Here is a 59,255-nt window from a genome sequence, read left to right as displayed (position 1 = left end):
CTCCAGCAGAAGGTTGGTGTTCCCCCATGAAGTTGCAGGGCCCAACCCAGTTAACGGATTGTTAATGTGACTACATATGTCTATAAGGAGTGTATTGTTCAGAGAGCAGATGCACCAGTATCTCAGCCTAAACCTTTCATTTGGTTGTTGACAGTATCAGTGGAGGAGCCAAAGAGGACAATGAACATGATGACATCCTTCTGTTGCTTCCTGCTCAGGAGTGCTCAAGATGACTAAAAAGGCAAATTAGCAGGGCAGTCCATGCAGCTGCAAAGAAAACAAACATGACTTCATCCCCAAAAGTTTCTCCAATAGGCTAGTGCTATTGCGTATGGCAAGTTATGTATGGAAAATTAAGTATCTCCTTTGCAGGCAACAGCATTGTCTTCATGTAGCTTATTACTATAGGCTCAACCTGACCACATGAGAAGAACAAAAAGCTTTTCTGTCTCCAGTGAGTTGGCATCTGTTTTTGAGGATAGAATTTCACGCTTCATATTTCTATAATAAGCCAAACAAATTATACTAATTTAAGAGTAATTGTGGATGCCAGACAAACAAGAAATGCCAGCTTTAGACTGTCTTCTAAAATTGGCAGAAGTATTACCCAGTCATGACCATTTGGCACCCTTAGTTTTGTAGCACCCTAGTAAAGTACAAACAGGCTTACAATCATCCACAAAGGAAAAGGGGGATTTTAATGTCACCCAGCAATAATAGCCCTTTTAATGAATACTATAATGACTGTGAGCCCGACAGATTCACGTGCTCACTACACTTTACGGCAATTCAAGCATGCTTCATATGGTCAGGTTCTCCCAGCTGTAGCCTTCCTTTCTTCAGCAATTTCCTATGCTTGTTCAGGATTTCTAACTGTTGAGAAGCCTAGCTGAGAGAAATTCCTGACACACTCAACAGGAGGAGCACAAATGCTGACTCTATGCAGGGTACCATCAAATATCTCATTTACATAGTTTTAAGTACACATCACACTCACCTCCAGCATCCCTGCTGGGAATTTCCAGGGTAAAAAAGACAAAAATCCTTTGCTCCACTGAGGACATGACCTAAGATAGGCAGCTCTGAAATAAGACATACTGGTCCTCTCTTCCACATAGTCAGGCAGACTCACACTTCCCCACCCAAAGGTGCTTTTCCACCAGCTGGCTTCCCAGCATGAACATATTTCTGCTATGCAACCCAGTTACCTCCTCCTTTCACTTACTAAAAGAACAGGTGACGCAGTAAGTGCAGCAAGAATCCCTGCACACTTTTTCCAGTGGCTATTGCTGGCTCAAAGAGAAGGCTTGGTATTTAAGGTATCTTAATTTTGGCCTGGTATGCAGGCCTTAACTCTTCTTCTTTTGGTTTCCAGAGGCTAATCTTTGTTAAAGTTGATGTTCTGGAAATAAAATTGTTTGTCAATTTTATCTCTAAATAAGGTGTTTTCTCCAGTTTTGTCCTCTGAATAAAGAGCTCCATGTCCCATATTTTCAGTTCCTGAGTCACCTAGTATCTTCTCTACCTGTATAAATTGGACCTTCCTTCACAGTTATTTTGGTTACCTGAAGCTGTATATTCACTTGTTTAGAAAATAGTTTGTGGTCATTTTGAATTGGGTGTCACGCTCTGACTTGATGTAACTAGTGACAAGGTTTACAATGTGACGTGCTTTACTGAACAAAGTCAAATTTTCATAGGCAGCATGGTTTGTAGATAAGCCATGTTATCAACACCCATGCCCACTGGAGTTAGCTCAGGGGAAATAATTTGCCAATAAGCCCTACCTTCTGTTTTCCCCTTTTACCTGTGCTGACCCTTCGCTGGTTCATTCTGGCTTTCTCTTCCCACTGGGTTAACTCTGGGCCAGAGCTGTGAGTTAAACTGACCAAGCAAAGGTGCCATGGAGCTGGTGCAACAGAATCTTAGGGGAAGAAAGACATTTTCCTTTCGCCAGTGGTAAGCTGTTAGGTACATTTGGTCGTAATACATGCAACCCACCCTTTACGCAACATGGTGCTTTCATGTCAGCAAGCACAGCAGCCGCATTTGCCCATCCCTCAGCAAATCCTGCTGGATGTAGGCTGGTTCACAAAGTCTCTGCCTGGGAGCTCCCAAAATGAAAAGTGAAATTAAAAGAAATAACTCCCTCCGAGATCAGCTCACTTCTGCCCAAGTTTATCACTCCTCCCTTGCTGCCAGCTTTCCCAGTATCCCAGCTCAGTGTTGTGGGTGCGCAGCAGTCCTCGCCTCCCACAGCCAGCCCTGCAGAGCGTGGTGTAGCTCACAGCAGGGCCAATAACCCTTCTTGGGCCAGGAGCAGCGGGAAGCACACAGGGAGAACCAGCACAGGCCAGCACCAGCATCACTTGGCGCTGGGATACCCATGGCCCCTGCACTCCTCACCTGTGTGGATGCTGGGGAGGCAGCCATGTGGCTGCAAGGCTCCACAGCGAAATCATAGAATCGTTAGGTTGGAAAAGACCTCTAAGCTCACCAAGTCCAACCGTCAACGCAGCACCACCATGTCCACTAAACCACGTCACAAAGTGCCACATCTACAAGTTTTTTGAACATCTCCAGGGATGGTGACTCTACCACTTGCCTGGGCAGCCTGTTCCAATGCTTGACAACCCTTTCACTAAAGAAATTTTTCCTAATATCCAGTCTGAACCTCCCCTGCTGCAACTTGAGCCCATTTCCTCTCGTCCCATCACTTGTTACCTGGGAGAAGAGACCAGCCCCCACCTCACTACAACCTCCTTTCAGGTACCTGTAGAGAACAATAAGGTCTCCCCTCAGCCTCCTCTTCTCCAGACTAAACAGCCCCAGGCCCCTCAGCTGGTCCTCACAAGACCTGTTCTCCAGACCCTTCACCAGCTTCGTTGCCCGTCTCTGGACACGCTCCAGCACCTCAATGTCCTCCTTGCAGTGAGGGGCCCAAAACTGCACACAGCGTTCGAGGTGCGGCCTCACCAGTGCCGAGTACAGGGGCACGATCACCTCCCTGCTCCTGCTGGCCACGCTATTGCTGATACAGGCCAGGATGCTGTTGGCCTTCTTGGCCACCTGGGCACACTGCTGGCTCATGTTCAGCCGGCTGTCGACCAGCACCCCCAGGTCCTTTTCTGCCGGGCAGCTTTCCAGCCACTCCTCCCCCAGCCTGTAGCGCTGCTGGGGGTTGTTGTGACCCAAGTGCAGGACCCGGCCCTTGGCCTTGTTAAACCTCACAGCACTGGCCTCGGCCCATCGATCCAGCCTGTCCAGGTCCCTACCCAGAGCCTTCCTGCCCCCGAGCAGATGAACACTCCCACCCAGTTTAGTGTCATCTGCAAACTGACTGAGGAAGCACTCAATGCCCTCATCCAGGTCATTGATAAAGATACCAAACAAGACCGGCCCCAAAACTGAGCCCTGGGGGTAACCGCTTGTGACCGGCCGCCAGCTGGACTCAACCCCGTTCGCCGAACGCCGCTGCAGGCAGCTGTAGGACAACCCTCCTCCCCGGGAGCGCCCGCCCCTCACGGCGGCGGGGCGGCACCGGGACCCCGCTCCAGCCGCGGGCAGGGCCCGGCCCAGCGGCTCCCTCGGCCGCCGCCGCGCCCCGCTCCCGCCGCGGCCGCGAGCGCAGGCCGCCCCCTGCCGGCGCCGCGCCGCCCCCGCAGCGCCCCCGCCGGCCCGGGCGCGCCCCGCCGCGGGCAGCGCCGCGGCCGCGGCCAGGCAGGCCGAGGGCCGGGCTCCCCGGGGGCCGGGCTCCCCTCTGCTCCCCGCAGCTCGCCGAGGAAGGGCTTCCACGCTCACCGTGGGCGTAGCAGCGCTCCCAGCACGCCGAGGTGCTGCACGGGCGGAGTCCTTGAAGTGAAAGCTTGAGAGCTTGGGCGGCTGCCCTTGGGAACAACGCCTCTGCCGCTCTGCCTGCCCTGGAGGTGGCTTCAGGGCCGTGACTAGTAACTCTGCACTGCTTCTGCCTCCTATAGTTATTCATTTTCTTTTATTCCAACAAGGCTAATTGACCTACGAATGGAACGTAAATCCACAAAAGGGAAGACCATGACCTGGGAAGGGCTGGCTTCACAGGAGCGACAGACTTGATGGGGTAGCCTCCTTATAGAAATTTGTGCTTAAGGAACCTGAAAATGTTTTGCTCTGGTCATTAGCTAGAAGCTTGACAAATGCAGGCCTACTGTAATTAATGACACTGCTATGATCAAGTACAGAATAGATTCAGAAGGACTGCTTCCGCAGAATTAAAATGAAAATAATTTTGTCTTCTACATAAATTTTTTTTCACGTTACATTTTCACTCTCCTGCTTCTTTCTCAACCTTTCTGGAAAGTAACTTATTCCACAGAGTGTTTTATATCGTTCAGAGGATTTGCAATCACTTTCTATCATGAGACACTGCTGTACATCACTGGTATGGCAGTGCTGTCTAGAGCACAGCTAACCCTAGCAGATCTGCTCTGTCAAACCTATTTCCCTGATATACTTAAAACCTGATTTGTTTCAGTGCTGCTGAGCTCACTTCTGACAACAGGAGTGACGCAGGGTTAAGAGGGGTACTTTGTTCAGCCTCTTGAAGTCAGAGACTGAGCTTTGAGTAGAGGAAAAAAAAAAAAGCCAGTTGAAAACGGCTCGCTGTGTGTGGATGTGCCTATAGGAAGAAATCCCACTGCAGGGAACAGTTTGAGAACAACTTTGACAACCAGCTGTGCTAAATTCCAAAGATTATGTCACACAGTCTCTGGTTTTGCTTTGAAGAAATATTTTTAGTCAGTATTTATATTGTAGCAACATATACAGTCCCTCCAAAATGGACTAGGATTTGACTATAAAATCACAAAGTACAATTACAGTCTTTCCTCCAATGAGTTTGAGTTACAAATCCTTCTAATATAAGCCTACTACAAAAAGTATTGATCAGCTTTGCTTATGCCTAAGGAGGGTGAGTTTTTATACTCATATTTTAGCAAACTGTCAGAGAAAATCAAGTCACAATATCTATTGCGTTGTAAAAACCTAGCTAAGATTGTTTAAGAAACAAATAGCTACCCTTGGGCTTTCAGTGAGGCTACAGCAATTTATCATCTTATCTATTTTTAATTAATTAGCCTTATTCATTTCAATCTGAGATTATTCTTCTTTTAAAAGGTAATATTAGCTCTAGGGGTACTTCTTCCTTAGTGCTACCGGGATCTATCAGCACCTGGTGACTGTAATGGGAGCTGAGAGCTCAGCACTTTCCAGCGTCAGCTCTGGCGTCTGTAACCCAAGCAAATGCATATGCAGGAGGAGGGCTGAGAAGTCCTGCTGTTTGTAAGACAATAGGCACCAAAAGGAGCTGCAGGTTTCCTTCCTGGGCTCAGAGTGCGGCTGAGCAGTTAGGACAGGCGTTCACATATATTGCCTGTGCTGGCAGGTGTGAAATCCTATCATGCTGGCTCAGCTAATATGTACTGTTTCCCAGAAGATTCTGCTTCTTCTGTGTTGTCTATAATTTGCAAGATACAGCCTATTCAGATGTCCACACATCTCAATTGGTTTAATTGATACATTGATAGGTTTAATATGACTGCTTGGTAAAGGCTGGGGATTTTTGGAAGGCTAGTTTCATACCCTCGGCCATGAAATCAGGAACGGAGGAGAAAACCTTCATTTTTGATCATCAGCTTTACAACGCAGTAATAATTATTTGTATTTTCCATGCACAATTAAAGGGTTAATCGTTTCTGGAGCAAGGATTAGGCCCACTGATTCATGTATCCTTTCATACAGTAAGAAAAACAAATTACATGATCTTGTCCTTACAACAAACCCTGTTTAATGAGGCTGGGGTGATCGGTGACCATAATTTAGAAATTAGTTTGGAATGGTGGCAGTGCAAACCCTGCCTCCTGCAAGATAACAGATGAGGGAAAATCCTTCCTCACTGTGCTCAGTCACAGACACAGGCAGATGACAAATGGAGGAGAGTGCTATATATGTCACCAAATTAATTGGTGTAGCTTTGTTAGCTGCTTGATTTGTTTTTAAGAGGGGAATCTGAAGTAGGATGTGGTACGGCAAAGAAAACAATAACTGTGAGAAGTACCAGAGAAAGAAACAGAGAAAAGAGGTGCACACAGAGTGCATTGCTTGTTCCTAGTTACGGTCAGCAAGCAGAACCTTGTGCTCATAACGAACCTTTAAATGCGTTTTGTAGGCGTCCAAAACCAAATTTGGACCAGGGATTTCCCTCATGTTTAATAAGCAATCTGAGGAGAGAGGATAATGACATTTGTAGCAGAAGCTGGTGGGCCATAAAGGCCAGGCATAGCGCTAGCTACATTAGCGTAGCTCGAAATGAGGAGGCTAAATTATGAAGGGCTATAAAGGTAAAGTTAAAACCACATTTCCCGCAGAGCTGCGAAGAGCTAGGACAAGGAATCTGGGAAAGGATGGCACAGCTAATTAACATTTTTCTTAGTGAATTACTTTAATGGCATGGTAAATACTAATTTAGATTTATTCCTGAATTGGTTTTTTTTCAAGACCTCTTCTGTTTTAATTGATTAATAAGCCATTCTAGATGAAGATAAGGAAACCCCGATATCTGGATTTGGCAGAACTTATTCATTAGTCTTAGATAAGTCTTTAACAGCTGTTAACAAGAGGATCCTCTGTTATCGACTACTGATTTTCTTTTCCTCCCCTAAGTGACTCTATACCTGGCCTTCTTTACACAAGATCAAAAATATCTGAAAAGCTACTCCTGTCACATATTTAACTAGGTATGTAAGTATAACCAGTTTAGCGGTTGTTGTTGATTTACAATAGGAGGACTAATCTTTCTTCTCAAACATTAGATATGTGAGAATAAGAAGAAAATAGTCTATCAGAAGTTTCCAAATCAGTGAATTTGAAAGGCTGGGTGAAACAAATTGGGAAAAGGGTGTGTTGCCTAGAGGCAAGAGAGAAGGCTGTAGATGATGGCTGTGAAAAGCTCACTTGTTTCACAGGTTTCACACTTCAAATTTCTTCTTCCTTTTCACTTTAACGTAAGCTGAAGCGGGCAGGAATAGCACTAAAAGGAAAAAAACCCCAAGATTTATAAACCAAGCATTGATCTTTTTGTTCATTCTTTCTTACTTCATGAAAGATTATTTTGTGTGACCTTCCTTTTCTTGGAATATAACAGACTTTTGTATTTACTAAGTATTTCTTGTCTAAAAGAACAGTTACCTAGTTTTGGCTTGATGCAGCTGAGATAAGGGCCAAAACAATTAGTTCTGGAGTATGAAATGAGAAGCTGCTCTTCACATAAATATCATGCAATTGAATATTATACACAAATTTGGATTAGTACAGCAATGACAACTATGGTTTCTGGAAGCTGTGAACTACTAGCTTACCACAAGAAAACAAAAAAAAAACCACATGAGAGGAAACATAATATTGACTGAGTGGCTAATGATGTTGAGTGCATCCCAGGAGCTGCAAAATAAAATGGCAAATAAAAAAAAAAAAAAAAAAAAAAAAAAAAAGAAGAAAAAGGAGCCGTAACTCTTCTAGTGGTACCCACTGAAAGGACATGAGACAACAGGTACAAATTGCAATACAGGAAATTTTACTTAAACATAAGGAAAGAACTTTTTTATGCTAAGGGTGGTCAAACATGGGAACAGGTTGCCCAGAGAGGCTGTGGAGTTGCTGTCTTTGGAGTATTCAAAGCCTGACTTAACACGGCCCTGAGCAACCTGCTCTATTTGACCCCACTTTTGAGCAGGCATCTCTAGAGATCCCTTGCAGCCTCAGCTCTTCTGTGATCCTGTGAAACTGAAAAGATCAACTACCCTTGTTTAAAGTCCAATCTTAGTATCCTTCAGGGTAAACTGAAAAAATACAGGATTTTTCAAATGATCCATGTATGTCATGGTGGCAGTAACCTGTCTTCACAACACTCACACTGATGTAACTCTTTGCCCTAAAACAAGAACCCAGCACATCTGATCTTCTGGAACACTTGATGCCAATCAAGTAAAAGCAAAAGCTGAAAGCTGAAGGAGGTTCAGAGGAGTAAGAAACGTCTTACAGAGCATGCACCTTATCTTGTCTTTTCCTTTCCCTCCCTCCCTCCCTCCCTTCCTCCCTTCCTCCCTTCCTTCCTTCCTTCCTTCCTTCCTTCCTTCCTTCCTTCCTTCCTTCCTTCCTTCCTTCCTTCCTTCCTTCCTTCCTTCCTTCCTCCCTTCCTCCCTCCCTCCCTTCCTTCCTTCCTTTCTCTCTTGCTTTCTCTCTTGCTTGTCTTGTGTCTCTTCTGTCTTTCCTGTCTTTCTTCTTCATGTTACCGGTACCTCAGGTACCTGTGGATGGCAATATGTTTCTATGAGATTCTGTACCAAAATTAGAAGAGGTCAGCTCTCAGTAACCCAGAGCTTTCTAACTTCTCCAAACGACAACTGTACAGATCTACTATACTGGTTTGTGCTGGCTTTGCAGCTGTCACCTCTTTGAATCCTGCGGTTGTCCCCTGCCCACCCAGCTGCTGAAGAAAGGCAGGCACGTGAGCCAGTTAAATCCCAAAGAAAGAAAGGCTGTAAGGATGGTAGAAGCTGAGTTTGTCAAGATAAAACTCACGCGGTTTTGCTCAGGACTTGAAACTACTACCAGCAATTTTGCAGTGCCAAGACAGAAGAGTGGAGAAAAACCTGCGCTGGTGGGTGTGTGCATGTGAAAAGCTAAAAACTGGTTTCTGCAGACTGATGGTGGACTACAATCTACTACAGCAGATTTTAAGGAAGGAACCAGAGAAAAAACAAAGCAGCTAATTCTGAGGCATCTGGAGCTTCTAAAGAATATATAATCTTAAAAATTTATTTGTTATGGACACTTAAAAATAACATTTATTTCCAATGGAAAGGTTTTTGTTGTTTGTTTGTTTGTTTGTTTGTTAATTAAGCGGGTTTTCCCCTCACTTTGCTGAGGAACAAGCTGGAGTTCTGAGGACGGGGAGTAAAATGGGGTGCGTAGGGCAGCAAGGTAAGAGATTATCAAGGGAGTAACTTCTGTTGCTATTTAGACAGAGGACAAAGTTTCCTTTTAAACACCTTTTCACTGTGCAGCTTTCACATCTCTGTTTTCGCTTGTTGCTGTATTTTTTTCTCACCAAGTAGTTGGAAAAAAGATGTATGTCTAATCCTTGGCAGTTAATGAAAAATAATCATATGCTAGTTAAGCAAATCATTTCGTTCAGGATGAAGAGAACTGCATAATGGATAAAGCACAGAGCTGACGAAGAATATTTGTAGCATGTAACACTTCTCACTGAAAAATAATGAAATGAGAATGTTGCAGAAAAACATTAAAACATTAAAACTTTAAAGGCAAAGTATGGGAAAAAGTAGAAAACACTAGCAGTATTCAAAATAAGGTGGTTCTGATGCTTACAAACTTAAAAGTTCCTTTCCTGTCCCAAATCATATACTTGTCCGCAGCAAAAACACAAAAATGAAATGGGGTTGTATTATCATTGACCTGGGCCAAAAAATTCATACTGATAAACAGGAGAGACTTGTTACTTTGTTCCTATATTTGATAAAACTCATTTACACTAACTCCAAAAAGAACTTGACCCAAAATAATCAGTTCAGGGCTCAAACCCACTTGATCTGAAGTCAATGTCAGCTCTGGTGGGAATTCAAGAGCAGGACTGAGTGCATGTCTCACATGTAGGTGACATTAATATTTTGTCTATGCAAGCTTAGAATAAAAAGTATAAGTGAGTTGTGCATTTTTCCTAAAAAAATTAAAAAAATAATGAACTCGATAATGACTCACCATTTTTTATTACGTTTAACTTTTACTGGAGGACACAGGAGACTTCATCCTAATTTTGAAACATTCTTATTTTTAGAAGTTAAAGGCACTATTCTTCCCACACTGTTACATTTGCCCTTCCGACTATAGACAGAGGGGCAGAATTTATATGTAACAGTCTGGAAATCTCTCTCTAGGATCTAAAAATAGCCTTTCAGCTTATGAGAATTTTGCAGTGATAAACTACATCTTGTAGTGTGTTAAAATGGGAGTGCTGAGTGGGATTGGAGAGAAGAAATTCCCAGATCTCCACAAGTTAAGTAAATTTGTTGCTATTTCTGATACTTAGTAGGAAATTATTTCCTAATCTCATCATTAGCCTAGAGCTCAGTATAGCTGTCTTGGGACTTGGACTAGACTAACTTTGAGAACACTTCATGCTGAGGTAGAAGAAGAAAGTGTTTCTTAGCAGGAATCTTTTGTCAGTTTTTATATCATGGCAATTTGGGATATGAGCAGGCAAAGCAGTAGTGTAGTGAGAAGTGAAGATAAATGTGCAATGTGCACTTGCAGCAGCCTCAGAAATACTTAAGAGGCAAATCTGCACTTGTAGTTAATAGTAGCTTAACATACAGGGGAAGGAAAGGTGGTGTTAACAGGAGAAAAAAGAAGGAGTGAGGAGCAGGAGATGAACTTGTCACGCCTACAGAAGGCCTCTGATTCTTTAACTTGTTTTAAAACCCTCATGTTCAGTAACGTTTAATGTACTTTGTATAAACCAAAACCTTCTTTATTCCAGATGTAAATACTTGCAGAGCTACCAGTACATTAATCTTCGACTGCAGACAACATACAGTCCTTCTGAAGGATTTTTCGTCACTACTTTTCAAGAACATTTTACAATGAGATCTTAGGAGCCCCAGTCCATGGCTCTGTATCTCCGTCCCTCAAACACTCCCGCGCCTGCTTGCTCATACGAGGACAGGCAGCTGTTTCTTTGCAAATGCCGTTCCTGATTTACAGGCACACAGCCCTGACCTCTCACAAAGACAATAACCAAACGCGTGCAGAACACGAACGAGCGGCATTTTTCCCGCAGCACCGCTCCACATGGGGCAGTTCCCCGGCGGGGTCAGGGCGCGATGTCCTGCGGCAGTCGACAGAAGGGGAAACCAGAGGAGCATGGCTGGAGCGCCCAGCCGCGGCGTCGGCAAAGCAAGCACTGTTTGCTGCTGTTTGAGGGGTTTTGGTGAGCAGTGGAGTTCAGGGATGGCGAGATGTGTTTAATAATTAAGGCACATAACTACACTTGGTAACTATTTTAAACGAGGGGATCACTTCACGCACTGGGACGTCGTGCAGCGATTGAATTACAACGCATCGCTTATTTTAAACTCTGCTCCTGGGTAACTGAGTTCACGAACTTGGCTACTGATCTCCGCCACCGGCTGTGGCTTCAGACCGCGCGGAAACGCGAGCCAGCGCTCCCAGAGCCGAACGGCTGGCCGCGGCGGGGCGCTGCTCGGGGGACACGGACGGACGGACGGACGGACACACGCCTACAGCAGAGCGCTGCGCTGTGCGCAGCACCGACCCATAGAACAGGGAGGAAAGAGGCACATCCCCCAGCACCAAGAGCGGCTCAACGGCGAAATTCAAACAAACCGGTCCTGCCGCCGGCCCCCCAGGCCTTCTCCGCCGGCCGAGCCCGCCGCTCCGCTGGGGCCCGCCGCCCGCCCTGGCGGCCGCATGGCTGGGCCCCGGCCCGGCCGCTCAGACAGCAGCCGCGGGGCGAGCTCTCCCGCCCGGCTGGGAGGCGCCCAGGACGCGGCCGTTTTTGCCCTCCGCCGGGGATCCGCCGCGGGCGGGGGCCAGCCCCGCGCCCCTCGGCCCCCTCATCGGGGCCGGCCCGAGCCCCTCTCCTGCTGGCTGCGGGGCCCGGGCGGTGCTTCCGCGCGGGGCGGGGCGAGAAGGGAGGAACGGGACGGGCGGCGGCGAAGGGTGACGCCGTGAGGTGCCGATTGGCCGCTCAGCGCCGGGAGGCGCGCTCCGCATTCGCAGCGCTCTGCGATAGGCCGGCGGCAGTAAATGGAGGCGGGCCGCTGCGGCACGGCGCGTCCCCATACGCTACTTCGCTCGCCTGGGTGAGCCGTGGGCGCGGCGGGCAGCGCGATTGGCCGCCAGGCGGCGGGGGGGGAGGCGGGTCCCGGTGGCAACGGCCTCCCGGGGCTGGGGTCCGTCTCGGCGGCAGCAGCGGAAGTCTCGCGAGGGAGCGTAGCCGGGATTTGGCGGCTGGCTGCCTCCCTCTCGCTGGCTGTGAGGAGCTGGTGTTTGTGTGGAAGGGGGAGGAGGAGGAGGAGGAGAAGGAGGGGAAGCGAGAGGAGCCCGAGCCCCACCATCCGCCGAGGGGAGCGGACCGGAGCCCCCTCGCCGCCCGCGGAGCTCTCTCCCCCCCTCGCCCCGCCATGGCTTCGGGAGACACCCTGTATATCGCCACGGACGGCTCGGAAATGCCGGCCGAGATCGTGGAGCTACACGAGATCGAGGTGGAGACCATCCCGGTGGAGACCATCGAGACCACCGTGGTGGGCGGCGAGGAGGACGAAGAAGAGGAGGACGAGGACGAGTGCTGCGAGGAGTGCGGCCCGCACCACCCGCCCCATCACTACCACCACCACCAGCCCATGATCGCGCTGCAGCCGTTGGTCTCGGACGGGGACCCTAGCGGGGCGGGCGGCGGCGCGGCCGGCGGCGGCGGGGGACAGCTCCATCTGCACCACCACCACCAGGAGGTGATCCTGGTGCAGACCCGCGAGGAGGTGGTAGGGGGAGACGACTCGGACGGACTGCGGGCCGACGACGGCTTCGAGGACCAGATCCTCATCCCGGTGCCGGCCCCCGCCGGGGAGGACGAGTACATCGAGCAGACCCTGGTCACCGTGGCCGCCGCCGGCAGCAAGAGCGGAGGCGGCGGCTCCTCCTCGGCCGGCGGAGGGGGCCGCGTTAAGAAGGGCGGCAGCGGCAAGAAGAGCAGCAAGAAGAGTTACCTGAGCGGGGGAGGCGGCGGCGGGGCCGAGGGCGGCGGCGGCAGGAAATGGGAGCAGAAGCAGGTGCAGATCAAGACCCTGGAGGGGGAGTTCTCGGTCACCATGTGGGCCTCGGGTAAGTGCGCGCCGGACCCCTCCCTCCCCGGGCCCCAGGCCCTGCCGGCGGCTGGCCGGTTCGCCTCGGACAGTTTTGTTTTGAAGGGAGGCCATGTTTTGATGTGTGTGATGGGCGCCGCCATGTTCATCGCCAGGGCAAGTATGGCGGCTCCCCGAAAAGATGGCGGGGTCTGCGCTGCTGCCGCCGCTGCTCCTGCCCGGCTCCGGCGGGGGGAAGGAAAGATGGCGGCGGCCGCCAAGATGGCGGCGGCTGAGGGGGGTGCGAGAGGGAGGGAGGCAGCGCGCCGCTGGCTCCAGGACTAGGCCGCAATGGCGTAGTTTCTGCAGCAGGGGGAGGCGGGGTGTGCGGGCGGGCACAGGGTGCGGGGCGAACCCAGCCTCCTCGCTTCTCCCCCCGTCCCCGCCCCGCCGCTGCCGCCGCCGCTCCCCGCGGCGCCCCGCCGCTCGCTGCACGCCTGCCCCTCGCCCTTCCCTCCCCCGGCCGCCGCCCCCGGCGCCCTCTGTCCTCCTTCTCCCCCGTTGCCCGGCCCGCCGCCGGCCCTCCTCCCCTCCTCGGCCGCCGCTGCCTTGCCGGCTCCCCGCCCGCCGCTCCTCTCCCTCCCGCCCTGCGCTGCCGCCGCCGCGCACCCGCAGCCCCATTGGGCCGCATTTTAATACCGAACGCGGGCGGCGGCCCCGGATGAGGCGTGTGCTCCGGGCCGTGACCGTTATGTGTGTGGGGGGGAGAACCGCCCGCCCCAGCGCCGCCCGCCCCGCCGGCTCTCCCCGGCCTGGGGACGGCCATCTTCCCCGAAATACCGTTTATACAGCTCGCCCGGTGGGGTTGGGCCCGGGGGCCGCCCGGCACCGGCCAGCCGGGCCGCTGCGGTAGCCAGGCGGGGTGTGGGTGGGGCCTCCCCGCCCGGAGCCCGCGGTGCCGGCGAGGGGGAAGCACCTCTTCGGCCCCGCGGGGCTGCCTGCGCCTCTCGCCGCTTTCGGAGGGGGCGGCCACAAGCAGCCGGCCCTTCGGACATCCCCGTGTCAGGAGCCGGGGTCTGACAGCCGGGAGGGAGGGGTGGCTCCGCGCTCTGGGGGCAGACCGGCGAGCCGCGGGGAGGAAGGGAGCCGTTTCTGGTTGACGCGCGGAGACCACTCAGGTTTTCCTCGGCTAGGTCTAAAGCTTTAAATAGGCGCAGGGAGGCCGTGCTATGTGAGATTGTCTATGGGTTTTTTTTTTGAGGAGTTGGGGTTTTTTTTGTGGGAATGTCACTTAAAGGAAATAAAATCTTGTGAAGGTGTTTAGTATCTGCGGGGCTTGGAATAAACCTGACACGTGCCTGCCTTGCCTGCTTATTTTATCTGCCACGATTTTCTGATCCTTTCCTTTAAAATATGGGGGTGGGAAGAGTCTTTTTAGTCAGCAGAAAAGTGTTATTTGTGGCACATTGGGCTTTTTGCTTAATTTTTTTTCTTTTTCTTTTTCTTTTTTTTTTTAACGAAAAAAAATGTTATTGCTGGCAGCTAGGCTGTGTAGACAGTCCTGTGCAGAAGTCATGTAAGTGTGAAAAACAGCGGTCAATAGGATCAGTTCTTGTAATATTTAAATTGGTGGGTGGTCTTTGAATAGTAGGTTTGCATATAATAATTTTTGTACTCTCTTGAATTTTTAAAGAGTCTAGTAAGATAGACTCTTTCAGCTTCTGAGGTAGTCTGAAGTGTTTACTGTCTGTGATGTTTGTGAATGACCAGTAGTTGTTAGAAAGGGCAACATCAAAGGAAAAGTGTAGTGGATGGCTGGGTTCACTTGTCTGAAAAGATAGAGTGGTGATTCTGATCTTTACTCTCTTTTTAAATATAGGTGATTGCTTAGCAAGTGTGACAGTATATGACACTTCTGGTATATATAGTCGGCTGACAGTCCAATGAGTCTGATCAAAGTTCCCTGCTTGATGAATAGAAAAGAACTTTATTTAAGAGTTTCCCAAATGCTGTTTAGTAGAATGGGGTTCTCTGTGCTTCTCTGTATCATTGTATGAAACCTCATTAAATCCACTTGCTGGGTTTTTTTGTTTTTTTTTTTTTTTTTTTCTTTGAATTGACCATCCAAAAAAGAAAAAAGAAAACAGAAACTAATAGCGTCTTCTGGTTTATGGAAGCTACCTAAGATAGCTGACTGCAAGTGGATGTATGACTCATGAGCTGGCAGGATACAGGCCCTCGCTGAGATCAATTGACAATTTCTGGCATGCATTTGCTAGAATTTCAGAGTGCCTGATAGGATGCTTCCTTAGAGCTTCTGCATGCTGATTATTACTTGACTGAAGCGAAGCGTGTGTATAATCAATACACTTGATTTTCTTCCTGCGTACACAACTTTTACATCAGGGTAACCCTATTGATTTCAGTGGTTTTGTTCTTTATGAGCATGACCATGCAAGCGCGGTGGGAATGATACCCACTTGTAATTTACTGGAGATTGAATTGCGTTACTGCATTCAACTTGATTCTGTCTGTGATGCAGAATATCTGTTCTGGCTTGACTCCTAATGCCAAAAAAGCCTCTCCCTGCTGCAAAGCAAAATCACCAAATATATAGGCAAAAGAAAACTATTAAAGTTTGACCTCCCCTCCCTACATGCATGCCTGCACACACACTCCCCAGATTCAAACAGCCTTTGGTAATAACCCACTCAGGTAAGAGTGCTGTGAAGTTTTACTGAGCCTATTGGACAGGCTTTTATGCCTCTTACACAGTTTATTGAATGTTACAGAAGTGGTCAAATGCTGAGGCTTCATTGTCTGTTTTCTGAAATTTTAGAGCAGGAATGGCTGCCAGAAAAATTCCAAAGGAAGCAAAAATGGGGGGGGACACATGACACAACACCAAAACAGGACAAACTACTGGCTTGCAAAATGGTAGTTGTACTAAAGCTTTCCTGCAGAGTCAGGCACACTTTATTTTGAACAAAGTAGTTTTGCCTCTGTATTTTGACATAATTGAAGACTTGCTTGTGCACTGATGTAATTGACTGTTTGGTTTAAATGCTTAGCAAAAAGTTTATCAAAAGATGAATAGTAAATAAGGCCATGCATCAAGATAAAACAATGAGCCCTGTATTGCTGTTCATGGGTATTTGAATTGGGAACAAGGGCACTTTGCTCACCACAGCGTGGGAAGACAATGTGAATTAATTCCTTGTTACTGTTTCTTAGTGCTGCTATATTAGCTTGTACACGGGTGGTACCAAATTTAGCCAATTGTAAATCTTTGTTCATAAATGAGTGTAACATGTCTGGTGGCACCTCTTGAAACGTGTAGAAGTTATCTGTGAAATATGTAGCAATGTGATTAAAGGGGACTGCTCCATCCTTGTCTTGTTACATGGTTACTTAGAAGTTGCAGTACTGTTGTTGGGAACGGTTTAGACTTACCATAACTTCCCTTATCACCTTGGTATCTATGGTGGTAAGAGTCTTGTGACCCATGGTTACTCCAATTAAAGTGTTTCATTTGAAACAGGAATGCTTTGTTCTAGTTCAAGTTAGCTTTCCAAATCTTCAGAACAGAATTATTTGTCTTTCTTCACGTGAGAAAATAGGAACTGAACAAAGGTGTTCTGTTTTCTGAAAGGGTTGAAGAGGTGTATATGGTAGAGCCTTTGATGTTCCTCTACTGTCTAATATCTATCCTTGTTATTTTCATTGGGGTATCCTGTAATGGCTTTAGAAAATTGTATATAATTATTGAGTCTCTCCAAGTAAGACACCCTAATTTATACTAGGAAAATTTGTTTTTATGAAGCAGAATTTATTTGTGCCTTTGCTAGCTTCAACTTGAATCATCCTCTGTAGTGACTTTCTCCAGGTTGGGTACACAGTAGTGGTCAGGTAGGGGAAGGACCATTAGACCAGCACTTTGTCAGATTGTGTTTGCAAAACTGATTCTTAGGTACAGGTGGATTTGCGAAAGTGGTGCTCAAGTGCTCGCTCCACCAAATGCTGGCATTTCAAACAGCTGGGGCTCGATGTCAAGGGGGAAAAATGTATTGGTATAACTACATCTGCTTCTAGGTGATGACTCTTGACTCTGTCGAGCTTTCAAACCTGAAATAGGTGTTGGCTTAAACTATTATTTTTGGCATAGATAGTCTGCCAGCTTAGGGCTGAAATTACCACAACCAAACTAAACATTGCCCACAGGTGTTAAACTGCTCAAGTGTCCTATTCCTAGATGGGAAGGACAAAGATGCAGAAGTTACATGTATGGTTTTGAAATTATTCTTAATCCAGGAAGGCTGTGCTTTGGATCCATATTTGGAAACTCTGGTGGTTCGTGTTGAGTTTCTAGAAGGTTCTTCAAAACATCTTGAAAAAACTTTTAATGCCTTAAAAAAAAATAGAAGGGTTTTCATTTTACTTTATCAGATTGCAGGAGTGAGAAAACCAATAATCTACTGTCTGACCAGTTGCCTTGCATAGTACAAGTGATAGACGAGTCATTTAGTTAATGTGGGCCTGTAATCAAGGATGGCCAAAATTCTTTGCGATGACAGATAGGTAATGAGCTTCTTATATGAAAGTTTTTCATCATGGAGGCAGAAAGTGGTTGTCTGGTTCTTTTAAAATACTAAAATGATAATCTGTTTCTGACTCCGATTAAGACGACAGTATAGGCATTTGGTATCCGTAAGCATTGAGTGTGTCCTGACATTTTTGCCAGTGAACCTTAGAGGATAAGGTGGATATTTTCCTGCAGTTGGTTTAAATAGTCTTTGGTTATGAAAGTGAAATACATGAGTGTGGTTTGTCACTTAGAATGTCTCAGTTAAGTTGCCTCTTAGCCCACCTTCAAACTAGAATCCTCTAACTTGCTTTTGGATCCTTCCGTGAGAGGTCCATGTCACTTGTATGCTGATGATTCAGAAGGTCATAGCGTTTCGGCACAGTGTCTCACAAATGTTGAAGGCAGGTGATGACTATTGATATATGCAGTGTTTTTGTTGGTTCGTGTCTTGGTGTGAAATAAGAGATGGGTGATACAGGGAGAGAAGAAGCTATTCTCCATCTCTGTGCAAGGCACATCAGAGGGAAAGTAACCTAGCAGACAATTAGGTTAAAAAATGACATACTGTGCAAAATGGAATTTAACATTCAGAAGTGTCTGCTAAGTAACTGTATTATTTAACAAGCTAATTATGGTTCTTTGCTTCCAAACATGACCGATGAACTAATTTGCCCGAGGAGATTGCGACGTGGTAGCAATAACGAAGCTGTTACCACAGTGCCTCGGTACTGCACAGTTGCCGAATACATCCTTTATCACATAATTGCATTTCAGCTGTTCCTAAAACCAGATGTGTTTAACTGTGTGATCATAAAAAGAAAATTTAAGTTTAAATGTTCATCCTTTTAGTTGGTAAGCAGAATGTCTTTTAACTTGGTACCTTGGGGAGGAAGCTGTAGGATTAGGTCTCATTGCTTTGCTACCAAGTGTACCTTCCGAGTTCCCTTTTGATGTCATTGTTTTCCACAGGGGAAAACTGATTGAATAACAATGTGTTCTCCCTGCTCTGTAATAGGAGAGGAGGAGGATGGCTCAAGAGAATTAGGGATCTAGAAGTGGAGTATGATGCCTGAAATCAAGAACAACTGAGGCAGAAATACTGACAGGGCTTCTTGGGTTGAGAGTTGAGGGTTTTCTTACAAAGCTGGGGAGTTCCAGAAATGTCACCTGGAGCTAGCTACTGTTCAAGAAATGTGTGAGATAACGAGGTTCTGAGGTGGATGGATTTTCTGTGCAAGAGAAGGGCTGCAAGAGATGGAGAAAGCATGATAATAAGAGCAAAAGGTAATCAACAAAGTTTTGGGAAACATTCTACCATGTTTTGTCATTGATCTGTTACGTGGAACCTGCTGTTACTGGTTTTATCCCAGTAATCTGGCTTCTTCCTACTTCACTTGCTACTTAGACTTGATACTTTAAAAACTTGTGGTTATTTAGCTAGTAGAAATATGTTTGAAGTGGTAGTCAAAATATATAGCTGGCTAAAATGCTGAATTTTCACTGATGTTTAGTAAAAAGGTTTGACATACTTGCTTTGAAGTGCAGAAGTGAATCCAGTTCGAGATGTGTATTGCCCGTATATAGGACACGAGGAGTGCAGTTGGAAGGACACTGAACATGAAGATTTGTTTGGGTATGTCCTAAACCGGTAAATAGAACAATGCAATTTAGACTAAGTATCTAAATGTAATTAGATATGGAAGGATGTTGAGGGGTATGTGTGGTGTCTCTAACAAATCAGTATTTTACAGCTTTATAAGGTAGATTAGTATTGGACATAGCTATTGCAGTGACTGGGAGTGCATGCTTTTGTGAAGATAAAGTGATTAACTAATGGACATGCCTTCAGATCATGAATATTTTTCGGAAGATGGGACTAAAATCATGTTCTAAGTTCCTTACAGAAAGCTTGTAAAAATAATGCTAAATAGACACTTAAGCAGAATGCTTTATATTTGAGTCTGCTGCACTCTCAAGTGGTTTCAAGGGACAAAACAGAGCAGATCAGATAGTATATAGCAGTTAATTTCCTTTTCCTGCCTGGCTCTGTGGCTCTGTCCGTATTTAGCTTGTATGGGTGGCACCCAGATTAGCTTGGCACGGGGCATAAACTGCATGGAGTTACTATACCTTATTTGTACTGTACTTCTCCAGAGGTGTTGTGGAATTTCAGGGTTGTGTCTCTGTGTTTTGCTTTGCCTGGGATGCAGCATGTTTGATTCTCTGATGCTTCATAAGAGGAAGAGCGGGAAGTAATTTGGGTGTAGTGGTCATCAGGACTTGCTTGAAGGCAGAAAACATCAAGCAGTCAACATGTCCTGTTTGCAATGAGAATATCGGTTAACTTTGTCACCCTGAGTGAAAGTTTGCTTGGACTTTAGCCTCCAAACTTTGAGCTGCCTAGTCCAGGTTGGTAGAGGATCACAAATAAACTTGTGATAAATTCGTGCATAGAGGACATTGGTAAACCCCTTCCAAAGAAGCGTGGGGGCTTTTTTTGTGTGCTGGTTTTGTTTTGTTTTCCCAATGAGTTAATAATGTCATAGGATGGTCTGGATACAAAAGAGCTGCCAAAGTCTGCTGCTACTTTTGAAAAAGTATTTGGTGTGAACCAGGTCTTCTGTCTTGAAGGAGGTTAGCCTGACATAACACTTTAAGGTAAATGTTTTGTATGTTGTTGTTTAGTTTGTCTTAGTTTAAATTAGTTTTCAAAACTGCAGGCATGTGCTCCTGTAGAGATACAGTTTTTTGGTGTAGGAAAATCTGATTGTTTTTTATTTTCCCATAGCTATCAATACATTAAGGGGTACTTTCTCTTGTTTTCTATTTCATCAGAGCAGTATGTGCATATTTTTTCATGCTTTACTCCAATAGCCTGTGATATTGAATAGCTGTGGAATGGGTTTATGTTGGCAGGCTTTTGGGAGGTAAAGGCACTGAAGGCTGGCTTACTTGCAGTTTGGCCCTCAAATACCAAGAAAGTGTTGTGGAGTAGTGGACCTTTACACTAGGGAAGGAAAGAAGATCTTAAGGAATGTATATAGAATTTCCCTGTTGACTCATGCATCTGATCTGAGGCAGGAAATGAAAACTTTTTTCTGTTATGATGTCAGCAAACAGTCAAACTGGAAGTTCTGGGTAGCTGTTGAAATGGCTACGTTGAAGGCAGCTGATCTCCTTCTAGTCTGCAGCATGGAGAAGGTGTCAGTTTTAGTTTTCCAGAAGTTATGTGCTTTTCTGAGCTTCATAATGTCTTTCCTCTCTGAGAGGGATTGCCAAATATCTTTTCTCAAGCTTCTGTTTGGAAGAACGGACTATTGCGAAATTGGGGGTTTATTGACTTAAATTTGTAACTCCTGCAGGTGCTGTAAAACTTAGCATGTAATCCTTGCTTAAGGTAAATGCAGTTGCTTTTTTTTTAAAGCACTGGTAAAGACTGAAAGGTCCTAATAGTCAGTTTTATAGTTTATTTCCAGTTTAATGCTGCAAATAGCATTTTCTTACTAACAGTCCTGTCTTTGCAGTGTTGGAGTCTGTTTTCCTCTTTCAACATGGAACATAGACACGAACTGCTATTTGATCTGGTAGATCAGATTAAACCCCAAACTAGCCGTAACATTTCTAGAAATAGCTCGGTGGCGAACATTGAAAGCAGGCATTACAAATTGAATAGAAATGTGTCCTTAGGATATTTCTTACACTTGCATATGTCTTGTCCTCACTTTCCTAATCGAACTTAATGAGTGAGGAATGATGTTAATTCCTGTGTTTCTGTTTAGGAAAGAGAAATGTTGCCTCATTTGTTTTCTGCCTTGTTTTCCTCCTTTTTTTTTTTTTTTAAATTGTGGAAATACTATTTCTGTCCTGCCACATTGTGTTTCCATTCCTTAAACACTACCTGTAAAATAAAACTTCCTGTTGTTTTTGTAAATACTTCGACTTTGCAAGCCCTTTGTGTATAAAGTGATTTGCAGAATCTTCTCCCCATACACAGTGTAGGAGAAGTATTATAGAGGCGAGTTTATTAACATTTAGCTGAGTAGTTATGATCATACGTACATCTGTTGTCCTGGGTGTGTTTGAGGGTGGAAAACAGGATTTGTGATGGTGTGAGCACTACACTGAGGAACATAGGTGGGCGTTTCCATTCTTTGTCTTCTTTGTGTCTGTCTGGTTTCTGCTATAAGATAGCAAGAGGAGAGAGAAAGCATTGTGCCTTGGCATGTTCTAAGGTCTGAATGTGAGTAGACAGCAACAGCAGGTCTTCCACCTGATTTCACTGCTGTCCTTGAGCACAAATACATAGGAGGAGCTCTAGAGCAGATAAAGTAGCAGTATCTTAACTGGCGTGCAGATCAAAGCGCTGGATGATCGCTATCTGCTGTTTACATATTAGAGTGGGAAAGAGCTTAGGCTGGCCTCTGCCATGGAAGGAAGAAGCCCTCTTGGGAGGGCAACATGCTGTTTAGTTTTTTGCTTTCTTTCAGACCTGTCTGCAGATGTTGAAAAGCTTTGATTTTATGGGCAGGTGCTGAAGCCTATTAGCAGTTATTTTTAAAATTCTTGTCCCTTTATGACACTTCTGATGGAGGTCAAGGGAGTCTGAAGATTGAAGTAAAGATCAGTAGTCCTAATGTCTTAGGGTAAGTATCTGCCACTCCTCTGATAGGCTTGCTTTATTACCAACTGCTGTTGAGATCCAAAGTGGGTATGATGGAGGTTAGTCTTGAAGAGGTTAAGGGAATTAAACATTTAGGCAGTGTTTCAGGAAAAGTGCATTATCTTTCAAATGCAGTCAGCATTCATAGGATGTCCTACTTATTTGCTTATGTTTACGTAGGTACACGACTTCTGTTTTCTTTTTCTGATCCACTGTGTTCTTTCTGTGTTCTTCATGCTGTAACTGTATGGATGTCTCTTTGCTCTTTAAAATTAGTGTGGAAACCTGGAAATGCAGTGTATTCTTTTAAGTGTGCAGCAATAGTGAATTTGTATTGAGATGCAGCCTAACAACTTATGTGCTGTTTTGATCTTTAGTATGTATTGAATTCAGCATTTTTTGTATTTCAGATGATAAGAAAGATATTGACCATGAAACAGTGGTGGAAGAGCAGATCATTGGAGAGAATTCTCCTCCAGATTACTCAGAGTACATGACAGGGAAGAAACTTCCTCCTGGTGGAATACCTGGCATTGACCTCTCAGACCCCAAACAACTGGCTGAATTTGCTAGGTAAGTAGGACAAAAGGATCTTAAAACTAAAATGGTTGTCTTTTCACTGACTTAATTATGAAATTGTTAGGCAAAGTAAATGTTAGATTTAGCATGGCTTATTGTTCCATTTAATCATCTTCTGAAACAAGGGACTTAATTCAGAACAGAGTAGCTGATACTGTGTTAAAATAATTGGGTTTTATATTCAGCAGTGACTTCCGATCTTTAGTTCTCATTGGGTAAGGCAGGACCTAAATACATTGATAGATTACGTCTTTTATTGACAGAAAGCATCTTTCATGTGAGTAGTCGTAGGTTCTTTGCTGATAAGGATCTGATAAGCGAAATGCTGCAGGAAAGCTATACTACAGTATTTAGTGTGTAAAGCCACTTACTGTTCTTTTTCACCTGCCTCTTTAAGCTCTAGGTGTTAAAACTTCTTTTTAATGGAGTCGTGTGTGTTGCACTTTCAGGTGCCACTAATAACTGCAGGTTCACGTTTGGTGACCATACCGTGTGGGTTTTCCTCTAGTGAATCAGAATTGTCACTCCTTTACATATCCATACGTTGACCTGAGTTACAAGGTAACTTTTACTTTCAAATAGAGCTGTCGTGACAGAAGGCCTGATCTACGGGGGAGTACCGGAAGTGTCGTGCGTCTCTTTTTTCCCCCGTCCCCCGCCCCTGTCCCCCGTCTTCCGCAGAGCCGCTGGCTCTGGTGCGCAGTGCTTACGGCAGCCGGTGGCCACCAGAGGGCAACCGTGAGGCCACCAAAGATCTTAGGCTTCGGCACTTGGGAGCTGTGAGATTAGGGTTGCCTTTGCAGCGTTTATTTGGTCCCCTTCTTTGTGTGCCTGTGCTTGTAGTTACCAACGGCATGCTCCTCCACTCGCTGCCAGGGCATAGGCAGCCCTAGTGCTGGCGTCCCCAGGTACCTGAGCACAACTGTCAGCTTCCTGCAGCTGCTGTTACCGGGTTTTCCCATGTTGAAAGCAAAATATAGTGAAGCTACACTGACTGTTACCAGCTGGCTGTTCCTCAGAGCTCTGGTGTACAATTCTGACACTTAGAGCAGGTAGCTGCTCAGGTGTTCTTACTCTTACTTCCTGGGTCAGCTAGTAGAGGGAGAAGTAAGTTGTTGGGGTTTTGGTTTGGGTTTTTTTGTTGTTTTGGTGAGTTTTTGGTTTGGTTTGGGTTTTTTGGTTTGGTTTTTTTTTTTTTTTCTGCTAGGTTTTTCAGCTAGTTGCTAGTTGGCAGGGACCGTTGAGACAAGTTCTGGTCTGGCTTCTTGGTTAGGTGGATCTCGGTGTCCAGTGTGTGTGTCTACTCTTGTTTCACCCCTTCGATCTTCCTGCTTTTTACAAGCTTGTTCTGTTACTTTTCAGTGTGTTTGTGCCAGAGGATCACCAGCACAGCCTCATCCCACAGTTATTTTCAATAAAGCCATTGAACTGTGGGTTTTGAAGGCTTCTAGTAAGATAGTTTTGGAGGGCTTGCTCCCTGGTTCAGGCTATCTGATCTGGAAATGTATAAAAAGACATCATGAACAACTGAAAGGAGGATTTTGGCTAAAGTGGTGGTTGGTCCTAGCTATTGATACTGTTCTTACTCGCTTTACTATTGTTGATCAAAATGATTGTGTTTTCCTCTGAGACCTGCTGAGAGGTTAATACAATTTTTTTGTGAAAGCGTTTAAGTGATACTCTGAGTGTACATAGCAGTTTAGTTCTAAAAATGTTACTTACACATTTCTCTTCCTCGTGTGCTTAGAATGGTATTCTCAGTTATTTCAAAACATGCTGAAACCTTTGGTTCTATTAAACAAATGTTTAATAAGTACTGAATAGCTATCTTTTGTTAGGAAGTTTAGATAGTTTCTCATAGGGTATTCTCCATGCAAATACTGAGTATTTTTCTCCAGATTGGTTTGAGTACTTGAAATGGTTGCCAGGATTTAGGCTTCTTGAAATGAGCAGATTGCTTCTATCAGATCTGTCTGCATATTTCTTAATATTGTAAAATGTAGTGCATCCTTGGGCTTTAGTTCATTTTCTGTTGCGAAAACAGTGGCAGCTGGCAGCAATTTAAAATTACCACTTTTTTTATTCATGGTAGAATGTTCTAGGATGTTCTAGAGCTAGAATTCATAGCAGATGGTGGAAGGACTGAGTTCTATATGTGTAGTCTCTTTTCTGTTAATATATTTCTGTAAAGCAGATAAAATGTAGTCCACTTTAGTTGTAAGAAGAATATATGGTGATAGAGTCAGCAACCTGGGGGGGACATCACCTTTAGCAATATCCCCAAGTTGCTCAAAACCTATGAAGAATTGTTCTGATAGCAAAATTGTAGATATGTGAAACCTTCAAGCGTCTTCTGTTTCAGGAAAGGTTTTTTGATTTCTTAGTCAGAATTGATGACTGTCAAACTTTTACTCTTGCCTTAAAGGAAAATGTAAAAGAAAACTGTGTTGAATTATGATATTAAATGATTGTGTATAGCTGAGGCTGAAGAATATCAGTGTATTAGAATTTGTATATTGCTTGTTACGCTCTTGGTCCTCTTGCAGTGAAGCGTGTTGAAGGGACTCCTTTTAGCTAATAACATGAATTCAAGTACTGGTATCAGTATAAAAATAGGTTCGTAGATAAGTTGTCTTATTGGTCTACATTGCTGTGTGCAGTATCACTAGAAACCTTGCATCGCAAACTGGAAGAAAAAACTGGGTTTACATGTACTGGAATTGGGTTTGGATGTCCTAGGAATACAGTGGTTCATACTAAAAGAATGTGTTTAGCGTAAATTTCTCTGAAAATTTCAAGCATTGCTGGTTGCTTTACAGTTCAGAATTTTGAAATTCTCAGTAGCTGCATTCTGAAAACTGTGAGCAGCATGTGAAGGTGATACTGTTACTTTTAAACTTACTAAGTAGCCTCACATGCTTTGAATAAGGTTTTGAATAACAAATTTGTATTTTGATGACTTGGAAAAAAAAAAAAGTTGTGCATAGTCTACATATGAAGAAGCATGAACTGGCTAGTAAATTGGTATGCTAAGTGTATCTTGTGCAATTGAAAGCAAGTTTGTTTGGGGTTCCTTTCCTATTTTCATTAAGGTAGTTGGAAGAATCTTGCTATATTTGTAGAAATTAGTTATTCAAAACTGGGCCAGATTTACTGTTTATAACCATGCAGCTTAGTTTGATTTAAGGATAAATTGACTGAGACATTTGTGTCAATTCTTAGGGACAAAGTTGTGAGGTTAAGTTTAAACAGGCAAAGCTTGAATTCTAGTAACAGAAGGTAACAGATTTCAGGCAAGGTTCTGGAGTTCTGATTATGATCCGGTTAGTGAGAGGTAAGGCTGGGGTGGACTTGATACTCGAAGTCCTCTGTAGCTCTGCAGCCCTTTTTTTTTTTTTTTTTTTTAAAGTGGTAGTGATTCAGCAGCTGCTCCGGACAGCCGTGCTGCTCAGCAGCTAGGTGGCACTAGCAGAGTGAGCAGTTACACTCTCTCTTGTGATACGGTTGTCTTTCACCACTTTTAGTGCATTTGTCATTGAGTCATGTAGCAGGAATCCGGATCCTTTAAATGGAACTAGCTTTTCCTGGAAAGGCTTTTATACATTCTAAAACTATTGAAAACACTATTCTGTAGTTAGCTGTGAAGAAGTCATAGCTACTTGATAATAAAAGCTTGGGGAAGTAGCAGATGTATTTCTACTTGGTACCTATGGCAAATTCCCTCAAAGCAAGCCACGAAAAAGGATATCCCTGATTGCCCTCTCTCTCCCTCTTGCCCTCCAGACAGATACATGACTGAACTGTCTAAAGACAGCAGAATACAGACATCAGTGAAGCTAAGAAATGAGAGGAATATGCTGTAGCTGGAAAATGGGCACAGTAATGGGTCCTAGTGTTAAAAACTTTACTCTCCGTGGCTTTATCTTCTGCTCTGCTTAGTGCCTTTTCTGAAGGAGAGCTGTTGTGAGGACTGCCCTTCCTTTCTATCCACTTTCCAAAACGAATAGAGAACAAAGGAGAGGAAACTGCATTAGAGTTTGAAATCGGACACCTTTCTTACAAGTGATAAAGCATTATGGTCAGCTAGATTTATGACTCAGGCCTCTTTATGAGGTGTACGCTTTTGTATTGGTTCTGTTCTTGCTACAGGAGGCTTAAAGGGCAGTAAACTGACAATTGCTTTACCCAAAGTGTTCTTCTAGGGGAGGGGAAATACCTTGCTCTGCATCACACTGCAAAGGTCACTCTTTCTGTTTACACATATGATACTCTTCATAACTGGAACAAAACTAGTAATTATTTTTGCCAGAATCTTGGAGAGGAGAACTTTTTTCTTTTTATGACATTTTGTTACCTACATGTGACTGAAGCATGGTAGGACACTGGCTGTAGGCTCCTTCATTGTAGATAGATTCCTAGGACACCTTGTGCCACTCCCCTTTTGTCTATTTATCCAAAAGCCAGTCTAGCCAGTTTCAGGAGTTCTTCAGCACAAATGAATTCTTGTAGCAGCGTGGGACTGCGGCGCTCAGGTTATTTCTGCCTCAGCAGGGCAGTACAAGGGGAACCGCAGTGAGGGTACAGATCAGAAGTGGCAGGGATACTGCTGATAGAGAATGATTTCCTCCTGTAACTATTCTTAGGGATGCGATCATCAGCACAGGGAACATCACTGCTGGTCATCAGAGACCTCCAGGATGTGTCAAAGGAGTTTCCTGAGAGAGAGTAATGCTGTTTAGGTTAGATTTATGTATAAAGGGAGAAGAAAGGATGTGAGAAGTTTAACAGAGACAAAAAAAAAAAAAAAAAAAAAAAAAAGGAGATAATGGAATGAGGAGGAAATTTGTACTTTTGTTTTGGGTTGGTTTGTTTGTTTTTGATTTATGGATTTCCTTTATTCCTAGCCTTAACTGTTTCTGTGGCTAACTTTTTAAAATTATGTCTATCTACAAGACAATAGGTTGTGGAGATTGACAGAGGTTGGGCTGGGGATTGGTTCTGTCAAGGTACAGTTCTTTCAGTTCAGCTAGGTAGATGAAACGAGGAAGTTGTGTTACCTTGCGATGCTGCACAGAGTTGCTTGCTTTATTTTGAGGAACTGAGTGGTTTAATACGTGTGATTTCGCTCAATCTTCTTTATGCATGGATGATAGTGTGCTTATATGGAGCTCATTCTGTGAAGCTGATGGGTTGCACACCATCCTGCTCCCTCTGCTTTCCCCCATTCCCTCCCTCCAGCCCCCCAATACAAGTTAACAGACTTAGCCTTTAACTGCAGTGTCCCACTGTCTTGATCCAAAAGGTGCTTTTGCTCGTTTTTTTGCGGTTAGCTAGTCTGTCTTTGCTACTACTAGGCACGGCCCATATAAACTCACTTGCAGAAATGAAAATTCTGATCTTGCTATGTAAATTGGCTTTCTGCAAAGACAGCTGTTTCAAAAGTTCTGCCCAGGTGTTAATGTGTGTGTGTGTAGTTGTTTTAAATAGTAGTGTGTGTTAGAGTTCTGTTTTTGATTAATGTTTCAGGCTAAGAAAACTTGGATGGAGCTGGTAGAGATGCTCTACTGGGTGGGAGCCAAAAGTCTAACCACCAGCAAGAGCTACCTGCAACAGTGTAATTTAAGATCAACAGCCCAGGTTCTAGTCTGATCTCCTTTTGCAGAAAGTTAATTTTGAAGTAAGACCAAAATCTTTTTTCTAATACGTTTGAATATGTAAGTCTTTAAACTCTTCTTTTTGTGATTGTCCGTGTGGATTCCACAGCCTTGTGAGCAAGGTGATGTTTTGGGACAAAATGGTCTGTTGTAGCTGTGCCTGTGGTGACTGTGGCCCAACAGCTTCTCCCTGCCTGTGGCACAGAAGTATAACCTGGCCACCGTTTGCTGCCTCTTCCTGTTGGAAGTGTCTGCCTCCGTTTTATTGAATAACTTGGTTGCCTGTGGAACCCTCTGCTTATACGCAGCCTTGTTCCACATTTTAAGCTTATGTTGCCCGCTTCCCGTACTTCCAGAAGAAATAAAAAGATTTAAAATCTTCCCCTTTGTTAGCTAAACTTGGTTGGCATTTTGTAGTCAGTAAGGACTAAATGTTTTTACGTTCAAGTATACTGCTGGGCTGGTAACTCCTCACTTCAGAAACAAAGCTTGAAAATTAAAAAGTCAGCTTATTCCAGAATGGACACTTGTAATGTTACATGCATGTTCAGACGCTGAACTGAAAAATGTAAGGTGTATATTGAAGCTCCAGTCTGTTCCATGTCTGACTATGCAGTTCAGCTGTGACTGATTCCTCAAGCTTCCTGACTACACTAGCCAGGGTATTTTCCCTCTCATTCTACTTCAGTGGCCTGTTAACAGATGACACTGTTGCAGCATTTCTTTCTCAAAGACTGACAATACCAGAGACAAGACATAAGAGCTATGAATAGGACTTAATGTGATGATCCTATGCCAAGTGTAAAAAGTGCAGGTGCTGCCCACTAAAGCTGTTTACCATTATCTCTTGTTAGAGATTCTGATCTCTCCCTTTACAGGTGGTCAATTAAGACTTCAGAACAACAGTAGTTTTACTCATTCTGAAGACATCATGGACAGAGATCTTGGGCCTAGGAATTTTTTTGCTTTGTTTTTTGGGTCTGGGGGAATGACTTGGCCAACATTTAACAAGTTAATAGAAGTAAAGGAGGTGCTTTTGGCACCAGCTTTGTCCCCTAAGGGTATTTGTTCTCTGATGGCATGAAACCCTGGAACTATGTTCTCTCGTGTTCTGTCTTGTCAAAGCATTCTTCTGTGTGTCCATTTTGGCATAACAGACACTCATTTCTGTACCTTTTCCTTTTGTAAAAATCATAGAAACATAGTAAGGAGAATCCCATGCAAAGGGTAGTTGAAAGCTTTCTGCAGGGGTACTGTGAGAAAGCTTGTGTGTGTATTTTCCTATAGCCTCGGTACACGTAGTACTATCAGTCTAGAACCTCACTGAAGAGTGTAGTCAGTCAGTTAATCCCAATCACTTGTTTGGATTTAGGTATTTAATACTTTACTCAAAGAGACTGTGTAAACTAAACACAGCACAATCATTCTGTATTCCAGTTGGATTATATAAATTAAATCTAATTAATAAGGTCATCTAAATTGGTCTGTGGTCTCAGAAAAAGAAAAGTTATCGGGAAAGTTAAGATAATAAAGAGGCAGATCTACAGGAAGAGATCTAGTTTACTGTATTCAGGATGTTTCTGCCCTTAAATTGATGAAATGTTTAGGTATGCTGCTGGTGATGGTGCAAGAGGAGCTTTGTCAGCAGTAAACCCCGTCTTCTAGGAGCTGTTAATATCTGTAAATGAGGGGATTATTGGATCAGATACTCTCCAGCTTCCATATTTTTGTCACATCAGTATTTTTAATCCTGCAGGAGACTGCAGTGTTCTTCAGTTAGCACTGTGCGTATTCATTGTAGTCTGGAGATGCTGAGCCAGCAGGAGTTTCCTAAGCGTCCACTTAAAGAAAAGAGCAAATGCAGCCTCTAAATCGTTGGGTTTTCACGTTGTGTCTCTGAAGTGGCTGTCAAGTGCTTTAGTTCATATGTCATCACTTGAACTGTGCTACATCTGCAATACTGAGAGGAGTCAGATTGTTTGAGGGACAAATGATAGCCCACAGAGCCACACGGGACTTCTCAGTCTTCACTGGTAGTTATAAGATTTTCCTGGATCTAGTCTTCAGGACTTCTCAGGGATGTTATTCAGTGCTCTTGCCTTAATTCAGCCTCACAGGGCCTTCTATTGCTGTCCTCTCTGACCTGTCCACATGAAGGAGGCAGGTGAAACAGCAGGTTTCAGCCATATGGATAGGATTGTGACAGTATCAAAGATGGCTAGACCCTGCCTGCAAATAAAGAAATGCTTATGTGGTCAAATTGGAGGGGGTTTAGCTTATTTTCCCTACAGTGCTTGGGAATTATTTTGAACTTTTAGAAGTTGCTCTTTAGCCAGTCTCAGATCAATTATTAAAAATGCATGTAAAAAAAAAAATACATGTATGCGCTCCTCGGAGATCTCTTCCCCCAACCCTGTTCTTTCATATCTGTTTCCAGGAACTGAATTCAAGGGGTTCAAAACTGTCTTGGATAGCAACAGACTCCTCTCTTTCTTAGTGTTAAGAATAGTGATTCTGGTAGTTCTAATTCTTCGGTTAAATTCAAGCCACTCATTTCTGTTTAACTGAGATGAGAGAGTACATCAGAAAACATTTCATTTAACTTAGAGATAAGTAGCTACCTTGCCATACAGAACTATCTTGTACTGTGTTACCAGGAAAAGTCGTTCAGGAACTCACTTAGACTAGCTCCCTTTCTACAGCAAGGTTTTGAAATGTGCAAAGTCTCGTTACTTACCTACGTGAATTCGCAGCTGTATGAGGTGCATTTATTTTCACTTACCTACCTCCACCATAAGGTGGAGATAAGCCATTTCTTTTTGATGTTTTGGAAACACCACTACAGGTTTGAGAAATAAAGACAGGTAAAAGGTGCAGTGCACTTCTCTGGAATAGTGTCCACACAGCTGACTTCCCTGACATTCAGGCAGGTGGTTGTTAAGGCAGGACTGTTCTAACGTTGTTTTCTACAATGAGTCTTACTGTATTTGAAACACCTAACACATGGAAGCAGTAGTTTGCTGGGCTCCCTATGGTGCCGATGGAGACCAATGGTGCCCATAAAGCAACAATGAAGATTCCGGTCATGACCAAGAGTAAACAGGTGATTGCTTGTCAGTTGTCAAGAGTGGAATACATGTGTACAGTAGCTTAAAGTAAAAATAACTGCAGTTTCCATGGTTACAACAGATGTCTGCATTGTCTATGTAGATTCCAAAACTTGCCTGCCTTTCCTGCTTGTGTAGAGTTTTCTTCTGAAGTCTTGTGTGGTGAAAATACTGAAGAACGATTGAAGCTACTCTGTATTTCATGTCCTTGTGCAGGGGTGGAGAAGAAGTGAAGATAAATAGGCCACATGGGTACTGGCGGAACAGAGTTTTCAAACAAAACCTCTTAATTACAATTAGTATAAGTTAGAAAAAAACCCTCTATTTCCACATATTCAAAGGACTAGGAAGGTAGTATTAAATGTCTTACTGTGTATTTGAGAGGTCCTTCTGGAAAAGCTGAAGTTTCCAAATGCCGAATTATACTGTTAATATTATTATGACTGTTTTGAAAATACTAAACCGAGTGCGACTGATGCACATGATACTATTAAATAAATGTGCACATTGTGTGGGCAGTGATGGGAGAAGAGCTGTCTGCTAATGTTTTTCTACTTTTTTGTTTTTACCTTTAAGAATGAAACCGAGAAAAATTAAAGAAGATGATGCTCCACGAACGATAGCTTGTCCTCACAAAGTAAGTGAAGTACTCAGCTTCTGAGTAGACAGTAATTTGTAGACCAGATATTTATATTGGTGTTTTCTCTTGAGAATGAGTAACAAAAATATCTTACTGTTAATAGACTTCACTCAGTTGATTGTTTTTTTTAGTTATTATTCTTTAGAGGCTTCCTTAGAAACCTTTCACTGAATAATATGTTATTCCCATTCCTTGTCTTAAGGTTAGTGCATCCCTAATCTTCTGGTAACCATGATGCACAGTCCCTAACATGCTGGTTTTACTGTTGTGATTTCCTGCCACCCAAGAATACATACTTGAAAGAATGTTCTGAAAGCTGTTCAAAGTACGTTCCTAAGATCTATATATCCTCTACTTGGAAACTATGACAGATGTGGAGTCTAGATCAGGAATCAGCAATTTATGGTGTGGATGCCAAAGTCAGCATTATTGGAAGACTTTGAATTACATTCAACAGAGCTGGAAGGTGCATCATCCTGAAAGAGAGGGAGAGGCATCTTGGAGATATGATTCTGACCCACTGGTAGTGGGGAAGCCTCTGTCTTGAATAAATGTTGCCAGTCACCTAGACTGGTAGCATCTGGCTTTACTGCATTATCCAGCTTTTGTAGAGCTTCGTTAGCTGACTTAGTCTGTAATGAAAAAAGACAAATACAATCTTGCTGACTTCTGGTCTAGATAAGTGTGAGCCTAAGCAAATAATCAGGGCAGATCGCTAATAGTGCACATAAGAGAGCGTGAATCAAAGGCTTCTTTCTGACAGCCATGGTCTAAGGAATTTGCTGGATTCCTCTTTGTGCTTATATTGATTTCCAGTGCTTCACATTCTACAAGTGTCATGTTTTTATTGTAGTATAGCATGTGGAGATACAGGAACAGTTACTCCTTATAGCACCAAGGAATGCTGCCTTCATTTCTTTGATTTACTTTTTCATAGCCTCAACTTCATCTGAACAGGGGGAAAAAAAAGAATATTCTGTCCTTCCATTTTCTGACTTTCAGTGTGTCTAGGCTTTGTGCATTTAGGAGTCCAGTTTAAAAAGAAATATATTGTAGAAGTTGTAACTGCTCCTCTGAGAGGCAAGCAGGGACTTTGAAATAAATGCAAGAAAAATTGGTATGTTTATTTTGGTACTGCTTTACCCCACCCAATGCAATGAATGGTGGCACAACACTTCTTGAATGAGCCAAAGAAATTCTAGTGCCTGAAGAGAGAACTCCTCCTCAAAGTGGCATTTCCCCCTTTTTTAAGAAATAAGGCATATTTAAATGTGGTTATTAGTTTTGAAAAAAATAATTTCCCAAGAGGAAGCCTGCAGAATTTAAGATTAGCAATTTAATGTTCCTTTAGGTTCTGTTGTTGAATTTTATGCTTCATAACACAGTGATGTTGGTAGACTAGTTTCGTCTAAGTTTAAACAGCATCACTTGGAGTACAGATGGAATTTACAGTTGTTAATAGGATTTTATGAGTGATTTTGAACATTGAGGAAGACATTTATAAAACATATGATAGATGTCTATCGATTGTCCCTAAAAGGTGGAAAAAAAAAGGTATAGAAAGATTCGGTAAAGAGAGGCCCAAGTCACTGCTGGCTTAAGAGTACTCTGGAATCAAAAGTAGTAATTCTGTGTCGATGCAGCATGGACCCAGATTAAGACTTCTGATGCTGTACCTGAGTTAATGTGAGTATCTTTTGCTTTTAGGTTGAGTTGGCACTAACTCAGAGATTCTTCTACCTTATTCGGTTGCTTGATATCACTTTGTAGGTTTAAACTGTAGAAGCAGTGGGAGTCTTTATATCTCAAGGTGGTAGTGATCAAGCTGCTGCTGCCAGTTTGGCCAAGGTAGTTTCTGTAAACTCTTAGGTGCTCCATTTCTTCTCAGGAATAAGAAGGAAGAGGACAGAATGTTGGGAGACGTAGTGGTGCACGTACAAATTGGTGCTAGAGAACAATTTGTGGTATATTGGAGACTATAGCGTATATTGTAGTGCTGTAGTACTCAGAATATAGCACGTTGGAGAATATGCTATAGGTATTCATGAACTATCATTCTGTCTTTTTTTTTTTTTTTTTTTCTTCCCTGAAACCGTTAAGTGCTCTTGTTTTGTTTATTCATTTGTTTCTATCAGAGCTACATCTTCTCCATGAGACTGTCCTATTAATTCATTTGACGGCATATGGTTCATAATACGAAGCAAAAAGAGGATTTGGGGTTTTTTTGTTTGGGATTGTGTATTTTGTTTATTTTTGTCAGCTTTTCAAGTGATTAGTTTTCTTGGTATTGCATTTTTTAAAATAAATGTAAGGGGTCTCTTTTTCAGGGCCAACTTTTAAGAAAGTATTCAGGATATAAAAGCATTTTAAATGCTTGTACTGTAGCAGATAAGCTAGTTCTGATAAAGAGGGTTTTATCTAATAATTGAGTTTCACTGTTCTTTTTAAGGGCTGCACAAAGATGTTCAGGGACAACTCTGCCATGAGGAAGCATCTGCACACTCACGGCCCTCGAGTACACGTATGTGCAGAGTGTGGCAAGGCCTTTGTGGAGAGCTCAAAACTAAAGCGACATCAGCTAGTTCACACTGGAGAGAAACCCTTTCAGGTATTCTTAACCTCGAGACATCAGTACCACAACTTATTTGATCAACTTGTGTAGACTGTAACTGTAACCTAGCGTCCATATGGCTTTGTGGATACTGTGTTTTTTCTAAAATCGGAGGAGGCACTGAATGATCACCTTAAAAATGGGAAGTCCCCTTAAGCTAATTTCGTTTAACTGTTTCCGTGAGCTTTTGTTAGAAATGAGCAAATTTTATGTACATAGGAGATACCTTCCAAAATATGATGTAAAGTTACCCACTTTAAAAACAAAGTCTGCAGTTAATGCTGAATGAGGAAAATGTCTCTTTCTCCTCCTCATCTTTTCAGCTTAGCGCTTGTGGCCAACTGAGGCTCAGGGCTGTTTGCTCAGTTGACTCACGGTACTAGATTTCAGTATTGGGTATTAATCAGTTGTCAGCAAAATGATGATAGTCGCTGGATCTCTTTCTGTTCATATCAAGTCACGTGAACTGCTGCCACCAGAGGTCCCCTGCCTACTTCATATGATCCTCCTTATAAAACTTTACAGGTATCCTTAGCCTTGAGCGTATCTGTTTTCCAGTACATGTGTAAGATTTTTATTCTTTTTTTTAAAAATAAATTATTTCAGCAGCTGGATTTGCAATCCTCAGGCTTTCACTTAGATGTGTATGCTGGGTCTGCTGTGTGGTAAATACAAGTATGTACCACTAAAGATGCTGCCCTTTGTATTCCAAGTCTATCTTAAAAGTAAAGCTGGGAAAATGAGCAAATCTTTGCAAATTATCGCTAAAAGGGGGAAATTCTGCTGTGAAACTGTCTTTGTTTTCTAGTTCAGCATACCAAATAGAGTTTCAGATGCAGAGGATGTTTTTAGTGAAAGCATTTGCTTGCAAGCTGGAAGTTATTTCCCTCTTTGAAAATAGATACACTACTGTGGTAAAACAACCTGAAGTATTAATTTTAGTTTTTTAAGGCAGTTTACAAGTGATGCCCACAGCTTCACCTATAATAATCTTGAGCACCTAGCTTCGTGTTTGTGCAGTCCGGTGACTTAAAGAATATTATTCTCATCAGTGATTGAAATGAGTGCTGTTTTGTTAGCTAACTGAGTATGTCTCTTCCTTTCAACAGTGTACGTTTGAAGGATGTGGAAAGCGTTTTTCACTGGACTTCAATTTACGCACACATGTGCGAATTCATACTGGCGACAGGCCCTACGTTTGCCCATTTGACGGCTGCAATAAGAAGTTTGCGCAATCAACTAACCTGAAATCTCACATCTTAACACACGCTAAGGCCAAAAACAACCAGTGAAAGTTGGAGGAGAAAGTTCTTGAACTCAAAGCATCTTACAGGAGTATGAATTGGAAATAAATACGCCTCCCCTTTGTATATTGTTTCTAGGAAAGAATTTTAAAAAAAGAACCCTACAAACTTAAAGGACGTGTTTTGATAAGTAGTAAATAAAAAGAAAAGAAAAAAAAAAAAACAAACCACAAAATAAACTTTAAGGTGACGTTGCTAAGATGCTCTACCTTGCTCTGTAATCCCGTTTCAAGAACGCGGTGTTTTGTAAAGTGTGGCCCCATCCGGAGGGGTCAGTTCATGAACTTGCATCAGAAAAGACAATTCTTTATACAACAGTGCTAAAATTGGACTTCTTTTCACGTTCTTATAAATATGAAGCTCACCTGTTGCTTACAATTTTTTTAATTTTGTATTTTCCTAAGTGTGCATATTGTACACTTTTTGGGGATATGCGTAGTAATGCTATGTGTGATTTTTCTGGAGGTTGGTAACTTTGCTTGCGGTAGATTTTCTTTAAAAGAATGGGCAGTTACATGCATACTTCAAAAGTATTTTCCTGTAAAGAAAAAAAGTTATATAGGTTTTGTTTGCTATCTTAATTTTGGTTGTATTCTTTGATGTTAACACATTTTGTATAATTGTATCGTATAGCTGTAATGAAATCATGTAGTATCAAATATTAGATGTGATTTAATAGTGTTAATCAATTTAAACCCATTTTAGTCACTTTTTTTGGAGAAATACTGCCAGATGCTGATGTTCAGTGTAATTTCTTTGCCTGTTCAGTTACGGAAAGTGGTGCTCAGTTGTAGAATGTATTGTACAGGCACTGACCTTTTATTAACACCTGATAATATGTACATCCCGTGTAATAGAAAGGGCAACAATAAAACAGTGGTCCTAAAGAAAGAATATGGCAGAAAATGATCTGTTAGCACAGCCTGTTTTTTTTTTTGTTGTCCAGAGCAGTCCTAGTTCCTCTTGACTTCCCAGAAATTGGAAGCTAAATAAACTCAAGTTTCCTTTATTTTGCATTCAATTACAATGATTTGCGATGAAATTACACGATGCCACGTCAGGTTTGCTGACTGTAATTTTGTTTTTGAGTGACCTAGACTTCCATTAACTGGAACGGTGGATTTGCAGACTTGGCAGTGTAGTGGGGAGTCTTCAGTGTGCCTGGACAGCAACTAGGTAAAACAGTACAGCAAATAACTAAATGGGCACCTTTGTTTAGTCAAGGTAAGGAATCTTGGAGGATTAAATGCAGTAACAATAGAAAGTGGGGGAACGGTAGGGTTTGAGTGGTCATACCAGGAAAAAAAGAAAATTGTCTTTTTCTTTTGGCTAACTTGTTTGACTGAGCGTAATGATGAAAATTCTTGGAACCTCGTCAGACACCTTTTACTTAAACAGGAACCTGGAGTTCTCAGAGAACTTGATGGAGTTTTATGGTCTAACTAAAAGTGATTACTACTCATTTGTTCAAATGTTCAAAGTAAGAAATTTGCAGATACTATAGTAAAATGTGACAGATAATAAACCTAAGAATATGCACAGAAATGCATAAGTATTATTTTTTTGAGAGGGATGTGGCATTTTAATATAGTAAAAGCTGTTTGTTAATCTTTTTCTGAATTCTGTTCTTACAAGGTTCATCAAATTTTTCATTGTTAATACCTTAAAACTTACTTTTGACTTCAGTTTTGGTGGTAGTGGAAAAAAACATGGGTAATAACAAAACCGCTTAAGACCGAGGGAGTTTTCGTTTGTACATAAATTAATCTGAACACTGCAGCTTTAGTCTGAGGTTACTAAGAGTAGAAAGAAAGATGGGACATTTAATTGTAAAGTATGCATTAGAATTTTGGCAGTATTTTCTTTTATATAAACAGTTCTTGACCAGACATTATACTGAAACTTGTATAGTTATAGTTAAATTAAATTCTGTATACAGTTAAATTAGCATCTATTCTTTTTGGAAGGAAATAAAATCAGTTCAGTCTAGTTCTAATTGACCTTACATTTTTTTTTTAAACAGTATATATGATGGTGTTAGGCTTGCTCAGAAGTTGGCTTTCCTGTGTCATAAAGTGGTACCCGTTTTATTGAATTGCAAGGTAAAGAGATTCCTTGGTGGTGTTAGTACATTATCCTTGAATGTACATTTGAGACTAAATTATTTATATTAAATACTGATTTGAGGATTAACCGGGAACTGAAACTTGTATTGCCCCTAGTTGTATTGCATCTGATTACAGAGAGAGATATGAAAAGTTTTCATCTATGCCTCAAATCAGTAGCATTCAATACACCCCTGAGTGTAAGTAGCAGCACTTAGTAGCATGAAAGATCTTGCTTTGTAACTAGTTAATTCCATATTGGGTATGAATAAATACTTGCATTGAACAGCTTCTGTAAGTTATTTAAGCTTTTAAAGTGTAATTGGCACATCTTGTTCTTAAAACGTCATGCTTAGTTGATTCCAGAGTTCCCCTTACGGATTTTCAGTGAAGCAATTAGAGGTGTTGAGAATAGCCACAGAGATGACTTTGAAACCACCATTGCCAGCCTACTATCCACAAGTTCCTGCATTATACCACCAATTTGTGAGCGAGTTCAGGTCAGGGGAGGAGAGTCTGAGGGGCTGGGGAAATGTAGCCAGTGGTTTTAAAGCTGGCAAAAGATTTAAGTGCTTACTTATTGTGCCTGTTCTACTGCTCATTTGATCTTACATTTCCTGTTACCTTACCTGGGTTCCCTTGCTGTCAAAGTGAAAGGAGACAAATTCTGTAGCTGCGTATCTTTTGGACTCGGACCATTTTTTTAAAAGGTAGAACTGACAATCAACTTCCAGCTGTGCCTGTGGTGTGCCAGCAGTGGTATGTCCTGCTGTAAATACAAGACAAATGGAACTTAAATACCTATTCTGGAGATTGCTTTTCTTGAAAAGGTTGTAGGAGGAGCCCAGGTACAGATTTGAAATGCTAAGTGAATAAGTTCTTAGTGAAATGGAATGCCAGGACCTCAGCTGATCTTGCACTTGATTTTACTTACTTTCTTTTGAAGAGACTTGTGGTTGAATTAAGGTAGTGCGATTGTCAGCCAACAAACCCAAATACTAAACACCTTCTAACAACACAGCTTGTCAGCGGTAATGCGGTTTTAAAGGCAGACTGAGATCCTTTCCCTCTGCTAATTCCACAGTAAGTAAAAAGCAGAAGCAATGGTTAACAGAAATGGCAAAATTATTGAGGCTTTAAAATGTTTGAAGAAAGGTAGTCCCTTCAGAGGGCTAGGCAAAGAGGAATGGCGGTGGCAATAAAAGGTGTTTCCACTTGGTTGTCACCAGCCCTAAGGTGCTCCCAGGATATTTTATTAGTGTGTGCTTTGGAAAAACTGGGACTGATTAGTCTTCCTACTCAGCTGAGATGGACAAGCTGGAGCACAGTATGTGCTGAATAGCACTCTTCAAAATGCAGTTCCTTAATGCCTTGAAGAAATGGAGAAAGATCAGTATTTTTGTCAGGGCTGCTAGACACATCTGTCTGGGGAGTCTAATCAGTCAAGTGGTAGCTGTTACTGGCGTTGGTTGATCCAGTTGTTCTATAATGATGGCAGCGAAATAAAAAGTTTTTTAATCTGTGCAGCACTTTAAGTGTGTGTTACAGTGGTTTGGGGAGGGAAGTAAACAATGTTTGTGTCGGCGTTAAGCTTTGACTTCTTAGGAACTGTAGTAATGTTGCTGTATGGCTTGAAGCTATGGAGAAATCAAAGGTCCTTCAAAGCTTCAGAACTTGGGGTGGATTTCAAAACTCACTGTTGGGTGTAAATTTTGCAGGCGGGAATTAAAATAAAAGTTGGATTTGAGACCAGTATGCTTTGTTTTAGCTGTGTAAATGGAAAAAAGGCACTTCCCTTGGGAAGAGTGAAAAGGTTTCTTGTACCAGCCTGATTTGGCAGCCCTCGGTCAAAAGAATGGGAGTGTGATATGAGGAAGAGGGTGTGAGACTCTGCTGTAGAAAACTAGAAGCAGAAACATCTACACAGTGATCCGTAAAGGTACAAACAAATCGGAGGTGGAATGTACATGCTTGTGTTACCACCAGTCTCCGTATTCATTTTGATCATATGAATTGGTCTCGTATCAAGTTGCAGAAGGCTAACAGTGTGAAGGTGGCTTTACAGCAATGCTTAAATACCACCTGGATGGCTACCAGCTTCATTTTGTAAGGTAATTTAATCAGTGGTCCTTTAGTTTCATTCTCTTTGCCTAAAATAAACTAGCTTATGCAAGTTTGTGTGTACATCACAATCATCCTATATTATTAAGGCAGTTTTGCTTAGAATTTTTTTCAGTCTCTCTGTTTTCTGGAAGTAATCTGAAGAATATTGAATTTCTCTTTGGAGAAAGCACATCAGACTCAGTATAAGTGTTCATGTTGATTTTTCAGGTCCTGGCTTGCCCTGTTTTGTTGTAGGCAAATGAGTAAGATCACTTATAGCGACTGTGTTTTAGACAACTCTGGTTCTGGGGTTTTCTTAAGTCTTTGTTGTTTTTTCTAACAGAAAAACTTTAGAATTGGATACTGGTTGGATACTGTTCCTTCTACTGCGTGTTGCAGTATGGATGTAATACCCCTCTTGTGAACTGCTGTTCTCACAAGATTCCTGTGCAAAGTGGACAGTCTTTTCTGGAGCAGGCCTGAAGTTCTGTAGAAATACTGGTCAATTTTGGGAGGGAGGGAAAGGGAGAGAGAGTCTGTGGGGTCCTTTCAGGACTTTTGAATGCTTCTCTTGCCACCACTTTTATATTAAGTGTTCTTGTAGGTTTAAGTGCAATTTCTCTGTAATAGGGCTGGTATGAGGTAGCATCTGTGTCAATGCTTTTAAGTCTGTACTGCTCTTGAATAGGAGCTTGCCAGGAGATGGCAGTGAATTACCAGTTTGTACAGCTGGACCAGCAGACAGAATAGCAAAGTGTCAGGGTGCCCTATGAGGTCAAGTGTGTGGAGGGTGTCCTGTGGTGTTCAGTAGACCTTGACAGACTTGGAACGTGCCAGTGTCAAAGAGCAAGTTTCCCACACCAGTGCAGAAGAATAAGAAGTGCAGCTCTGTGCTGCTCTCTGAGAGTCCCAAGTGTACTTGTGCATTCTTAAAAACCACCAGCAAGGCGATGGGAAAAAAAAAAAAAAGACCGTAAGTAAAAGCTGTTGAGTGCGACATGGATCGTATATTTTTAGGGGATCCATACATCCAATATTAATATCAAATAAAGAGAAATGTGGAAATTAATTACATGTAGCGTTAGCGAATGTGCTTTCAACTGTAAGTGGCTATTTTGGTTAGCTTATAGACATGTAAAACACCAATGCTTCACTCCCGCAGTGGCTTGCTAAAAGTTTAAGATCACTTGAGGCAGTTAGGGCCTCACCATTTGACTTTCCTTCAGTGTGGTGCAGCTTGTAATGTTTGTAAAGCCATTCAGAGACTGCAGGACAGATGTTGCATCAGGCAGTCCTGCATTGCTCCTCTTTAGGGATTCAAAGATCTCAAGTAAACTGGTTCTCCCTGGAGCAGGCCCACAGTAAAGGTGTATTTCAGAGGGACGTTGTTTGTGAATAACAGAAGCATTTTTTGAGGTAAATCGTAGAGCAGATAAAGACAAGGCATAAGATGGACTCTGTTAAATAGTGGAAAACCCATAAACAAAAAAGCTTGGTGAGTGGATGTGCCCTAACATACTTCAGCTAAAGCTCATCTCAGCAATCGGCTGCAAGACAAATCTGCAGAAAGCACTGTCTTACTAGATGGTGTTTTGATTTAAGGGCTGATGAAATCTGGTGACCTTCAGAGCTGCAAGGTGCTTGACAAGGACCTCACTAACGTTGCCAATTGCGATTTTGGCTTTCAAAGTTTTTGACTGCCTTACACGTGGGGCATCATGCAGCTTATGTTTGGACTTATTCTTTAACACATCTCTCAGTAAAGCAGAAGGTTTGGCCTTTGGATGTAGAATCCTTCAGTCTTCAATCTTAACCTGTGCTTTGACTGAACCTCCAGTGGATTTATGAATCCAGTGACTCCCATAACTTGAAAGGGCATACAGATGTTTATGCTTTGGAAATGGATTGTAAGGAATAATGCTATGGCAGGTTTTCAGGATTTCCTCTTGTGTGTTTTGTTTGTTTGTTTGTTTTATTCTTTCCCCTTGCATAGGTTAGGGATAGGGGATTTTATCTCAACTTATTCCAGAGCGTGAAATGAAAGTGTACAGTCTCTCAGATGTGAACTGTCAGGGAAGGAGGTATCTGCCTGGAGGAAATTAAGGGTAAGAGTGTTATTTTTACTTTTACCTCCTTTAATTGCAGTTAAAAAGCTTGAGCTTTATTACTAGCTTGTTTGAAAATCACCTGTTGTAGATTCTTCCTTAAGTGAAAATGCATCAGTGCACAAGGAAGAAGGCATGTGGCCTGGTTGATTGCAACCCTTGAGTATACCTGATCTAGGATAAGTCTGTGCTTAAGATAAATAGCTCAGGTCCTGGAAAAAGAGTACTAATTTCCTTTAATGCCAACTTTAGTCTAGCCAAGTCAAATTACTCTAGTAACAATTTTTCCTGTTTTGATATATTTAGCAAACTGCAGACCCATGAGGTTAAGCTTCATTATGATTTTAGTATTTTAGCGATTGACACATGGATATGGCCGAAATGGTACAAATGTGTTTTACTGTTAGTAAAAACCAGAGGGTTTCTTCCAGTAAGAAAAAGCAGTCATAATGAAGTATTAGTAGTAATAGTGAATGATACCAAGAAGCAATTTAACTGTTAGATGTGAAGTTTTGTAGACGTGAAGAGTGTTTTGTAAACATTAGAACTTTCCTTTCTTCCATTTATATCAATGTATAGGGTATTGTTTTTCACTGCAGACCTTGCCTTGCTCACTTTCAATGTATTGATGAAACTGTACAGCTTAAAATCACATTCTAGGTCAAATCAGGTAAAACTGATGATTAATGATAAGTAGACAAGCTTTTACTGTATATCGTATGTATTATTGTGCACATTATGTCACTAATTTTTTTTTTTTCCCCTGTTAGCGATAGCCAGTTTTGTAATAGTGAGGACAACACTAGTACAAAAATTGCAGAACATTTGCACTGGGAGGATGATAAACAGCTTATTTTCCTCTGCTTTCCTCCCCCACTGGCCATGAACATAGATAAATTCCTGAACACTGAAAGAAGCAATTTGCTTCCTCGTGATTTCAAAGCCTGTCTCCAGTAGGTTTGGCCCAGCAAGTTCCCTGGTTCTCTGCTCTCTTGTTGTGCCTCCCACAGTCCCTTAGATCCTTCATCTGTCTCTGTGGCTGTGGTGGTTGATAAGGCATGTTGCCTTGGGTAAGCTTCTATTTTCTCTGGCTGTTTTTATGGCAGAAGAGGGGTTTAGTTGCACTTTCTGCTAATCTGATGGTGGTTGGCACACTTCTGGGCTTTAAGTTAACTATCCACAGATCTAAAGTCTGGCTAACAGCTGTTAACACCTGTTTTCCAGCATAGTAGTAAATATATTCAATATCAAAGAACCAACACATTTCTTCGCTGCAAGGTCAACTTTTTATACTATATACTATATTTTTTCTGCTATATGCAGAGAAAGGCAAGGAAGAGAGGGCCCTCCCCAAAAAATACTGTCATGTTACAGTCGCAGTAATGATAAATGAACTGAATTCCACCCCAGTAGTCTTGCTATAATAACTTCTTTAAAACTTGGAAGGTTGTACCTGGGTGCTGCTTTTCCCTCTTGTCCTAATTAGGCATATTTGTGGCTGCAACTCATAACAGTGGTGTAACCCATCTACTAGCAGGGTGGGTCATAAGCAAGAGTAGAGCACGGCGGCTTCATAGTAGGTGAGCTTTATGTTCAGCGAGTTTTACGTTCTTACTCCCTTCAGTTGTTGGGGTATTAGTAGAGCATCTCCTACCCAGTATCATGATGCTTGGTGATGCCTGTGGGAAGGAGGATCTGGGGAGGCAGAATACCGTTCTGTCTGACTTGGCTAAATTGGCTGACATATCGGAAATCTAGCAGGAAGGACCTGAATCATATTTAAAAAGTCTGAGGCTGTTGTCTAGCTTGATTTAATAGTTAGGAGTCACACAGATTTCAAGCAAGTGACATCAGAGCAGTTTGAAAGCCAGGTGTTACTGTTCTCCTAGGCTTGTTGAGTAACCTCCAGTGTTGTCTGCTGATTATATAAGTTTCAGATGATGAATTTCTGGAGAGAATGTTTTAGTAAATACTGCAAGTAAGACATTGGGTAGACCTTTCTGTTTTAATGATGTTACCGTCTTTTAGGGTAAGACACCGTTTGCTTATTCCAAGTATTTGTTTCTGTGCCATAGTTCAGCATTGTTGTTCCTGCTGGGAGAATGCAAGGTAGTTGACTGGAACCACCCCTGGCCATGGTTAGTTGAAGTGGTGGCCTTTTCCTTTTCTGATCCAGCAGACTGATGCTGGACAGTTTCTTTCAGTCACGTGTATCTACCCTTTAAGAAGATGAATTGGCAGAGCCAGTACCTGAAATAACCTCTATCAGCAATGAGAGGCCTTTTTTGTAGGTCGTCGTAACACACATCATCCTACTTCTGTGTGGCTTTTTATTTGGAATATTGATGCTCTTTGTGGGCTAGTTGCGCTGTCTAAAACCAAAAAACTACAACCTACAAAGCTTTTTGCTAAACTTGTGCATCTTAGAGCCAAGCATTCTTCTGATTCAGGTATGAGCAGTGCTGTTGGCAGATGTGGTACTTGATTCTGATGTGACTCTGCAGGGACCCTAGACTTGTCTTCCACAGTTGTGCAGCCTTGGTGCTGATCAGCACTGCTTAAACAAAATAAATGCAGAATGTGGAGGGTCCAAGCATGCTGCCAGCTCTTTGGCTCTAAAAATGGGATTGTTCTCTTAGTATCTAGAATATTTTCAAGTGAAGTACTCACTGAAAAGATCAGTTTGAAGAAGCGAGCTCAGGCACCTTCCCTTCTTTGCTTCAACAACACTGTAAGCCAGAGCAAGGCATTGCCCTTCCTGGTGGTGCGTGGAAGGCAGATGGGGAACAAGTCTCTTCAGGCAAAAGCCAGAAACCCCACCCTCTTAAAAGGTAGATTTAATGCAAGGAAGCATGTGAGTGAAACGCAAGAAACTTTAAAGAACCAAAGTAAAAATTTTTTAAAAATTTATTTCCTCAATTTTATATACAATAATTAGACTGCTATACAAAGGTGTAAATGGTCTTTGCTGTAAGGAGTTGTGCATATGCAGCTTAGTAGACAGATTTAACATTCAATTTGAATCTCAGTGCAAGTAGGCACTAAAAACATCCAACATACCTCCAAGGTATAAAAAGACATACCAGTTTTACAGGTTTCTCCAGCATATTTTTTTACAGTGCAAAATGCTATGAAATAAGGTTTCTTTAGAAAATTCATATAAATTAAACACATATTGCACTTGTCCCAACCAAAAGTGTAACAAGTTGTACTTACTGAACTAGTCTGATACATTTTAGAACATCCTTCACACACATGCACTCCTTCCTGCAGGTTATTTGTGCCAAATATGTGTAGGTCTTATTCCAAATCTTAAATAACTGTTTATAGCTCTTTGACTAATGCAATTGCTCTTGAACAGACTGCTAGAAAAACCCAGAGCGGATGAATGTAACAAGAAAATTCTCTAAAACCCTTTTCAGTGTTCTTTCCAGTAGCACTGTAACTAAATACATAACAATCAGTATTTAAATTCATAACACAAGTGTATTGAACGCCAACCATTTCAGACACACCCCTATTTTCTGGAAAGGGATGAAACCTCCAGTTCTAAACATGTATGTATTTCTACAGTACTTCAAGCTGCTAAGCTAACATTGCACTGACAAACATTTTGTGCAATACCACAGGCAGGACTTTGACTTCTGTACATCACTGGCTGCTATGGGGCATGTTGGGAGAAGTGGTGCAAAGTTGCATTAACTTCAGAGAACAAAGTCTACTTGGACTGAATACAGTCAATGCAATCTGTGCACCCACCAAACATGAAATAGAGGTGAAGGCAAATAGCATCAATCTTACAAGATTTTAGTTTCCCTAAATCCTTAGAAGCCTTGAGATTTAAAGGAACAAGTGCATATGAGTGCAGATGCTAACTTTGTGCTTAAGATATTTATTCAAAGCTGAAAGGTAAGGGAGTAGCTTAGAAACAAATAATTTTTTTTTTTTTTTTTTTTTTTTTAGCAAACCAGTATGAACAAAGTTGCTACCAAAACCACTGACATATAAAAGCAGAGGAAAAGTAACACACAGGGCTAGCTGAATGCTAGTCCACATCTTAAAAACAGTTCAGGGTTACCTGCAAAATGCCTCCAACATTTAACTTCGTCCCCCTACTTCACCTTAGAGGACTTCACTTACTTCTATTACATACAAAAAGAGTATTTTTTAATTTTTTTTTTTTTTTCCTGAAAACACTTTTGCATTCAGCTCAGCTCAGTCACTCAGACCACGAGTGGAAGAAAACCTGATCTCTGGTACTATGACATTTTCCAGATCCTCTTCTGGAGCTGCAACAGTAACTGTACAGTACTTTCTAAAGGCAGGTCCCCATCTTACTTGGATACTACTAGATATGAAGTCCTTACTAAGGCAATATGCTGTTTATACAAGTAATGAGATGAAATCCTAATTTGACACATTTAGGAATTCTTTATACAGATAGCATATGTTTACACCACTTGTGCAGGTCAAGTGTTTATGCTTAAAAAAACCCAACAAGCCGGGCTTTGGATCAGGATAACAGGTAAGGTTCACAAACTGGAAGGCTGCTGGATTACTGGACCTGGTTCACATTCATGAAGGTTGTCTTCTGACCTCATATACATTAGGAACACAGTGACAGTAGCAAAGGTAGCTGCATTGACAGGAAAAGCACGGAGAAGTGTGGAAGTAAGACCTCTTGTGAACACCCTCCAGCCTTCTTCATGGTAGCTCTTTCTGACGCAGTCTAAAATGCCGTTGTATTGTGTAACACCCCCGACTCCATCGGCCTGAAGCCGAGATTTGATCACATCCACAGGATAGGTTGAGAGCCAGGACACGATTCCTGACATCCCCCCAGAAAACAGCAATTTGGGAATAACGTAACTGTCTTCAGCTTCACAGCCTAAATACCTGGTCATGCAGTCATAGGTCAGGAAGTAAAAGCCAAAGCTTGGAGTCTCTCTTATGAACGTAGAGACCATGCCCCTGTTGATACCCCTCAGCCCTTCCTTTTGATAGATTTTGATCAAACAATCCAGAGAATTTTTGTAGTTCTTCGTTTTTAGTTTGTATTCACCTGTTCCTTGAAGCTGCATTCTTGTCTTTGCCAGCTCCATGGGACAGCAGATGATGCACTGGATAGCCCCTGCTGCTGACCCTGCAAGAAACTGGTTCAGAGGAGTGTCTTTTCCAAGAGCACGAAGCGTGTTTCCTTGTACACCGAACACAAGTGCGTTAATGAAGGTAAGTCCCATCATTGGTGACCCAATACCTTTATAGAGTCCAAAAGCCTAATGGAAGAAAGAAGGAAACACTCTTTGTAACAGTGGTGTTGATAACCTCCTGACACTGTGCCTTTCTGGCTCTCCCTTGTGCTCTAACTTTAACAGTTGCCAGAAGATCAGTACCATCTTGCCTTGTAATAATAATTTCATTGCTGCCTAGTATGCAGCATTTTTAGCAGTACACATATGTAGTTGAACACGTCCAGAAAACAATCTTAGTCCATTCAGAGAAAAGTTTTCTGGTAAATTTTATACTTTACTTTTAAGTAGCCAAAAGCCTAAAGCCACCCTTTTAGTTATGGTCTTAAAGCTTCAGCAGAAAAAAAAACCCTTACCAATTTCTTCACTCCTTCCTCAGATTGCTTGGATTCTTAGAAAATTAACTATTCAAATAACTCATTCTTATTAAAAAAGTTAACTTCAAAATACCAACTTCCAACTTGGTGATCTTCTTTGTGACATGTCTGGCAAACTTCTGACTGCAATATCTACCCTATGATCAGGTGAGGTTCAGAGTACGCTTTTCTCTTGATCGTCAGTATTTGTAGGGTTCTTTAACAGCTTTCCCACCCTTCCGATATAAAAATATATGAAGATGCAAAATATGTAAAGTATTAATTTTGTACTTACAGATTCTTGCTTTATGATGGACTGAAAGCAATGGAAGGTCCCACGGTAGAGAGGTTTCTCTACATTTTGAACTTGTAGACGAACCTATAAAAAGTTGTACGAGATACTGATTTGTATGTCAGGAGCAGCCTAATTGGTAAACTAGTGTCTTGTACGTATATGGAGATTTGCTATAGCAATGTATATATGCAAGAGCACACTGGAATGCCATATGTGGCAAAATAATTTAAAAATAGTCTGTAGGTGTTTTGAATTAATTTTGGGCGTGAAAACATGAAGGGAGGAGGATTAACTTCTCATGAATATTAGAAAAACAGTATGTGGAAGTACCACAGGGTACACTTATCTTGAATTTCAGATTGAAGTTTTACAGTGCTGGCTACAATAAGTACTTTCTTTAGCTGCCAAGAATACTTCTGTTCGCACTAAGGACTATCTGTACAAACCTGATAGAATTTTATAAAAATTTGTCAAGCATGAAATAACGATAATTGTAAAAGGATGGAAACTTTAAACACCACCACCCACAGTGTTTTGGGCTACCAGACTTGGGACCCTTTACTGAGATCTGACTTTTTTCAGAGGGTAGCTGGGAAGAGACTCTTAAGATGTCTTACTTTGCATAAGGAAAGAATAAAAAGTAACTTGTCCTTTTAAATTTTAGCCTGTTTTTTTAACAGTAAGTTAAAAATGCAAACAATTTGTGATGATGTGGCTGTTTCAAACCTTTAATGCTAGTAATCAGTTAACTTTTCCAGAACTGAAATGGTATGTTCTGCTGGACAGATAGAAGCTACTGCAACTGATGACATCAGGAGACAGGCCAATCACCCAGATATTTTTCAATATTTAATGGCAAAGTTCACTTCAGTTTTTCCTGCTAATTTGTCCTCAACACATTTCAAACAAAACAAAAAATCCTCAAAGCTACCTAGTTTGTGCAGAACCTTACACTGCAATAAAGTCAAATTGATTTCACTGGATTGGGGAAGTTAGAAATCTGTCTTTGATCTCCAGCATGGAGGGTTGCAATGTTCCTCAGAAAAGACGCTTATCAACCATTTAATGCTACAGGGCAAAAAACTTCAAGCCTCTAATTCTGAACAAAAAAGAAGATAATCAGGTCAACGTGAGAAACTCCTGACTGTAAAATGTCTTTATACCTATTTGCCTAAAGTAATAATAAACAACACCACCACAATGAAAGACCCATAAGATATTGTGGGTCTAGAAAGGGATTTGGCGACGTGGTTTGTCAAAATTCTACATTCAGGTTAGCTTTCTCTGAGGCAAAAATTTAATTATTTACAGTTTCAGTATATTTTGTGTCCCTACAACATGGTATTTTATGTTTTGTAAATTGAAACTTTAGGTTTTAGTGTCTCTTTAGTATACATGTTAGTGTACACTAGCCAGACTGGGAGGCTGAGATCATCTCAGGTCTTCCAAGATGGAACAGGGTTTTCAAACTTCTTAGAGTTAAAAGTAGGCTTATAGTAGAATTTGAAGCAAATAAATCCTTTGTTACCTAAAGTGACTTGGGGGGGCCAGGCAGACTGTTAAAACTGCTCAAGAAGCAGACCCACAAGCACAAACATAAATTTTAACAAGCTATCGGAATTGCACAATGCAAAGATTTTACTCCACTTATAACTTACTGCTATTGTTTCAAACCCTGTCTGTGCAGTCAAGGGACTTCCACATGTATGGGCTTTGGGAAAATTGCAGCTTAGGAACCTTCTTACTTTAACTTTTCTATATGCTTGTCTTCAGTAGTTTAGAATTAGTCATATTCTGTACATAGATTGAATTTCCTAGTGGCATACAGCTCCCACTACTTTTGTCTAAATTTTTGAAATATTGACCAATTAAGTCTTGTTGTAGGATAAAATATTTAGAGAGTACTGATGCTCCAGGTTTAAGAATGAAAAGCAGCTCTCATTGGAGAAGAGGAGACTGAGGGGTGACCTCATTAATGTTTATAAACATATAAAGGGTGAGTGTCAGGAGGATGAAGCTGGGCTCTTCTCAGTGATGTCCAATGACAGAACAAGGGGCAATGGGTGCAAGCTGGAGCATAGGAGGTTCCACATTAACATAAGGAAAAACTTTTTCACTGTGAGGGTGGCAGAACACTGGAACAGGCTGCCCAGAGATGTTGTGGAGCCTCCTTCCCTGGAGGTAGTCAAAATCCACCTGGATGCATTCCTGTGTGATCTACTCCAGGTGGTCCTGCTCTGGCAGGGGCATTGGACTAGATAATCTTTCGAGATCCCTTCCAATCCCTAACATTCTGTGATTCTGTGAGCACGGTGATGACCACAGAGGGATACCTACATTAGCAAATGGCCAGGGAAGGCAATGAATGCATATGAAATTTTATTTCATGAGTATTAATGCCATATTCAACAAGCTTTTTAATGTGTACAACTAGGAAGGATGAATCATGTGCAAAGTTTAACCCTCTATTTTATTCATTGCCCAATATTCTTGCATCCTTTTTAGTTGAAACCACTGTTACTAAGGTTTTAGGGACAATAGTAATGCACTGTAATTTCACATCACTAAAGACTTGTGTAAATGTACTCAAGACTAAGCAAAAAAACCCGGAGCATCACACCTCCAAAAGAGTCCAAACATATTATAATATTTGAAATAAGCTGTTTAGCAGTGTTTGAGCAATGGAAATGTCCTCTAAGGATATGTAGTGGATAGGCACACTGTTGTTGAGGTCTTAAGATTCAGTTTTAGAGCCATTGTGTGTGGAAGTGTATATAGCCAGAAATGCATACCAGAAAGAAGGTTCAGACCAAGACTTTACACTTAAAGGATATTTAAACCCCACTCCCTCCATGCCATAGCTGTAGAAGAGGGACACATCAGTTTAAAACTAAAAAGGGAAAAAGCTTCACAAGTCTTTTAGACCTTTATTTGAACTAATACATTTGGGAATAAATTAAGACTGAGAGAAACAGAAGTGTTCACCTGGGCTATACTTACTAGGTAACTCTCCCGTGATGAGGCTTATCTGTCATCTACAACAAAGTAACACTTTTGCTGTTAATGAAGACAGCCCCTAGCTCAGAAAGTAAAGGCAGTTAAAAGCAAAAAAGCAATTTTATACATAACATCAACAAACCAGGGATAAGGAGTTTGCCAGTTTTGAGATCAGCTCAGTTGTGGGTTTCACAGGGTGACTTCCCCAGCTTAATCTCTCCCTGTGTGTCCCACCATCCCCCTCCCCACTTTGTGAAACATGATCACCAGCCAAAAAAAAAAAAAAAGAAAGCTTAAAAGCCAAGACAGAAGTAAAATTCTGGCTTATCCAAGCAGCTTTCCCATGGTTCAGTTATAGTAAAAACTTACAGTCTAAGGTGACTACCAGCTAGCCCTTTAAACACTGCATTACTATAAAAGGGTTAGTTCTTAACACAAATACATACACAAGTTATGCAATGTCTGTTTGTTGATTTGCTGTTTGTTTTGGTTTTTTTTTTAAAGACTGGTTACAGAGTTAAGTTTTCCCCACATACAGTGGTCACTATGGCAGCTAATAACACAAACATTAGTATTTTCTCTAACAAAAAAAATAGATAAATGCTTATAATACCTTCTGATGGGTATGGAAATCTAGTGTGCCACACTGGATTTCATAAAACATTTAAAGTCATCTCCAGACAAACTGGTTTTCTCTATTGTAAAGCAAGACGCTTTTTTTAAAGCCAACACATCTGTTTTTGCATTAATACATCTGCTGGAACTAGCGCAGGAGCCCCAGTTTTGCAGACACTTAAATGTTTAGTTTCATGCACTAGAAGCTGTTCCACTTTAAAAACCAAGAAATCCCCACACATGCTTAACTTTAGACTGAGCACAGGATTTTAGTAGTTTTGCTCACTTTAGTGAAGTGACCCATCACCTTAAGTTAAGCATGTAAAGCTTGGCAGGATGGGGGTGAGAAAAGATGACAGCTGGGCCTGTGCCACTGAAAAAAAAAGTGCAAGTCTAGATAATACCATTTCTGAAAATATATACTAGAATTCAGCCCAAATACTTAACAGTCAAATTTACCATGCTCTGAGAAACATATATACAGTTTGTACTATTTGAGCAGCTTGCACTGGATTGGCAAGGGCTAATATCCTGCTAGCTAGGAAAGTGTGTATGAATTAACCATGTGCTAGAATACAGAACATGGTGATGGCCTCTGTAACACTATCAGTGTGTTCATATCTAAAATCAACAAGGTAGAGGTATTCCCAATATAGCTCTAGCGAGTGGCATGTCTGCTGCAGTCAAGTGATCTGGTGTATTTAGCAGGGAATATGTTGGCATCCCTTTTTCTATTCTTCCAGTGCAAGGCTTTGGATAAGGCTGCCAAAAAGTGACTTAAGTTGTCATCTCATTCTGAAAAATGGGCTTGGACCCCTGGCTGAAGGGCCCTCCAGGAGATTTTAGATCTTATCTTTGAAGTAGCTACCCTTAGTATGCATAATAAATACAGCTAACAGACCATCATAAAATCAATTTTAACTTGGAAAGTTATAAAAATACTTAAAGGGAGGAAAAAGCCCCCAGACAAGATTCATGCTATGGATTTTTTTTTATCCATTTATACCCTTTGGCTAGTGTAACAAATTAATGCTTGAGGAGTAAGTAGCAAAGCTTGAGGGGAAAACAAACCACAAATTTTCCACCTAGTAACAAAGTAGATTTGAGTTACAAAGGTAGGGAGAGGCAGTTTTAGCAGTTAGTGATGAACAGCTGCAGGGAAGCAAGCTTAGAACAAAATTAAGTTAAATGTAAGACTGTATTTTCAAATACAGCAGTGTTACTGCACTGATGAACTTCTGGTAGCTTAGGCCAATGTTTGTCATGTTACTGGGTTGAATCATACATACACAGAATTTTTTCACTTCTGAAGAGCTAGAGACTGCAAATCTATAAACAGTGGTTGAAGAGGCTTGCTCTAAGCTTTCCAGCACAGATTTGTGCTCCTACCATGTCTGGGGATTTTTTTTCCTCCCCTACTCCTTGGAAAGGCTTTGTTTGCTACCTAGAGACAAAGATATTTCATAATCAACCCACCTTAACAGTGTCAAATGGGTGTCCTACCAGCACTCCGGCAGCACCTGAAACAAAACAGATGCCACGGTTATGACTCACAGTTCTCTTCCTGGGTCTGGGGCTACAGTAGCCCAAGCACAACCACCAGCCTGAGATGTAAGTGCACAATGCTGTTGGTAGGCCAGGTAAAAGCATCCTTTCAAGTCAGAAGATGAGAGATCTACAGTTTAGTCTTTCAGGCCTGTACTAGGTTCCTTTATGCTCCCATCTAGCTTCTGAGCCCCAGGCAGGGGCTGAGGTATGTGACTACAGAGCATGCCACATCATACTTGTAGTTCAGCAGTGATTCCTGGCCTCAGCCCAAGGCAAGTTCAGTGGGCAGAAATTGCAGATTTCCTCCAAAGCACAATATTTCATGTACATGCTGCTCTGTGGAAGCATAGAAAAGCTGGAAGCTTCTCTAGAGGAAGAAGAAACTCCCTGCTCTGCCCACAGCCTTTCCTGGTGTGTTGGTAGCACCTGCAGAAGGACCATGCATTACCAAAAACCTTTGCTTTATTCTAGCATCAGAGGACTTTTTAGAGGTTATTGCAGGCCTATTAGTTACACCGCTTCATCTGACTATGTGCATTTTGCACTGGAAAATACAAGTACTGGCTGAAGCCAGGGAATCCTCTAACTCCTAAATTTTGTGATCCAAAACTAGAAGTTCAATTCATTTATGACCTTCTCACATTTGCAGAAAGATAATGTCCCTCCCTCTCCCCAAGAAGATATGGCAGAAATACAAAGCCCCACTCTAGGATGGAGTAGTCCAGATTGGTCAAGGCCAGCACAGCAGCAAGATAGTCCAAGTCACAAAAATACCGATGTGCACTGTGTTCAGCACGAAAAGACCAGTGGCACAACTGACCATATGGGATCCCTAGCAAGGCAAGGATCATTAAGACAAAGTCAGAGAGAAGCTCAAAAAAAAAAAAAAAAAAAAATCTTTGCCAGGTTAGGAAGGAGACCAGCAAATGCAAATAACTGAAAAGACACAAGAATAAATCTCCTGAACACAATTTAACAACGGCTAAAAATAGAGGAAGGAAGGCCGTAAGCAGATGCACAGGGAAGAGCGAGATGAGCAGCCGTATTCTCGCCTCCTCGTCTCGTTACAGCTCCCCGCTATAAATACTGGCGGGTCAGAGGGGTTTCCCGAGCCCGCTGCTGCCCCTTCGCTAACCCCAAGAGCGCTCCCCACCCCCCCCCACCCCCCACCCCCCCCCCCCACCCCCCCCCGCCCCTTCGGGCAAACCCGCCGCTGCGGCGCGGCCGGGGGAAGGCAGCCGGCTCCCCCGCCGCTGCGGGAAGTCCCCGACACCTTCCTCCGCCCCGCCGGCGCTGCCCGCGGCCCCAGCTCTCCCCTCCCTCCCTCCCGCTTGTTCCCCCTTCCCCCCCCCCCCCATTTCCCACCCCCTTTTCTTTTCTCCTTCCCCCCCCCCCCTTTTCTTTTTCCCCATCTTTATTTTCCTTCACCTCCCCCCCCCCCTTTTTTTTTTTTTTTTTTTGCAGCTCCTCACCGCCGACGCATCCCGCGAGGAAATCCAAAGCCATGCTGGCACCCTCCGTCCCCGGCGGGCCCAGCCCCTGCGCGACGCCGCTCCGCTCACTGCCACCGCCCGCCCCGCCGCCCGCCCTTTCTACCGCCCGTTCCCCGCCGCCCCTTCCCGGAGAGGGGCCGGGCCGCGCCTCCGGAGGGGCGGGCGGCGGGACAACTCCCCCCCGCCGCCCGCAGCCACTGGCGGCCGAGCCGGGGCGGCTCCGGGCAAAGGGCGGGACGGGGGTGGAACTACCGGGCGTGGGGGAGGCAGGAGCCCCCCCCGCTTCCTTCTTTTTTGCAGCTGCAGCATTAACCAGAAGTAAAAGCGGTTTTGGAGGCTGGGGAGGTGGTGGTTGGGGAGCGAGGCGGGAGAGGGCGCAAAGCATCCCTCCTGCGGAGCATCAATGGCCCCAGAATTGTTTTGGGTGGTTCAGGGAGGCAGCTCGGGCATCTCGCTTTGTGGGGGAGGCATCCCTGGGCGCTGGTGGTCGGAAAGGCTGTGGAGCTGATGTCGTGAGGACTTTGGAGGGGGTGCCTCCTTTCATATAGGGGTGAAATGCCTTTAACACCTCCCCTGTGAGGACAGGCTGAGAGAGTTGGGGTTGTTTAGCCTGGAGAAGAGAAGGCTCCAGGGAGACCTTACAGCGGCCTTCCAGTGCTTAAAGGGGGCTTATAAAGATGGAGACAGACTTTTTACCAGGGGGTGGCGTGACAGAGCAGGGGGTAATCATTTAAACCAGAAGAGAGTAGGTTTAGATTATATATTTGGAAGAAATTCTTCACTGTGAGGGTGGTGAGACACTGGCACGGGTTGCCCAGAGAAGCTGTGGCTGCCCCCTCCCTGGCAGTGTTCAAGGCCAGGTTGGATGGGGCTGTGAGCAACGTGGTCTGGTGGGAGGTGGCCCTGCCCATGGCAGGGGGATCAGAACTAAGTGATCTTTCAGGTTCCTTCCAACTCAAACCATTCTGTGATTCTATAAGCAGACTCCCCCACCCAATGCTGTCCCAGAGAGCGGAGGAAGGGTTACACCAGCAGATGTGGGCTCTGTGCTGACGGCTGACCTATGGTACAACTGGAAGCGCAGGGATGAGAGCCCACCTCTGGTGGTCAAGGCCACAGATCAGTAGCCTGCTGCCTGTGGGGCTTAGCAGAGCCCTGGATCTCAGTCTTATACATTGCTGCTGCACTTCTCCTTGCCAAACACGTTTCTTGCCTCCCTGCAGGCTTTCATTTTTTGTATTAACTCTGCTTTCCTACTAACATTGCCTGGCTTCCAGGTGCCCTGATGCCAGACCCTTTAAACAGGAAACGCAAGCTGTTGACAGTTTGAAAAGGGAGCCCTGGTTAGGCTGCTCGTCATTTCTGCGGGCAATGTCTGAGAAAGGGGACTACCAGTGGCCTAGAACAATAAGCAGCCTATTCAAGCTTTGCTTAGAGTAACATGATCTTCAGGGCCTGCAAAGTCAGCTTTTAGACAGTAAGTTCCAGAAGCAGAATGGAAAAGCAGATGGATTTTTTTTTTTAATTGCTTTCTATGGTATGGCAGTCCTTTTCTAGGTGTAGCAGCTCAATATAAAGCAAATAAAATCTTGCAGTGGAATAGTATGTTAAAAATCAAACCAGCTTTTACCTTCAAAGAAAACACTCAAACAAAAGACAAGGATGCTTCCAAGGAGGTCCAAAACTACTACTACAGAGCAAAACCTGAGAACCTGTCCCAGATTTAGCAGCTCTAGGGCCATCATTACAATTAATAAGCAGATAAGATGGAAATGCAAAGCACTCAATGAATCCCTGACCTTCCCCATATCTTCTTCCAACCCAACACTCATTTGGGTTGCTTCTCATCTCTAAACACTGTCAAGCACCCAAGTGTCTCCAGGATGCTTTGGATTCCCTGATGCCCATACCTGTCCTACCTGGGGATGACACGTTGGCATTAGATAGCAGGTAGGTGGGCTGGCCCTGCCTTTTGCTACAGCACCAATGGCATTGGGAACTGCCCGCTCCTGCTGCATCACGCATCATTCCGCCACCTAACGGGGACCTTAGACCTTGCCCAGCACATACGCCTGCAGCCAGTGCTTGAAATCAGACAGGAAGCCCCAACTTCCTGGGAATCTTGTCCACTCGGTTATCCGTGAAAGGAACTACAATCATATACGCAGCTCTGCAGGTGGAAGTCCAGATGTTATGTGCATCTGCCACGCAGCACAAGCCTGGAAGGATCAGCTTGGCCTAAAATGTTCCTGGCCAAAGTGGTTTTAATCTGTTATTCAAATCCTCTGATCTACCAAGCAATTTGCCTCAGAGAAATTACCAGAAGTGCTTTGTAATTTTGATGTTTGCCCACAATGGACAAGGAAAACATTTTCTCTCTCTTTGCAGGCATTTCTTAAATTATCTGAAGACAGTTTCATTCTTAGTCTTTTCTTCTTTGAGTTATATTGATGATTATCTTTTGAACTCTGATTCTTCTTACCCCCTCTTTCTTCAGTTGTTCTGGAGTTCCTTGAACTGACCACTAAGGCCTTGCTGAGTGACTAATAGGAGATTACTTTGGGTATCTGCAGACAACACTCTTGTTCATATATCTGAATATGAGATCATATATTTACAAGAATCCTCACATATAACATAATGTAACAGGATCTTATCGATGCTTATAACTATCTAAAGGGTGGGTGTCAAGAGGATGAGGCCAGACTCTTCTCAGTGGTGCCCAGTGACAGGACAAGGGGCAGCGGGCTGAAACTGGAGCACAGGAAGTTCCGCCTCAATGTGAGGAAAAACTTCTTTACACTGATGGTAACAGAGCACTGGAACAGGCTGCCCAGGGAGGCCGTGGAGTCTCCTTCCCTGGAGATATTCAAAACCCGCCTGGATGTGATTCTGTGCAACCTGCTGTAGGTGGTCCTGCTCTGGCAGGGGGGTTGGACTAGATGACCTCCAGAGGCCCCTTCCAACCCCTACTGTTCTGTGATTCTGTGATAACATGATACTGCTCATTTATGGGCAGCTTGTGACACATGACGTGCCCCAGACGCTTTTCAGTAGAACAGCTGCCCCAACATTCCCCATCTTGTACTTGCAGTTTCTTTCTACATAGTCATTCCTAGCTGTCCTTGCTAAATTACCTTTTCCAGATTGTCTTTCCAGTTTGTCAAGATCACTTGAATTCTAATCTTGCTGTTGATGTTTGTGCAGCCCCTCCCAGTTTGCTGCAATCTCCAAAGGCCTGTCTTTGTTCCTGCATGCTTGAGCTGTTCCTAATAAGCTTTATTCAATGCTACTGAATGTTTTATTCAATGCTACTGAACCCCACTGGAGCAGGAATGTATTTCAAAGGGAGCAGGGAGGCGCTTTATAAGTTTGCGCAGAAAACATCAGGGGCTCATTGGTATAAAGTTTGAGATGTCAAAATTTGGTTCACCAAGGAATGTGCATGGCTTTAGTTCCACTGGGAAGTTTCCCTTTTGTTCACTTTTTCTTACTGGGGTTTTTGTTTTGGTTTTGGTTCGAGTTACACTTGCGAGGCAATGTTGTATGAATGTAAGGGAGTTTATTAAGCTTGTATGTGGAGGGGACAGTGAGTCAATATAGGTGCTTGTATTTGTGTGTGGCTTCCATAGGAGCTTTGTAACAAAGGGAAGGAGGTCATATAGCTCTTACAATTTGTTAGTCTTACTTAGGCCAGACATTTTGCCTATTGATCCAGGGCCTTATGTGTGCAGTACGGATACAGTTTTGGAGAGGAGAGCTAACCTGACACTCAAGGAAACCCAGCTTTAACAGTTATTTCTTCACTCAGGCTGCCTTCTCTAGATAGTTCGAAAGCTATGTCTGATCTTGCATCCACTTTGTTAATGTATGATGCCTCCGGCTCAGAGAGTGACTCAGACGTCTGTTGGGAGCTCTTGTGCCCTTCAGGCTCCATAGATTTGTCTCAGTTGTGACCATCTTTCTTTTTATTCTGCTGGGATGCATCCCCTAGAGAGATGGAGTGAGGGGTTGGGCTTTCCCTGCTTTCTTCTTCTTTGTGAGCATTTAGCTTCCCTGCTGGATGGTGAAATGTAGGCTCATCAAATAGAGAAAGCAGAAAAGAAAGAGATAATGGCAGCTCGGGAAACATATAGAGTCTTCTAGCACGTACAGCAGTTGTACTGCCACATGTCTGAGAGAAAATGTTGAAGTTCTAATTTAATGTTATCCTTCAGAGACCCTCTTCCCTTTGTCCCAATTCCTTCTAGGTCTGAACGGTGGCCATTCAGGTGGAAGATGCTTTGCAGAAAATGCTGGAGGCGTGAGATAGCAGAAATTTCCCTTAGTTCTTAT

The 59,255-nt window shown here is 42.9% G+C and overlaps 2 protein-coding genes across 2 annotated transcripts; one reads left to right on the top strand and one right to left on the bottom strand.

Annotated features, from left to right (window-relative positions):
• Nucleotides 1–12,038: 12,038 nt before the first annotated feature.
• On the top strand, nucleotides 12,039–38,445 carry YY1 (YY1 transcription factor). Its single transcript, XM_086462593.1, has 5 exons — nucleotides 12,039–12,954; nucleotides 22,570–22,732; nucleotides 32,076–32,136; nucleotides 34,589–34,747; nucleotides 35,860–38,445. Exons 1-5 carry the CDS (start codon nucleotides 12,258–12,260, stop codon nucleotides 36,040–36,042), a joined length of 1,263 nt encoding a protein of 420 aa, XP_086318719.1. The 5' UTR covers nucleotides 12,039–12,257; the 3' UTR covers nucleotides 36,043–38,445.
• Nucleotides 38,446–46,817: 8,372 nt separating this feature from the next.
• On the bottom strand, nucleotides 46,818–54,933 carry SLC25A29 (solute carrier family 25 member 29). The gene is made up of 4 exons (XM_086463289.1): nucleotides 54,900–54,933; nucleotides 53,356–53,399; nucleotides 48,268–48,351; nucleotides 46,818–47,643 (listed from the first exon to the last, which is right to left on the bottom strand). Exons 1-4 carry the CDS (start codon nucleotides 54,931–54,933, stop codon nucleotides 46,900–46,902), a joined length of 906 nt encoding a protein of 301 aa, XP_086319415.1. The 3' UTR covers nucleotides 46,818–46,899.
• Between the last annotated feature and the right edge of the window lie 4,322 nt (nucleotides 54,934–59,255).

The sequence above is a fragment of the Leptosomus discolor genome, chromosome 3 (genome assembly GCF_034619465.1).
Source record: "Leptosomus discolor isolate bLepDis1 chromosome 3, bLepDis1.hap2, whole genome shotgun sequence".
Classification (NCBI taxonomy): domain Eukaryota; kingdom Metazoa; phylum Chordata; class Aves; order Leptosomiformes; family Leptosomidae; genus Leptosomus; species Leptosomus discolor.
Note: the sequence above shows the minus strand (reverse complement) of the source record. Positions and strands in the feature narration are given on the sequence as shown.

Coding starts and splice junctions, on each gene's coding strand:
- YY1 (XM_086462593.1), top strand. CDS start 12,258: ATGGCTTCGGGAGACACCCTGTATATCGCCACGGACGGCTCGGAAATG. Junction 22,733..32,075: donor CAACTGGCTGAATTTGCTAG/GTAAGTAGGACA, acceptor TTTACCTTTAAG/AATGAAACCGAGAAAAATTA. Junction 32,137..34,588: donor CGATAGCTTGTCCTCACAAA/GTAAGTGAAGTA, acceptor GTTCTTTTTAAG/GGCTGCACAAAGATGTTCAG.
- SLC25A29 (XM_086463289.1), bottom strand. CDS start 54,933: ATGGCTTTGGATTTCCTCGCGGGATGCGTCGGCG. Junction 53,400..54,899: donor CCTCGCGGGATGCGTCGGCG/GTGAGGAGCTGC, acceptor GTTTTGTTTCAG/GTGCTGCCGGAGTGCTGGTA. Junction 48,352..53,355: donor ACCCATTTGACACTGTTAAG/GTGGGTTGATTA, acceptor AACTTTTTATAG/GTTCGTCTACAAGTTCAAAA.